Source organism: Cervus canadensis, unplaced genomic scaffold (assembly GCF_019320065.1).
Source record: "Cervus canadensis isolate Bull #8, Minnesota unplaced genomic scaffold, ASM1932006v1 Scaffold_019, whole genome shotgun sequence".
NCBI lineage: Eukaryota > Metazoa > Chordata > Mammalia > Artiodactyla > Cervidae > Cervus > Cervus canadensis.
In genome coordinates, this window is record NW_025091401.1 from 1 (window position 1) to 52996 (window position 52996).

The following is a 52996-nucleotide window of genomic DNA, read 5'->3' on the forward strand; positions in this document are numbered from 1 at the left end:
TCAATTTTAATAAAATATTTAAAAGAACTACAAAATCCCAGGAGTCAAAATTCCTGTGTAAGTTGTTTAAGCCAACTTTTTACCTTTCACAAGTCCTTTTACCTCAAACAATAGCTAATGATAGTTAAGATTATGTGTTTGCCAGTGTATTAAGCTGTTTGTCTTCATTAACTCATTTAATTGTCACAAAATCATATTGGGTAACTCTAATTGTTTTAAGCTCCATTTTACTGATGAGAAAACTAAAGTTTAGAAATCCTTTCTTCTCCAAGTGTATTCCTTGTACCAGTCACATTCTTGTTACTTTGGAAGTCTGAGAAATGCAGAATTTGGGGTTTCAGCCTAGACTTTTGATATCAGAATCTGTATTTTGAACAGGATCCCATATAAGATTAATTGCACATTAACTTTTTTGGAAACAAATGTTTAATGTAGTTATAAACAACTTAATATCAAAGTCACCCAGTATATAATTTGGAAAGCCAGACTTCAAGAATGCTTCAGAGCTCGTGCTTCTAAATACTATGCTATCTTGCTGTGAATGATTACCCAGCCTGGGTTTGAACAAGTCCAGAATTAGTATGATGTGTATATTGAGCTTTAAAAAAAAATCTGTTTTCTTGTAGACCTTTCAAGTTGTGCTGTATTGATATAATCCCTCTTCCACAAGATAGCACTTTAAATATCTCTCCCTGGATTTTTTTCCAGGCCCCCCAATCTGACTACTTCATGTAACATAGTTTTGAGTTCTCTCAAGAGCTTAATCTTGTTTGTCTGCCTCCATCTAAAAAAGTGATGCTGTTTGGTGACCCAACAATTATGATTTCTTTTAATTTGATGTGATATAAACAAGAAGTTACCTAATTTTGTTGGAGAAGGAAATGGCAATCCATTCCAGTATTCTTGCGTGGAGAATCCCTTGGAGCCTGGCAGGCTCCAGTCTACGGGGTCGGACACGACTGAGTTGGACAAGACTTGGACAAGAGTTGGAAATGACTGAGCAACTAAGCAAACAATTTTGTATATAACATTTGTATTTGTTAATGCCTGTTGTTCAGTTGCTAAGTTACGCTCAACTCTTTGTGACCCCGTGGACTGTAAATGCCAGCCTCATCTGTCCTCCAGTATCTCTTGAAGTTTGCTCAAATTCATGTCCATTGAGTCGGTGATGCTATCTAACCATCTCATCCTCTGCTGCATGCTTCTCTTTTGCCTTTAATCTTTCTCAGCATCAGGGTCTTGTCCAGTGAGCCACCTCTTTGCATTAGGTGGCCAGAGTTTTGGAGCTTCAGCTTCAGCATCAGTCCTTCCAATGAATATTCAGGGTTGATTTCCTTTAGGATTGACTGGTTTGATCTCCTTGGAATCCAAGGAACTCAGTAGGGTCTCTCCTCCAGCACCACACTTCAAAAGTATCAATTCTTTGGTGCTCAGCCTTCTTTATTGTCCTACTCTCAACATCCATACTTGACTACTGGAAAAACCATAGCTTTGATTATGTGGACCTTTGTCAGCATAGTGATGTCTCTACTTTTTGTATGCTGTCTAGATTTCTCATAACTTTGCTTCCAAGGAGCAAGCGTCTTTTAATTTCATGCCTGCAGTCACCATCTGCAGTGATTTTGGAGCCCAAGAAAGTAAAAACTGTCACCGTTTCCACTTCTTTTCCTTCTATTTGCCATGAAGTGTTGGGACCAAATGCCATGCTCTTAGTTTTTTGAATGTTGACTTTCTAGCCAGCTTTTTCATTCTCTTTCACCCTCATTAAGAAGTTTTTTAGTTCTTCTTCATTTGTGCCTTTAGAGTCATATCATATGCATGATGATACCACTATTGTTGTTGCCTACTATTTATTTAAAAGAAAGATAAGATAGATACCTGTTCTCAAGGAGTTTTAGCATTTATCTAGGGAGAGAGAATTAATACATCTGAAAAACTGTAGAGCAGTACTTATCTGTGTATGAAGTAGACTTTGAGGTACAAGTTCCCCAAACTTGAACAAATACACAAACTCCTGAAAATCACTACAGCATATAATGTATAGACTGTTTATGGGGAGTTTCTCTCTATATATATTTGTGAGCAGAATTTCTTATTAGATGGAGTTCTTTTGAACGAGTTTAATCAGTTTTAGTCCTTCTCTATGACATTATTCACATGCAGATCTAAGCAGATACCAAATCCAGCATTCAGTTCTTGAATGTAGATAGGTGCTTTTCCCCTCAAGGTAAGAGCCATAATTTTCTCAGATTTCTTTGTTTTCTTCTCCATCAAAAAAGAATTGGGGAATTTTTGGTGACTATTTTGCATCACCATCTCTCAGATTGTTTTCAAAAGAATTTTGTTCTCACTCTAGGATCTATTATTACATCTATCATTGAAAAGAAAACAAAGTCATCTGAAATATAAAGATGCTGGACACTCAGTTATATTCACTCACTATCTTAAGGAAGATACATAAATCAATCCCAGCAAAATTATAAGTTACATCATGAACATCAAGAATTACTCTGTATTAAATTAGGAAGTGTTGAAGGATATGGGATGTAGATCATAATTACATTACTAGGGCATTTCCAGGTGGTCGAGTGGCTAGGACTCCATGCTTTCACTGAGGAGGGAAGTGAGTTCAATCCCTGGCCTAGGAACTAAGATCCTGGAATGCATGTATCTTGGCCCAAAAAAATTGCATTACTAAGTGAAAACAAGGAGAAATGACCAAACCAATTACCAAAGCCCTAATTAAGTTAACGGACTTTGAAGGATGGGAAACATTAGGCCAAGAGGTTTTCCTTTCCTTTGAAAGAACATTCATGAAAAACTTATCTTTTTAAAAAATGTAGGACAGAAATATTGAACAAAAAATTTTAGATTATTGCTAATGTATATGAGAAAAACTTTTCCCATTGATTGGAAATTATGAAATACTTTATTTCAGCAACTGTCAGAAAAATTTGTGCTAAAGATTAAATGTAAATGATGAAAGCTGGGCATAGAGTTGAAAGTCCTCTGTTCTTGAGTGAGCAGTAACAGAAAACGTGCAGCATTTCAGAATGACCTTGACTGATAACACTTTCTACTACTCTTCATTTGGTCATTTACCCTTTATGAAGCACTTAGACCACTGTGCTGTTATTCATTGGGGACCTAGAAGAAAAGGACGAGGTCCCAGACCCAGCATGGGATCAGGGGACAAAAAGATCTTAGAGACGTGATGAGTTTTGAAGTACCTATGAGCCACCCCAGTGAAGATTCCCAGCAAGTCCTGCAGGATCTACCCCATGGGGACCTCAATCTTCAGTATTTCTGTTAGGTGAGGGAGAAGACTGAATAATTTAGGGAAAAGAGATTTTAAGATTGGACTTCCAATACATATAAAGCTTTATTTATAAGTACCCATAGGCAAACATTAAGCTGATGAGTTCATTGATTATGCCTGTGTATTCATTTGGCTTCCTTTAATTATTATTGTTTCTAACTAGATTCATAAAGTTTATTAAAAAGTATTAAAAATGGACATACAATTACCTTTAGGATCAAGAGAGTTCAGTTTACCATTAACCAGAGAATTCCCAATTATAGCTAATTGTTGAACTTAAACTTTACCATCCACAATTTGAATTTCCTATGTTACATGAAGGAGGAACAAGTGATACTGTTATGTGCTCTTTTCAAATACTATTTATACTGACTCTTAGTTACCTTGGAGAATGCCTATCTACCTTGGAAAGGACTTAGAGGCTAATCAAAAGTTCACCATATCATCTGGTAATCAAAAGAGATGAAGAGGAAACATGTCAGTCTTTGAAATAACATTAAGCTGATCGAAATTTGGCATTCATCCCCATTTCCCACACAGAAGTGGGAGTGGCATTTACAAAAATCAGATCATGTTACAAATCCTGTGCTGTGCTGTATGTTGTACTTAGTTGTTCAGTCGTGTCCGACTCTTTGCGACACCGTGGACTGCAGCCTTCCAGGCTCCTCTGACCATGGAGGATTCTCCAGCAAGAATACTAGAGTGGCTTGCCATGCCCTCCTCCAGGGGATCTTCCCAACCCAGGGATCGAACCCAGGTCTCCCACACTGCAGGTGGATTCTTTACCGACTGAGTTGCCAGGGAAGCCTCCACTGACTTCCTGTTGTACCTTACCTTGGTTTAGATGGCTTCTTCCCTGTTTGGCTTTATCTCAGACTGAAACGCCACACTGACCTTTCATCCGTTTCTTGAGCATGACAGGTTCTTTCTTACTCACTTTTGCCCTCGGGTCTTTGCACTATCTCTTATTTGTATTGGTTTTCTCCCTGGAACTTCTCACTGGTTCTTTCTTATATCAGGTCTCAGTTCAGACATTACCTCCTCAAAGAGTCCTTCACCAAACTGTCATATCAAAAGTACCCTCTTGTAAACACATACCTGATCATATTCCATAACCTGACAATCTTGCATCACGTGTGTAGCAGTTTTCAGTACCAGAAATTATCTTACTTAATTTGTCCTCTGTCTTCAACCCCCACCCTCAGGAAAATGCAAACTCTTATATAAGGACTGGGATTTCATCTATTTATTTGCTGTAATATACCTGAAACTTGGGTTTTTAGGCAGTGAAATAATTATTTTGAATAGATTCAAGATAGTACATAATTATAAAAACTGAGTGCTGTAGGACACATTATAAGTATAAAGCATTTCTATTTTTATAGGATTGAAGAAGTGAAATTCAAAATGATAGTGCTCTGATTGGAATTTTTCCTTCATGTTTTTCAGTGTAGACAGTTATGGTCAGACCATCAGAGTACAGAGCTGGAATCATCAGAAACACATCCATCTCCTAAAATTGTGAACCTGTAGGGGCATAGATTGTGTTTTTAAACCTTTCAGATTAAAGCCAGCTTTGCTGTTAATAATTGCTCCTAAATACTTGATTAAAACTACTTTCCACGCCCCCCCCCCAATTTAGTCCTTGTACAAAGTCAGGTGACATAGTGTGCTCACAATGATATTCACTGTTGAATTCTTCACTGTGTGGCCTTTTTCTTGGTACTGTTACTTGAAATAAATGTGTATATACATAGCATTCTCTGTAGCATGACTCTTTTACCCTTTTTTTTTTTGTCTGTGACCATAGGTAACAGTTAACCTCTTCCAGATGCAGCACCTGCAGGCTGCCTCCCTCTCAAGCAATTTACAGTCTCTCTGTGATAGTGCCAAACTCTATGACCCAGGCCAAGAGTACAGTGAGTTTGTCAGGGCGACAAATTCAGCTGAAGAGGAGAAAGTTGATGGGTGAGAATTAACATATAGAAGAAATTATTTCTAGATATAAAATCCTTATTGCTGAGTTTTCTATCTGGTGTCAGGTGGTGTCGTTTCTAACACTGACAGCATTGACTTTAAAACTTTATGAATTTTTAAAATATTTAAGATGTATTGACTTAGAGTAAAGCTTTCCATTTTGACACAGGGCTCAGTTATTTGAGATTTAGAAATCCACACAGGTTATACTTGAAAAGTTTAACCATGCTATGAATAATTGACTGTATTTTTGCTCCTCTTTTTCAAGTTTCAACTGTAATAAATAAAAATGATTAATAAGTTTTATTCACATATCTTTTAAGAAGTTCAACTGTATGATATGGTTCTTAATATTTAGTTTATTTAATTACTCTGTTCGTTAAATTAACAAATATTTCTGAAAATAAAGTGGACTAATTATTTGTCATTTTTCTGTATGAAGAGTTTTATTTGGGTTTTTTTTAGGAATGTAAATAAACAATTAAGCAGTCCTCCCATTTCTGGATACGGACCTTCTGACTCTTTAGAAGACGTTGTACGCCTTCCTGACAACTCTAATAAGATTGAAGAGGACAGATGCTCTAACAGTGCAGACATAACAGGTAGTTTTTCACATTAAAAAGAGAACTAATTCATGAAAGCTAAAATTGTTTAAATGTGATCATTAAATGGGTTGCAGGTCTAGAATTTAAAAATCAGGCCTTGAATTATAACCTTATGAAGCTTTATTCATAGTTGTGAGCCTGTCTTATAGTCAGTTGTGTCACACTGTTAAAGAAGTTTGACTTGTCTCATCTGAAATAATATCAGTATTTTGCCATATGAAATTCATCTGTAGCCAAGTTTGACTTTAAATATTCTTTTCTTAAAGGTCCATCTTTTCTAAGGTCATGGACATTTGGAATGTTTAGTGATTCTGAGAGCACTGGAGGAAGCAGTGAATCCAGATCTCTGGATTCTGAATCTATAAGTCCAGGTACATATGTATTAAGTCTAGAGTGAAAATTCAGTGAAAGGTGAAAATATTCCTTTTGGGGATATCTTAGCTACTTTATTTTCCTTTTTCTTTTTTTTAAATTGAAGTATAGTTAATTTGCAATATTGTGTTAGTTTTAAATGTCCAGCAAAGTGAATAGGTTATACATATATTTAGGTATATTATCTATGTACTTTTTGGATTCCTTTCCATTATAGTTTATTACAAGATACTGAATATAGTTCATTGTGCTATACAGTAAATCCTTGTTGTTTATAACTATCTTATTTTTACAGTGAACTGTCTCATAGAAGTATGTACATGTATATGTACAGTTTAAATAAAAATCATAGAACAAACCCATATATATTCAACACCTAGCCTAACAAAACATTATGAGTATATTAGAAGGCCCCTGTGTATACCTCCTTGATAACCTTGCCTTGTCACTCACTAGATGAACCATCATGCTGAATTTTGTTTAACTTTCCCTGGCTACTTTGAATATTTTAGTACTCATGTAGTGAGCTTTGCCCTCTTTGGAATATTAGGCAGATGGAATCACATTGTTCTTTCATGACCTCTTTTATGAATTTTGAGATTCCTATTGATGTGTGAGAAGCTATCTTTTATTTTATGCTATATGCTGTATAGTTTTCCATTCTGTGGACATACTTTATTATCTATCTTTTGGATTGTTTTGTAGTTAATCACTGTAATGAGCCATAAAATGAATACCGATTCTTGTGCCTGTGATAACTTACTCATTTTTTATATATGTGCTTTGAGGTACTTTGATAAAGATAATCTCATCCTCTTTAGAGAGGCAGAGTAGATGTTTTGAATTCTCCCTTAATGGCTTCAGAGAGAATGACTTGTAATACAGCTAGCAAGAGAAGAATGGGTCACTTGAACCCATGAGATCATTGCTTTCCATGTTCTTTCTCCTTCACTCTTCTACCAAAGACTGCTCCAATCCTCTTCTTCCTGGCTAAGTTTCTTTCTCCTAGGATCTTGGCATTCCAGGAGATATGTTATAGGATTTAACCTACCTCAAAATCAAAGACTAATGACTTTTTTTTTTTTTTGGTGTTCTACATAGTTCAGAAATTTTATTCATGTAAATATATCTTTGACTTTAAAGTTAGAAATGACTTCTCTGCAGCACTGAGGTTTACAGGCAGGTTGTCGCCAACTAGTTTGAGGCCTACTTTAAAATTATTGCTGTTCAGGAACACTTTGGAGATGTGAGACTCTATTTAACTGAATATTTATAATTAGCTTTCCAAAAACAGGTTCTAGCTATTCCCATAAATTTATACTCAATCTAGAGCAAGCCCTAAATTATTTGGAATCCTGTAAGACTTCATGTGATAAAGATGAAAACTTGGAACCTGGTCACATGATAAATGGGTAAAGACCCAAGGATGCGTATAGCCTTGTAACAGCCATCCTCAGACACTGGAAGTGGAAAGGGATGAGAGTCAGAGTGCTTTGTAAGGAGACATGTGACCGGGGCTGGGATTTTTAAGTGCAGGTTTCTGCTCAGTAATCAAAGGAAGTCATTTTACAATTGCTGCTGCTGCAGCTGCTTAGTTGCTAAGTCATATCTGAGTCTTTGCCACCCCATGAATTGTGTGTTTCCCACCAGGTTCCTCTGTCCATGGGATTTACCAGGCAAGAATACTGAAGTGGGTTGCCATTCCCTACTCCAGGGGATCTTCCCAACCCAGGCATTGAAACTATCTCCTGCTTGGCAGGGGGATTCTTTCCCACTGAGCCACCTTGGAAGCCCTTGTTTTATAGTTATAATAGTTTTAAATGAACATGTGGCTTCATGATCTCTTAGTCATTTGGGGACACATTCAAAACAAAAACTAGATGACCACCTTTTAAGCATAGTTTGAAGAGGGGAAGGAATCTTTTTTGAGAGAGAGGAAGTGGTTTAAATAATTAGTAAAGTACTTTCTAACTCTGAACTGAAGGCTCTTAAAGCCTTGAGTTAAGTGTAACCTTCCAGTTAGAGACAGCCCTGTTTGCAGGATCATCTCGAAGCAAATAACCTCATTACCTGATCGGGCTGTTTCCAAACATGCTTTGAGACAACTGGCAGAGTCCTTGGCTGACAACTTATGTCATGAACTCTTAGCTCCTGGCCAGGATCATTGTTCCCTGGTTCCCAGGCTCCTGTCTTACTAGCAACATAAATGTGATGGTACTGTTATATTGCTGTGTTTGTAGATTTTTGTATATTTTATTATAGAAAGCTTTAGGGTACACTATATTTCTTTATGACTTAATTCAACAAACAAGTAATGACAGCTTTACTGTTCTGCCAGCTATTCTGTCAGATATTAGATACAAGGCTTGAATAGAAAATATTCTTTATTCTTGTAGAGTTTATAATCTCTAACACTATCAGAAGTTGATAGTGAGTTCTCATTGAAATGTGTGATCCTCAGTTTATTTTACATTTATTTGGAAAAGTCAGATTTGGCTCATTCACTTTTGTTTTCAGGAGTAAGTATTCGGATCCTGTGTATCCACAGTCTGAATGGAAGCAAATGTTGATATTGTAGCTAATAAAATAGCATGACTTGTGTTATTCAAAAAATGCTGTCATTACCCGTTTCTTAAACTCTCAGTGAATTTTCTTTTAGGAGACTTTCATCGAAAACTTCCACGAACTCCATCCAGTGGAACCATGTCTTCTGCAGATGATCTGGATGAAAGAGAACCACCCTCCCCTTCAGAAGCTGGTATTATACTCACCTGAATCACATTTCCACTAAACCAGCTGAATCAGTAGCACTGCATGATATTAGGAAGAAATAGTATGGTTTAAAGAATTACTTTACTGTGTATTAAACAAAAGGCATTATGTTGACTTATATATATCCCAGCAAATTATTTATAAGTATGGGTTCATAGTGTATTAATCAAATGTTACAAATAAAAATATAAGAATAAGCAGGAAAACTACTAGAGCTAAAATGTATTGGTGTGATGCTCAAATAGGCTAGATATTTTTTTAAATATATATTTATTAATTTTTGGCTGCATTGGGTCTTAGTTGTGGTATGTGGGCTTGGTAGTTGCCCCACAGCATGTGGGATCCTAGTTCCCCCAACCAGGGATCAAACCTGCGTCCCCTGCATTGGAACGCAGATTCTTAATCATTGGACTACCAGAGAAGTCCAATAGGCTAGGTATTTTTATCTTTCAGAAACTTTATAGTGACTTAATTGTTCAGAGTGTACAGAAGAAATTCTGTTCCTGAGAATTTCTATATGAGAAAATCCCCTTCAAAAGAAATAGTGTAAGAAGCTAGGCAGGAAAAGTAAATAAAATACATGTACTTTTTGAGGGCAGGGAAATCTATGGATACTGAAGGACATAAAAGAGAAGTCAGTTACATTAATGGCTTCACTTGAGACCTCCAGATACTTGTTTTCACATCATTTTCTAAAACAATGTAGAATATCTGACCTCTGGTAGGATATTTATAGATATCTACTATTATCTGTAATTTTGTAATAAATCAAGAATAGCTTTATCTTTAATGCAAATAATCCTGACACACTAAACTCATAGAGCTAGTTTTCTTCCAAACTTTTATAAGGTCCTTCTCTAAGAATGTGTGTAATGAACACCTGTGTAATGAAGGTCATGTTAATAATTGTAAACTTTCTAATTCTATAAACCTTGTGCCATGGTATTTTAGAAGTATGTTATTGATTTGATGATGATTTTTACTCATAGCTTAAATGTTTGATGAATGTGTGCCTTATAAGGGATCTGTACATTGGATGCTTATTTTGATGTTACAGACTCAAGTCATAACTTTTTGTAATCTTATTTAAAAATCTTTTAAAGTGTAGTATCATGTGGTATAATTTTTTCTGTCCTGCTAACAATTCTTGTATACTACTCTGCTTCTATTGGAAGGACCCAATTCTCTTGGAACATTTAAGAAAACGTTGATGTCAAAGGCAGCTCTCACTCACAAATTTCGCAAACTGAGATCCCCCACCAAGTGCAGGGATTGTGAAGGCATCGTGGTATTCCAGGGTGTTGAATGCGAAGAGGTAAGATATTTCTGGAATTATTTTAGCCCTTTTATCCTTTTTGCTTTATACTTTTTTGTTATTAATTTTACCAATTAAGATCTTTTGCAAATGTATTTATAAAAAATTGAACCACAGTGTTCCTTCTATAATTTTATTTCAAATGCATTTCAAACCCAAGTAGTGCCTTTTAAATTCATTTTTGTTATTTTATCACTCTACCTGAAGTTTGTCCTTTTGTGAGCAGATTTAAGGTGAGCTAACCATTTTAAACTTGTCATTTTCTTATAGTGTCTCCTTGTTTGTCACCGAAAGTGTTTGGAAAATTTAGTCATCATTTGTGGTCATCAGAAACTTGTGGGGAAAATGCACTTATTTGGAGCAGAATTCACACAAGTTACAAAAAAGGAACCAGATGGCATCCCTTTTGTACTCAAAATCTGTGTCTCAGAGATCGAAAATAGAGCCTTGAGTCTACAGGTACATTATAACTTTTAAAGTTAATAATTTTAAAGCATAAATGTGATTTGTTCTAATCATAAGGATCTACTAAAGGAGAGCAATGCTCTCAGTTTTTACTAAGTAACTAATTTATTCAGATTTATTTGAAAAATAATACCTCATTTGGTCCTAGTTTTTTTCCTAAAATATTAGTAAGAATCAAAGTATATTTAGCTATATGCATTTAACCATTTGTACTGAAGCAGAATTTTTTGCAAATTTTTTTCTCTTTTCTCAAGGGAATTTATCGTGTATGTGGAAACAAAGTCAAAACTGAAAAACTGTGTCAAGCCTTGGAAAATGGAATGCACTTGGTAGACATTTCAGAATTTAGTTCACATGATATCTGTGATGTCTTAAAATTATACCTTCGACAGGTAAAGTTTTTACCATTGAAACTTACCATTAAATACAGCAAAAATATAATTTGCAATTTGTTGATAATGTTTGCTGCACACATTTTTCATTGATATAAACCATATCAATATCTTTCCAATTATTAAAGATCAAAAAGTATGTAAAATGTATGTACAATTTAAAGACCCATAATAATAAAAATACTCATTTATCATCACTTAGCTCCTTAAAGCAGAATATTTCTGTACTTTATAGAAGGCTGCTATATGACACTCCACAGTTGTAGCCCACAGCTCTACCCAGGGGTGTTTCGTAGCCATGTTAATACCTCCCTGTCTTGTCTTTTTTTTTTTTAATTAGTTGGAGGCTAATTACTTTACAATATTGTAGTGGTTTTTGTCATACATTGACATGAATCAGCCATGGATTTACATGTATTGCCCATCCCGATCCCCCCTTCCACCTCTCTCTCCACCTGATTCCTCTGGGTCTTCCCAGTGCACCAGGCCTGAGCACTTGTCTCATGCATCCAGCCTGGGCTGGTGATCTGTTTCACCCTAGATAATATACATGTTTCAATGCTGTTCTCTCGAAACATCCCACCCTCGCCTTCTCCCACAGAGTCCAAAATTCTGTTCTGTACATCTGTGTCTCTTTTTCTGTTTTGCATATTGGATTATCATTACCATCTTTCTGAATTCTATATATATGCGTTAGTATACTGTATTGGTGTTTATCTTTCTGGCTTACTTAACTGTGTATGATGGGCTCCAGTTTCATCCTACTCATTAGAACTGATTCAAATGAATTCTTTTTAATGGCTGAGCAATATTCCATGGTGTATATGTACCACAGCTTCTTTATCCATTCGTCTGCTGATGGGCATCTAGGTTGCTTCCATGTCCTGGCTATTATAAACAGTGCTGCGATGAACATTGGGGTGCACGTGTCTCTTTCAGATCTGGTTTTCTCGGTGTCTATGCCCAGAAGTGGGATTGCTGGGTCATGTGGCAGTTCTAATTCCAGTTTTTTAAGAAATCTCCACACTGTTCTCCATAACAGCTGTACTAGTTTGCATTCCAACCAACAGTGTAAGAGAGTTCCCTTTCCTCCACACCCTCTCTAGCACTTATTGCTTGTAGACTTTTGGATAGCAGCCATCCTGACTGGCGTGTAATGGTACCTCATTGAGCTTTTGGTTTGCATTTCTCTGATAATGAGTGATGTTGAGCATCTTTTCATGTGTTTGTTAGCCATCTGTATGTCTTCTTTGGAGAAACGTCTGTTTAGTTCTTTGGTCCATTTTTTGATTGGGTCATTTATTTTTCTGGAATTGAGCTTCAGGAGTTGCTTGTATATTTTTGAGATTAGTCCTTTGTCTGTTGCTTCATTTGCTATTATTTTCTCCCAATCTGAGGGCTGTCTTTTCACCTTGCTTATAGTTTCCTTTGTTGTGCAAAAGCTTTTAAGTTTCATTAGGTCCCATTTGTGCATTTTTGCTTTTATTTCCAATATTCTGGGAGGTGGGTCATAGAGGATCCTGCTGTGATTTATGTCAGAGAGTTTTTTGCCTATGTTCTCCTCTAGGAGTTTTATAGTTTCTGGTCTCACATTTAGATCTTTAATCCATTTTGCGTTTATTTTTGTGTATGGTGTTAGAAAGTGTTCTAGTTTCATTCTTTTACAAGTGGTTGACCAGTTTTCCCAGCACCACTTGTTAAAGAGGTTGTCTTTTTTCCATTGTATATTCTTGCCTCCTTTGTCGAAGATAAGGTGTCCATAGGTTCATGGATTTATCTCTGGGCTTTCTATTCTGTTCCATTGATCTATATTTCTGTGCCAGTACCATACTGTCTTGATGACTGTGGCTTTGTAGTATAGTCTGAAGTCAGCCAGGTTGATTCCTCCAGTTCCATTCTTCTTTCTTAAGATTACTTTGGCTATTCGAGGTTTTTTGTATTTCCATACAAATTGTGAAATTATTTGTTCTAGTTCTGTGAAAAATTCTGTTGGTAGCTTGATAGGGATTGCATTGAATCTATAGATTGCTTTGGGTTGTATAGCCATTTTCTCAATATTGATTCTTCCACTCCATGAACACGGTATATTTCTCCATCTGTTTGTGTCCTCTTTGATTTCTTTCATCAGTGTTTTATAGTTTTCTATGTATAGGTCTTTTGTTTCTTTAGGTAGATATACTCCTAAGTATTTTATTCTTTTTGTTGCAGTGGTGAATGGTATTGTTTCCTTAATTTCTCTTTCTGTTTTCTCATTGTTAGTGTATAGGAATGCAAGGGATTTCTGTGTGTTAATTTTATATGCTGCAACTTTACTATATTCGTTGATTAGCTCTAGTAATTTTCTGATCGAGTCTTTTGGGTTTTCTATGTAGAGGATCATGTCGTCTGCAAACAGCGAGAGTTTCACTTCTTCTTTTCCTATCTGGATTCCTTTTACTTCTTTTTCTGCTCTGATTGTTGTGGCCAAAACTTCCAACACTATGTTGAATAGTAGTGGTGAGAGTGGGCACCCTTGTCTTGTTCCTGATTTTAGGGGAAATGCTTTCAATTTTTCACCATTGAGGGTAATGCTTGCTGTGGGTTTGTCATATATAGCTTTTATTATGTTGAGGTATGTTCCTTCTATTCCTGCTTTCTGGAGAGTTTTTATCATAAATGAGTGTTGAATTTTGTCAAAGGCTTTCTCTGCATCTATTGAGATAATCATATGGTTTTTATCTTTCAATTTGTTAATGTGGTGTATTACATTGATTGATTTGCAGATATTAAAGAATCCTTGCATTCCTGGGATAAAGCCCACTTGGTCATGATGTATGATTTTTTTAATATGTTGTTGGATTCTGTTTGCTAGAATTTTGTTAAGGATTTTTGCATCTATGTTCATCAGTGATATTGGCCTGTAGTTTTTTTTTTTGTGGCATCTTTGTCTGGTTTTGGAATTAGGGTGATGGTGGCCTCATAGAATGAGTTTGGAAGTTTACCTTCTTCTGCAATTTTCTGGAAGAGTTTGAGTAAGATAGGTGTTAGCTCTTCTCTAAATTTTTGGTAGAATTCAGCTGTGAAGCCATCTGGTCCTGGGCTTTTGTTTGCTGGAAGATTTCTGATTACAGTTTTGATTTCCATGCTTGTGATGGGTCTGTTAAGATCTTCTATTTCTTTGTGGCTCAGTTTTGGAAAGTTATACTTGTCTAAGAATTTGTCCATTTCTTCCAAGTTGTCCATTTTATTGGCATAGAGCTGCTGGTAGTAGTCTCTTATGATCCTTTGTATTTCAGTGTTGTCTGTTGTGATCTCTCCATTTTCATTTCTAATTTTGTTAATTTGGTTCTTCTCCGTTTGTTTCTTAATGAGTCTTGCTAACGGTTTGTCAAATTTTATTTTTTCAAAAAACCAGCTTTTAGCTTTGTTGATTTTTGCTACGGTCTCTTTAGTTTCTTTTGCATTTATTTCTGCCCTAATTTTTAAGATTATTTTCCTTCTACTAACCCTGGGGTTCTTCATTTCTTCCTTCTCTAGTTGCTTTAGGTGTAGAGTTAGGTTATTTATTTGACTTTTTTCTTGAGGTAAGCCTGTTCTATGAACCCGTCCCCTTAGCACTGCTTTTACAGTGTCCCATAGGTTTTGAGTTGTTGTGTTTTCATTTTCATTCATTTCTAAAGATATTTTGATTTCTTTTTTGATTTCTTCTATGATTTGTTGGTTATTCAGAAGCGTGTTATTTAGCCTCCATATGTTTGAATTGTAATAATTTTTTTCCTCTAATTGAGATCTAATCTTACTGCACTGTGGTCAGAAAAGATGACTGGAATGATTTCAATTTTTTTGAATTTACCAAGGCTAGATTTATGGCCCAGGATGTGATCTATTCTGGAGATGGTTCCATGTGCACTTGAGAAAAAGGTAAAATTGATTGTTTGGGGGTGAAATGTCCTATAGATATCAATTAGGTCTAGCTGGTCCATTGTGTCATTTAAAGTTTGTGTTTCCTCGTTAATTTTCTGTTTAGTTGATCTATCCTTAGTTGTGAGTGGGGTATTAAAGTCTCCACTATTATTGTGTTATTGTTAATTTCCCCTTTCATACTCGTTAGCGTTTGCCTTACATATTGCGGTGCTCCTATGTTGGGTGCATATATATGTGTAATTGTTATCTCTTCTTCTTGGATTGATCCTTTGATCATTATGTAGTGTCCTTCTTTGTCTCTTTTCACAGCCTTTATTTTAAAGTCTATTTTATGTGATATGAATATTGCAACTCCTGCTTTCTTTTGGTCTCCGTTTGCGTGAAATATTTTTTTCCAGCCCTTCACTTTTAGTCTGTATGTGTCCCTTGTTTTTAGGTTGGTCTCTTGTAGACAGCTTATATAGGGGTCATGTTTTTGTATCCATTCAGCCAGTCTTTGTCTTTTGGTTGGGGCATTCAACCCATTTACATTTAAGGTAATTATTGATAGGTATGGTCCCGTTGCCATTTACTTTGTTGTTTTGGGTTCGAGTTTATACAACTCTTCTGTGTTTCCTGTCTGGAGAAGATCCTTTAGCATTTTTTGAAGAGCTGTTTTGGTGGTGCTGAATTCTCTCAGCTTTTGCTTGTCTGTAAAGCTTTTGAATTCTCCTTCATATCTGAATGAGATCCTCGCTGAGTACAGTAATCTGGGTTGTAGGTTATTCTCTTTCATTCCTTGAAGTATGTCCTGCCGTTCCCTTCTGGCTTGAAGGGTTTCTATTGATAGATCAGCTGTTATCCTTATGGGAATCCCTTTGTGTGTTATTCGTTGTTTCTCCCTTACTGCTTTTAGTATTTGTTCTTTGTGTTTGATCTTTGTTAATTTGATTAATATGTGTCTTGGGGTGTTTTGCCTTGGGTTTATCCTGTTTGGGACTCTCTGGGTTTCTTGGACCTGTGTAACTATTTCCTTCCCCATTTTAGGGAAGTTTTCAGCTATTATCTCCTCGAGTATTTTCTCATGGCCTTTCTTTTTGTCTTCTTCTTCTGGGACTCCTATGATTCAAATATTGGGGCGTTTCACATTGTCCCAGAGGTCCCTGAGGTTGTCCTCGTTTCTTTTGATTCTTGTTTCTTTTTTCCTCTCTGCTTCATTTATTTCCACCATTTTATCTTCTACCTCACTTATCCTATCTTCTGTCTTCATTATTCTACTGTTGGTTCCCTCCAGAGTGTTTTTGATCTCATTTATTGCATTATTCATTTTTAATTGACTCTTTTTTTATTTCTTCTAGGTCCTTATTAAACATTTCTTGCACCTTCTCAATCTTTGTCTTCAGGCTATTTATCTGTAACTCCATTTTGTTTTCAAGATTTTGGATCATTTTTATTATCATTATTCTAAATTCTTTTTCAGGTAGATTCCCTATCTCCTCCTCTTTTATTTGGCTTAGTGGGCATTTTTCATGTTCCTTTACCTGTTGGGTATTTCTCTGCCTTTTCATCTTGTTTAAATTGCTGTGTCTGGAGTGGGCTTTCTGTATTCAGGTGGTCTGTGGTTTCATTTTAATGTGGAGGTTTTACCCAGTGGGTGGGGTTGGACGATTGACTTGTCAAGGTTTCCTGTTTAGGGAAGCTTGCGTCGGTGTTCTGGTGTTTGGAACAGGATTTCTTCTCTCTGGAGTGCAATGGCGTGTCCAGTAATGAGTTTTGAGATGGGTCTATGCGTTAGGTGTGACTTTGGGCAGCCTGTATGTTGACGCTCAGTACTATGTTGCTGGGTTGCTGGAGAATTTGCGTGGTATGTCTTGCTCTGGAACTTATTGGCTCTTGGGTGGTGGTTGGTTTCAGTGTAGGTATGGAGGCTTTTGGATGGTCTCTTATTACTTAATGTTCCGTGTAGTCAGGAGTTTCCTGGTGTTCTCAGGTTTTAGGCTTAAGTCTCCTGCCTCTGTATTTCAGTTTTATTCTTCCAGTAGTCTCAAGACTTCTCCAACTATACAGCACTGATAAAGAACTTCTAGGTTAATGGTGAAAAGATTCTCCACCGTGAGGGACACCCAGAGAGGTTCACAGAGTTACATGAAGAAGAGGAGAGGGAAGAGGGAGATAGAGATGAGCAGGAGGAGAAAAAGGGGGACTCACGAGGAGAGAGACAGATCTACGCAGTTCTCTGTTCCCAAAGTGTTCTCCATAGCCCAGACACCACAGAGATTCACAGAATTGGATTGGGAAGAGAAGGGGAAGGGAGGAAATAGAGGTGTTCTGAGGTAGAAAACGGAGAGTCAAAAATGGTAGAGAGTAATCAACACACTCCTGAGTAAAAATGGGTACTGAATATTGGATTCTTAAATGTCCAAAATTGATATCAAATACTGAAAAACAGATTAAAAATCTAGAGTAGATGTTAGATTCTTAAAAATACAATATTAAAAACAAAAACACAAAAAATTTTAGAAATGTATATGAAGTTTGGTTTAAAAATATGGCTTCTCCTTTTTTTTCTTTTTTTTTGCAAGGTTATAGTGAAATGAAAATTAAGGAGTAATAGAGGACTTTAAAAGAAAATAAGAGAAAAAAAAATAAAACAAGAAAAAATTTGTTTCCTCATTAAAAAAATAGTAAAAATACATGAAAATGTAAGTTAAGGTGTAATGGGGGAGTAATAGGGAATTTTAAAAGAAAATGAAAGAGGAAAAATAAAACAGAAAAGAAAAACAAAAGTAAAAATATATCTAGGAATTTCTCTGGAGCTGTTGAGGTCAGTTGGGTTCAGTTCAGTTTCGGATAGCTCCTCGTTCCAGCTTACACTTCTCTATATCTATAGGCCCCTTCTGGTGTAGTCGGTGTCATCTACTGGGATTTTAGTCTGTTGCACCGGTCCCTTCTGAAGCGGTTCCCTTTGTTTATTTGGCTTCTGTTTGCCCGTCTCTTCAGTATCTAATTTCCGCCCTGACACAGGCTGGTGGAAGTGGTCTCTGGTTCAGTCGTGCTGTGGGGAGGGAGGGGCGCTGCAGACAGATAGCCCTGTATGTGGGGAGCACTCACAGTGTTCCAACCACACTGGGTTTACCCCGCTCATGGGTGTGTGCTTTCCCCATCTACACTGCCCAGGCTCCTGGCTGCTCTATATGGAGCGGGCCCTGTGTTGCGTGTGGTTCCAGTTTTCGGGTATTCCACAAAAGCACGGACTCGGTTGGGCCTGCGTTTTGTGCCTTCCCCGCCCGAGCAGCTCAGGCAGCCAGGAGCTTGACGGGCGCACTGTCCCCAGGTGCGGTGCCCCTTCTCCCCTCCGTGGTCCCAGCCTCAGTTTCTGCGCGTGCCAGTCCACTGCGTGCACCTTGTGTCTATTCTTGGGAGCTGGCCTCTAGCCGTGACCCTCCCGGCAGATGTCGACCATCTAGAATCTCAGGAAGTCTTTGGTTAGAAACTGGAGGCCTGTTTGCAGTTTGGTAGGGGCTGCCGTCTCTGGGGCCGAGTTTGCCCCTTTTCCCTTCCCCCGCCTCCTGCCTCTAGTGGTGATGGGCCCGTCCACAGCCGGCTAGCTCTTCTCTGGAAATGTTCAGTCCCTTTGTTCTGCGAATGGCCGGCAGTGTGTTCTGGCCGGTTAATTTTCTCTCTCTCTTGCTATCCCACAGTTTAAGTTGCTATCTCACCTTAGCTCCCTCCGATTGCCCTCAGGGCATTCGGCCCGGTCCTTACCCTAAGCAATGCCGCCCGCTCCTCACCGTTCCGCCCCCACTTGCTGGTGGCGGATGCGGGCATCTGGGGTACTTTTCTGCTGGGAGTTGCTTTTAGGCATGTAATCTGTGGGTTTTATTAATTTTTCCTCCCAGTTAGGTTGCCCTCTGAGATTCAAAAACTTCCCCCAGATCCGCCCGTGAGAGGGTTTCCTGGTGTTTGGAAACTTCCTTTATTATGACTCCCTTCCCGGGATGGGTCTCCGACCCTAGCTCTTTTGTCTCTCTTTTTATCTTTTATATTTTGTCCTACCTCGATTCGAAGACAATGGGCTGCTTTTCTGGGCAGCTGATGTCTTCTGCTAGCGGTCAGAAGTTGTTTTGTGCAGTTTGCTCAGCGTTCAAATGTTCTTTCAATGAATTTGTAGGGGAGAAAGTGGTCTCCCCGTCCTATTCCTCTGCCATCTTGGCTCCTACCCACCTCCTGTCTTTTCTTAACTGTTTTAGTACCTGTTGTGTATTCCTAAATATTGTTCATATATTTAGGAATAGTGCTTTAGCCACTAAGTTGTGTCCAACTCTTGTGACCCCATGGACTATAGCCCTCCAGGCTGCTCTGCCCGTGGGATTTCCCAAGCAGGAATACTGGAGTGGGTTGCCATTTCCTTCTCCAGGGGAATCTTCCCAATCCAGGGATCAAACCCAGGTCTCCTGCATTGTAGGCAGATTCTTTACCAACTGAGCCACCAGGGAAGCCTCACAATATATATACAACAGAATATATCAAGTTCTAGAAAACTGAGTAGAAAGCATAAATCTAGCTGTTTAAGGAAAGTTTACTATTCACACTGTTACATGAAGGGTTCAGTAGTGGTTTGGCTTTAGTTTCATTGGTATTTTAAAATAGCTATTGGGGGAAGTTAGTGATCAAGGTGTGAATGCATTCAGGGAACATGAAGTTCATTATGGTCAGGGCATCAGTCAGGGCTGTCCTATAAGCTGAGTACTGAAAGTTCAGCAGGAATGTGGTCAGCAGTGAAGTGCTCTATATCTTCTCTTTCCGTGCTCACTCTTCTGCGCACATGTTGCAAGAGTAGGTCTGAAGAAAATGCTGCTTTGGGTGGATTAAGTGGCCATAGTGTCTCAGGCAGCAGCTCATGGAAGGGTTGTGGGAACAATCAGCACTTTGCCGTGATAAGCCAAGTTCAAAAGATCTGGGCCAGGGCCAGCTGCATTCTGTCCTTGGGTAAAACTTTCTGTCCTTGAGTGAAAATGAAGACAATTGCAGAGAGCATGGCAATGTTGGTCCTCATTGTGTCCATCTCAGGAGCTCTGTCTTCTGGGTCCTTTTTACTGTGGGAAGAGCTGTCATCCTGGGATCTCTCTTCTCCACTCTCTTCTGTGGGGAGCACCTGTCTTCTGTGTCAGGTCTCCTTGTTTTTTATTTATTCTCCTGTTTTGGTCAGGGCCATCCTGGAGCAAAGTGGGCTAAGACTAAACATTTGAAACTGTTTTATCTGTAAATGTCTTTAGTTTGCTTTCTTGAATAAGAATGGAAGAGCGGGTAGTAAGGAAGGTTATAATATTCTAGGCTTGAAATTATTTTTCTTTGGAAATTTGAAGGCTTTTTTTTTTAATTGTTTACTTTGAAGCCTAAAATCCTTCTCATTCCTGATTATTTGTATGTAGCCTATTGTTTTCTCTCTGAAGACTTGTAGAATCTTTTGCTATCTACTATCCTCAATTTTCCAGAGAAGGCAATGGCAACCCACTCCAGTACTCTTGCCTGGAAAATCCCATGGATGGAGGAGATTGGTAGGCTGCGGTCCATGGGGTCGCTAAGAGTCGGGCATGACTGAGTGACTTCACTTTCACTTTTCACTTTCATGCATTGGAGAAGGAAATGGCAACCCACTCCAGTGTTCTTGCCTGGAGAATCCCAGGGATGAGGGAGCCTGGTGGGCTGCCGTCTATGGGGTTGCACGGAGTCGGATACGACTGAAGTGACTTAGCAGCAGTAGCAGCATCCTCAAATTTCACAGCCTGTGCCTTGATGTGGGTGTGTTTTCATCCACTCTTTCAGGCACTCCACAGATTCTGCCATTCTGCTTACTTGTCCTTTAGTTCTTGGAACTTTAATTTTCTTGCTCTATTTCTGCCCTCTATTTTCTCTGTGTTTTCTTTCTGGAATTTACATTTGGATACAACTTGTATTGGTTCTCTAGCTTCCTTCCCTTTTCCCTATTATTTCTTTCTTTTGTTTTTGTTTCTTTTAATAATGTCTAAAAATTCCCTCAGCTTTATCTTCCATTCCTACTGTAAACTATTTCATTTCTGAGATCATGTTTTAATTTCCAAGAATTCTAGTTTTCTGTCCCTTTTATAGCATCCTTTTTATTTTATTGAATGCAGTATTTCTTCTATCTGAAATATTCATAGTTTTTTTTTAAAGAATTTTTTCTCTTCTCAGCTTCTAGCCCTTTCCTATAGAAATATAATGTGAGCTTTATATATAATATTTAATTTTCTAGTAGCCACATAAAAAGAAACAGTGAAGTTAAATTTTAATACTTCATTTAACAAATGGAAAGTATCTGAGCATCTAATCAGTAATTTTAAATAATTAATGAAATATTTACCTTTTGTGGGGTTTACTGGGTCTTTGAAATCTGGTGTGTATTTTTCACTTATAACACATGTCAGTTTGGAACAACCACATGTCCACTGCTAAGTAGCCTTATATGCTAGCAGTCACAATATTGACAGCAGAGTTGTAGGCCTTCATGTTGGTTTTTTCCTATTTATTTTCATTTCTGTCTTCTGTAGTTATCTCCTTAAAATGAAAGCTTTGGGAATTGAAATCTCTCTGGAAGCTTTTTTAATTGTGAACTGTTTTTAAGATTTTATTGAAGTATCGTTGATCTACAATGTTGTATTAATTTCTGCAAAGTGATTCTGTTTTTACATATATATATATATATATTCTTTTTATATTCTTTTCCATTATGGTTTATCACAGAATATTGAATATGGTTCCCTGTGCTGCTGTCTGAAAGCTCTTGAATACATGAAGGCTTTGAATATTTTGAACTTTACTGTAGTGAGTGTAGTGTTATCTAAGAGGACTGTTTGGGAAACACCTGACATTCATATGTCTAGGTCTCTGCCTGTGGGCTAATCTAATAGCACAGAGAAGAGTCTTTCCCTGCCTACAGGTATGGTTCCAGAACTCTGGGAGCCTAGTTAGGTAAGAAGGCTTCAGCAGGCATACAGTCACTAAATCCTTATTTAAGATAGTTTTCCACCTGTTCCTTATGCTTGGCATTATCCTTCCAGAGACCCTCTGTTTTACACTGCCCAGAGAAGAAATTTCCAAACTTCTGAGGTTGTTCGGGAGCATGGACTAGAGATAAAGATCTAGGATTCTAATGCTTTTTGGATAGCTCACGCTTCCCCCAAATTAGAGGACCTAGTCTGACAATCCCTGAGTCTCCTTCAGTTCAGCTCAGTTGTGTCTGACTCTTTGTGACCCCATGGACTGCAGCATGCCAGGCTTCCCTGTCCGTCACCAACTCCCGGAGTTTACTCAAAATAATGTCCATAGGGTCCATGATGCCATCCAGCCATCTCATCCTCTGTCGTCCCCTTCTTCTCCTGCCTTCAATCTTTCCCAGCATCAGGGTCTTTTCAGATGAGTCAGCTCTTCACATCAGGTGGCCAGAGTATTGGAGTTTCAGCTTCAGCATCAGTCCTCCCAATGAATACTCAGGACTGATTTCTTTTAGGATGGACTGGTTGGATCTCCATGCAGTCCAAGGGACTCTCAAGAGTCTTCTCCATCACCACAGTTCAAAAGCATCAATTCTTTATCAATTCTCAGCTTTCTTTATAGTCCAACTCTCACATCCATACATGACTACTGGAAAAACCATAGCTTCAACTAGACGGACATTTGTTGGCAAAGTAACGTCCCTGCTTTTTAATACGCTGTCTAGGTTGGTCATAGCTTTTCTTCCAAGGAGCAAGTGTCTTCTAATTTCATGGCTGCAGTCACCATCTGCAGTGATTTTGGAACCCCAGAAAATAAAGTCTGACCCTGTTTCCACTGTTTTCCCAACTATTTGCCATGAAGTAATGAGATCAGATGCCATGATCTTAGTTTTCTGAATTTTAAGCCAACTTTTTCACTCTTCTCCTTCACTTTCATCAAGAGGCTCTTTAGTTCTTCTTTACTTTCTGCCATAAGGGTGGTGTCATCTGTATATCTGAGGTTATTGATATTTCTCCCAGCAATCTTGACTCCATCTTGTGCTTCATCCAGCCCAGTGTTTCTCATGATGTGCTCTGCATATAATTTAAATAAGCAGGGTGACAATATACAGCCTTGACATACTCCTTTCCTGATTTGGAACCAGTCTGTTGTTCCATGTCCAGTTCTAACTGTTACTTCCTGACCTGCATACAGATTTCTCAAGAGGCAGAGTCACCTTAGGATCTGGTAAATCATGTTGATTCTCTGTTTAGAATTTTAGCTTTCTTAGGAGTGCTAAGTCAGCACATGGTTTATGTCCTCTTCAGCTGGTGAAATGTTTTTTGTCTCCATCCCTGTTCTCCCAATCCTGTGGGCTTAACTGTATGTCAGTAAGATTGTAGAAAGGAAAGAAATTAGGTACAAATGTTGGATGTACCATGTTAGCCCAGGAAACTATTGATCTCTCTTTAACCACATTTTATATGATTCTCAACTGAGAAATGGTGACAATATTTTCAAATAACTTTTAATCTCACAATGAATCATCCTTTATTTCTTCTAGTCAGTCAGGGAGAGGAAATAAATGGGGTCAAATACTACCAGCTTTCGGTCTTCCCAGGTGGCTCAGTGGTAAAGAATCCACTTGCCAATGCAGAAGATGCCAAAGATATGGGTTCAGTCCCTGAGTCAAAAAGATCCCCTAGAGAAGGAAATGGCAACCCACCGCAATATTCTTGCCTGGGTAACCCCATGGACAGAAGAGCCTGGCTGGCTACAGTCCATGGGAATTATAAAGAGTTGGACATAACTTGGCAACTAAATAGCAACAACATACCATCTCTTGTTCTGTGCTAGGAATACTATGGGACCAAAGCTTTAGTGTGGAAAGTCATGCTCAGTTCTTGTGTTGAGAATAGCCTTTATTTTACTCAATACTATGTGGGAAATCTGAAGCTCCAAGAATGACCTTCTTCAGATCCCAAAATGGTAGAGGTAGGAATTGATCTTGATGCCCTCTTTGGGACCAGCAGGGGAAGCTGGAAAAGTAGGTGCCAGCCTCACCACAGATAGTGTAAGACATCATCTAGCAAGAGAGATGTTGTATATTTTATCACTGTGCAGTGCAATCATTGAAATCAGTTATGCCAGTAGACAGTTTGAGAGAGGAATTTTATCTTTTGACCTACTTATAGCAATTAAAGTGGTATTTAAAAATTAGATAACAAAATGTTGGCAGTGTCTTCTTGTTAAGTCATATTGTCTTTTCCTAATCTTCAGTCAGGTCCAGGTAAAACACAAGGACATTATAGCATTTTGTTCTCTCTGTCTCCCATACAAACAGAAAATAAGTTTTTTTCTATTTAATTTGATTTATATTGTACATTATCCTGGATTTTTTTCAATAAGATAACTGAAGATCATGCTGACTTTGGGGCAGTCTTGAATGTAATTGGTATACAGTATCAGTTTTAAAATCCCATCATGCAGCTTTAGGTTTAGAGTTAACTCATTTTTAATATGGATATACTTATGGTAATATCAGATTCACTTTATAGATCACACCTATCAAACATACATACATTTCTTTTTTTCTTGTTCTGGAGTTTAATTTTTTTTCTTCTGGTTGTATTGAGATATAACTGACATATACAGCACTGTATAAGTTTAAGGTGTACAGCATAACAGTTTGACTTAACATACATCATGAGACGATTATCACAATAAGTTTAGTGAAATCCATCATATATAGATACAAGGTTAAAGAAATAGAAAAAATACTTTTCCTTGTGATGAGACATTACTTACATTTCTAACTGTGGATTGACCTTAAGTCCTGTTACTCTAAAAAGGATGTGCTAAACCACTCAGTAGCTATTCAGTAAATTATTAACAGTGAAAACATGAAAAGAATGATATTTCTATTGTAATTTTATTTCTTTAGCTCCCAGAACCATTTATTTTATTTCGATTGTACAAGGAATTTATAGACCTTGCAATAGAAATCCAACATGTAAATGAAGAACAGGAGATGAAAAAGGATAACCCTGAGGACAAAAAATGGCCAAGTACATCTATAGAAATAAGCCGAATTCTCCTAAAAAGCCGGGACCTTCTAAGACAATTGCCAGCATCGAATTTTAACAGCCTTCATTACCTCATAGTTCATCTTAAGCGGTAAGAACTTTGAATAAGACAGGCATTGATTAATGGGTGGATAATGGGTCAGTTTTTTTGGTTTTGCTTTTATGGTTTTTTTTTTTTAATTGTGGTAAAATACACATAACAAAAATTTACCCTTTTAGCCATTTTTAAGTGTGCAGTTCAGTAGTATTAAGTACATTTCACAAATCTGTGGTATTGTTTTTAGATTGAATATTTCATTTCTAATAGGTATGAGGGAAAGGGAGACACTTAATATAGGTTCTTGGAGCCAGCATCTTTCTGTCAGATGCCTGTTCTGTGCCAGACTCTAGCTGGGGAAATAAGGATGCAAATGTCAGGTTTCTTTCATGTGTTCTGCTGTGAGCTTGAGGGGCCGACCTGCACAGAAGTGCAGTGCAATGTCATTCTTATTCTGAGGGTACTTTGCTCAGCATGCAGAGGAACATGGGGGAGGGGGTCATGAATCAGAGACGGTAACCCTGAGTCAGACTTGAAGAATGGTTTGCTGACAGAGGATGTGCAAAAGGGTATTCCAGGCAGAAACACAGGAGATCACTTTGCTTTGGGGGACATAAAAGAAGTTAGTTCAGCCACAGTCTAGCAAGCAGTAGCACAAAATGAGCTAGGTGGAGGACCTGGTAAAGTCATACATGCCTGGCAGATGAGTTGACTGTCTTCTTTCTGTACTCACTAAAGGATTTGGGGCCAGGAATTTAACATGCTCCAGTTTGCCTGTTAGGTCTTTCTAGCAGCTATATTGAGAATGGCTTGGAGGGGAGGTACTTAACTACTTCAGTTCTGGTCTCCTTGAATAATCAGAGAAGTAAAAGGCGATGAGAACTTGAGGTAAGGCAGTGGGAGTGGCGTGGAGCAGCAGAGGTCTTTAGGGTCAGCTGGGCTGGGAGACTGGCTGTGGGCAGTGAGACAGTTTCCACCATAGGTACCTTGGGAGATGTAGTGCATATTTACTAAGATAGGAACAGCGTTTAGGGGTATTTTTTTTTCCTGCTGGTAAAACTGTACTGATTCCTTTTACTTATTTATATTTAATCCTAATACTGTGAAACCCAGCTTGCTGTGTGGTCAGTATTTAAGCAAATAAATAGATCCTTTTCCTAGACTTCAGCCCATTTTTCCTCCACCTTTCCCAGCCCATAATAAACGGCCATCAAGGAAATCTAATACAGCTTTATGTGTTCTGCGTCACAGAGTTGTAGATCATGCGGAAGAAAACAAAATGAACTCCAGAAACTTGGGTGTGATATTTGGACCAAGTCTCCTTAGGCCAAGGCCCACAACAGCTCCTATCACTATCTCCTCTCTTGCTGACTATTCAAATCAAGCAAGGTTGGTAGAGTTCCTCATTACCTACTCACAGAAGATCTTCGATGGGTCCCTGCAGCCACAAGATGCAGCTGTATGTAGTGCAGGTGGCATCACACCTCAGATTGACCAAGGCTATCTTCCAAAGTCTCTGTTATCACCAGAAGAAAGAGATCCAGAACATTCTATGAAGTCATTGTTTTTCTCTTCAAAAGAAGTGAGTTTTGTTCATATGGAATCCTGTTGGAACTTTGTAAAGTAATGTTATAAGTTGAAAATCTTTGAACTGTTTATTTTGAAGTGTGTTTTGCTTCTTCAAGTTTAAAAACTTTCTTTTATCAACAGGATATCCAAACTACAGATAGTGAAAACAAAAGTTTTGAATCCACTCCATCATTTGAGGAATCAGAGCGAAAGCAAAATGCATTAGAAAAATGTGATGCATATCTCCTTGGTGAGTGGCCATGTAAAATGCATGCTTACTGACTTAAAACTGTCCCAGTAAACCATGATTAAAAGCCAAAGTGAGTGAAGTTGAAATAAGTCAGAGTAAGAAGGTTCTTTAGTAAGTGCATCTTTCCCAGACATTAAGAATGCCTTTTAGTGTACCTTGCATTTATATGAATGTCGTTCTTCTCAGTAATCCTAATAAAAACACATCTTGGAGTTCATAGGTGTGTTTTGTGCTCTTTCTGAACATTTTTTTTTTATTTTTGCCATTAATGTATGTCAAGAATGCAGAAATATACTGAGTAGTCTGATGATTCATTAGCATCATCTGTAACCATAGATCATTGTATTGATCTTACTACTCGTAAGGAGTCACCTAGACTCCTAAAATTCAAAAATTTTAGACTCAAAAAACTCAGAAAAATTCTTTTCAAATGCCTTTTCATATCACCTGTCATTAACACATTGAGCACACATGTGTAATTTTTTTAATTTTAGTCCTTCACTGTATGTAATTTTAGTTGCAGTGATTGGTGGGCTATCCATTTGTGGAAAGTCTTTCATTTGTTACTGTAATTCTGTACATCACTAAAGTGAACTTGCAGGTTTTTTAAATGTAGTCATATATGTTAAATTTGATCTGTAATTAAATATTAATGATCACAGCCTGACAAGATCTGAAAAGCAAGGGAGCCTGCTCTGTGCTAGGCACTGTTCTTATTGTTTGATTCTGTTTATCCAATTTGATCTCAGAAACAGTTCTGTGCTGTAATATAGATAGTATTAAACCCTTTCGACCCATAACCTAATAATCTGAGAGAGGTTAAATAGTGCCAGAGGTCATGCCCCTAATTGATTGTTCAGTGTTTGAACCTATGTTCATGATAATTTCACTATTCTATTATCTAGGGCTCCCAGTTAGCAATAATAATAAAAACAAATGTCATTGTTTTTAGTACCTGTACCACTTCATTTAGATACCAGATAAATGAACACTTTTCATGATTAGATCATTTAGGCCACACATCATCAAAGATACAAGTATGATTCCTTCTGACAGGTGAAGACCCTGAGGGACTGCAAGATTGCCTTGCCCAGTGCACAAGGGGTAGCGCTAAGCTAAATCCAGACGCTGGGCTTCGGAGTCTGCACTCTTATCCATTACACTGTAGTTTTCTCCCTTAGAACTCAAGAATGCATTTTGGTGCCTGCAGTGGTTTGCAAAACATCCTTTAGGATGTTCTATATACCTGGGGGAAGGACCTGGGAAATCAAAATAAGAGCGCATTGCCCTGGAAGCCTAGGGAAGAGAGATTCACGGTAAGGAGGTATGGAGGAAGGTCAGATGAGGTGCTAACTGTTAAGTCATTCTGATGGGCTCCTGTCTGCAAACCACTCCCCAGAAGAGGAGCATGAGCAGAGGGCTGGAATTTACCAGAAACCGGGATATTTTAGGGGAGATGCTGCAAAAAAAAGGACAGGGTTGGAAAAGTTCAGGATTCTAGCTTAAGAAAACATGGACCATGGGTCCAGACTTGATAGAAAAGAGAGGGAAATACATCTGGAAGTGAACAGTAAATAGGGAGAATGGCATTTTCCGTTTAAAACTATTCAACTTTAATCAGGATGAATATTATAGTCCATTTATTAATTGATCATATAAGGGCCTCTAAGGCATTTAATGTAATATGTTCTCACTGTGGGTTGTATATAACTGTGAAAAGCAGATGGAGTTGGCAAAAGCCTTGGGATTCAGAGTATACTTATATTTGGTCGGCATGTAAATTGGTCTTACTTTTCTGAGGGTAACACACCAATATCGGCCTGTTGAAATCGTGACAACCCTTTTAGGCAGCACTTACTTGTTCATGGACTTCCCTTGTGGCTCAGCTGGTAAAGAATCCACCTGCAATGCAGAAGACCTGGGTTCAGTCTCTAGATTGGAAAGAGCCCGTGGAGAAGGGAAAGGCTCCCCACTCCAGTAGTCTGGCCTAGAGAATTCCATGGACTTTATAGTCCATGGAGTCACAAAGAGTCGGACACAACTGAGTGACTTTCACTTCACTTCACTTCACTTCACTTACTTGTTCATACATAGCACATAAGCTATTGTACATCAGCAAGGGTGTTTTTTCCCACAACCTGCAATGAATTTTGTAGCTATTTATTATATTTATTTAAATAAATACAGACTTCTAACATTTTAAATCAAAGTGTACCTTTAATATTTTATGAGTATTTTACTCCTCTGCCTAGAAAACTAAAAAATAACCTGGAGAAAGTACATGAAAACTCTTGTTTTGAGAGGGTGTTCATCTCTAACTCATTTTGATACTCTTGTTAACTGTGAACCATAAAGTTTGATTTTTAAATGAATCTCTTCCTTTACAGACAACAAAGTGCGTTTGCTTGTAGACCAAGAACTTGAGTCAGCATCAAGAAAGACAGAAGATGCTTGTAAAACCTCCAAGCTGCCTACTCTGAAGTCCGATAGGGACCTAAATGGTGTTGAGAGGCATCTTCCAAGGACCAGGATTAGACCTGTAAGTTTGCCTATAGACAGACTACTACTTCTTGCTGGCTCTCCTACTGAGAGAAATGGCAGAAATATGGGAAATGTAAATTTAGACAAGCTTTGCAAGAATCCTATCTTTGAAGGAGTTAATAGAAAAGACACCCCACCTGTTGTTTGTTCTAAATTTGATGGCTTTGATCAGCAGACTCTACAAAAAACTAGGGAGAAACAGTATGAACAAAATGACCTGACTGCAAAGACTGGAATGATTGTGCCCAGTGCATTCCAGGAAAGAGGTGTGACACCGAACATCAGGAGCAGTGGGGACCACCCAATCAGCATCACCCAGCCCAGTAAGCCAAACACAGAACCTGTCAGGTCAGCAAGACAGGTGTCAGAGAGACGGTCCTCCGACTCCTGCCCTCCTGCTTCTGTCAGAGCACCCAGGACACTGCAGCCCCAGCACTGGACAACGTTTTATAAACCACCTGCTCCTGCTGCTAGTGGGAGAGGGGATGAGGAGAAACCAGTGACTCCCTCCGTAGCCGTGCCCTCTGGCACAACGCATGCTCCCCAGGAGCACGTGCTGAAATCAATTCCAGGGTCTGAAACTGCATCGGCTGGGCCTGTGAACCCAGTTAGTAAGCCTGAAGAGAAGGCTGAAGAGCGAGACCAGTCTGGTGTGCCCACGGCGTGTCAGAGACCAAGGCTAAAACGAATGCAGCAGTTTGAAGACCTTGAAGATGAAATCCCACAGTTTGTGTAGGGTTGTCAGAATTTAGTTTTTTCTCTTTTTGTTGTTTTGTTTTGTGGTATTGTGTTTGTCTTCTGAAAGAAATTTTTGACAGGGCCTCTCTTGTATAGGATTGCCAAATTGTGGAGTTAGCTTTTTGTCGTTGTATTGTGTTATCCTGTGTCGATTTTGTTGAATGGCAGAATGTTTCGATAGGGCCCACCTGCGCCTCACTGGAATTATATGTATTTTTGAAGTTGTGAATAAATAGACTCTAAAATTTTTTTGAAGTTCAGTTGATTCCCCATAAAATGGTCCATTTAAGTGCATCCCTAATATATGATAGAGCTCTCAACTAATAGGTGCAATTGAGGGAAATCAGCTTTATTTTTTTGATGTTGAAACTACATGCTTATTTATAAAAGGAATGTTTCTGAGTGCAAGTGCTTGAAAGATCTTGGTTTGGTATGATTGTTTTTTTCACACAATTTTATAGTGTGTCTTTGACCATTTATGCTTTTATGGTAAGTGTGTAACCTTTTATTTTCCAATTGGTGATTCACTTAACTTTTTCATATTTACATCATGGCCAAAAGGCTTGCAAATCTGTATTTAATTCCATTTTAATTAACTGCCAAATTTTGCATGTGGTAGCCAGTTTAACTGTACAAAGAAAATGCATTTAAACAGGTTTCTAAATTATATAGTTCAGACATGTCTTATTTGGTTTTAGATAGTACACATTTAATAATTTTTCACTTTTTGGCTTTGTTCTGCATAAACGTTTGTTCAACAGTTCTGAACCTTTTGGTATTTTATATAATAGTCCAAAACAATGTTTTAAAATTCAGTGTATTTCCTTTTAATATTATCTGGATTTTTTAAAAAACATTTCTTTTGTTTGAAGTGTTTTCACTTATGAATAATTTTATGTGCTTTTTCTACCTGGATTTATAACTGTTGACCATGTATGATTCAGGTGAATCATACAGATATTTAAAGTTGATTCTAAGAGTATAATTCAATAAGTCCTCATTGTTTGGAATTTGAGAGGGAGTGTAGATGATTGGATATATTTCATTTATATTTCTCAGTTTTTTAGAACTAGCTCAGTTCTGTTAGTTTCTTGGTTTTGTCATTTTGCATAAAATAGGATATAAAAGGGACAAAAAATAAAATAGCCTCTTTTTGTATGTGTGAATTATATTTGTAACAAATGCTTTTTTATGACCATGTTATACTTGATAAAAATATATATATTAACCTGTTAAATTATTTCAAGTTCTCGTGGTTTCTGTGAAATTGTTGCCACTTGGGGTGTGAGACTTTGAGGTTTATTAGCCATTGGCTTAGTGGTAAACACTTGGAACGCATATGTCCTTTGACTGCAGCATGGAGTGCATTTTCTGGGAAGTTGTTTTATAGTTTTATATGACATTAAGGACTAGGGATAAAGAATTACCCACCCTTTTGTACTGGAGCCTTGTTTGTAGTCCTGATTTTTAAAAAAATGTAGAATTGTGTTGGTATGAAAACCTGCAAAGGACATAAGAGCCAAAATTTATTGAGTTCTTTCTGCGTGCCATGAACTCTGCTGAGTTCCATGTAAATTATTTCAAGTTTACAGCAGCTTATAATGGGTAGGTAAGTACTTTATTATTCCCATGTTACAGATATGAAACTGATGCTTAAATAATGTACTCTGGGTTCCACAGACGTAAAAGTTGGAGTCAGGTCTCAAACACAGGGCAGTCAGATCCTGATGTAACATTGGCACTCTTAACTGCATAATTACTAAGTAATATCAGGTAGTGTTTAACAATAGAAAATGCACCTTTGAAAATTTTTAATTGTGGTAGAATATGCATAACGTAGAATTTACATTTTACCAAGTGTTAAGTGTACAGTTCAGTGGCATTAAGTACACACACGTTGTTCTGCAACCATGACCACTATCCATGTCTAGAATTTTCTCATCATTGCATCTTGAGACTTAGAAAATGTGCCTGGGTTGGGAGGATGCCCTGGAGAAGGAAGTGGCAACCCACTGTAGTATTCTTGCCTGGGAAATCCCACTGGCAAAGGAGCCTGGTGGGATACAGTCCATGGGGTCACAAAAGAGTCAGACATGACTTAGTGCCTCGGCAACAGCACCACCACGGGATAAAGTCCTCAGGTGGGATCTCCCTTAAGCTAATCCTACTAGAAACTACTAGGAAAATCACATCCAGGTTTTCAAATCTTTTTATCTTTTTTCCTAAGGAGCACAAAACAGATACAGCACACCAACTCTGGGAATGTAATGTCATGAGTGAGCTGTGCCTTCCACCACATTTGTTAAAGGAATACCAGCTGGTGACCTTTCACTCAGTAGAAAATGTACTTTTAAACTCTTGCTCAGTTGTGTCTGACTCTTGGAATTTTCCAGGCTTTCCAACCAGTGGGTTGCCATTTCCTCCTCCAGGGAAACTTCCTGGCTCAGGGATCAAACTCGGGCCTTGTGTCTCCGGCATTGTCAGGCTTATTCTTTATTACTGCATAAACTCTTAATTTTCTTTTAATCTACTGAGACAAGCCAAAGAGTATCTCATCAACAAGTGGCCTCTCTTTTTCCCCTCACTTTTTAAACCTCACAAGTTAGAGTTCCACTTCTGGCTCCTATCTGCCTAGAGGGCTCTCTGGCATCTTGTCCAGCTAAAGCTATCAGTCTGTAGATGTTTTGTGGTTTCCTAGGACATTAAGCAAGTATCTCTTGGGATGTTGCTGTTTCCAGAGCACCTACAGCATCCACTATGCTCTGCTACCCAGTAATGTGGTGGCAGTCATTCATTAGAAGTTGTTTTATGTCACATGGAAACAATGTGAGCCTAGGGAAAGGGCAAGAGTTGAGAGTCCTTTAAAAGCTGCCAGACCACCAGAAAGTTTGTGGAAAGCATACTGTTTAAGATTCCAAGAAGTCATTTGTGAAGGGTTGATCATAACTTCCCTAGATAGACTTGTTTTATGATGGTGTGATCACTCACCTAGAGCCAGACATCCTGGAATGCGAAGTCAAGTGGCCCTGAGGAAGCATCACTAAAAATAAAGCTAGTGGAGGTGATGGAATTCCAGTTGATCTATTTCAGATCCTAAATGATTCTGTGAAATTGGTGCACTCAATATGCCAGCAAATCTGGTAAACTCAGCAGTGGCCACAGGACTGGAAAAGGTCAGTTTTCATTCCAATCCCAAAGAAAGGCAATGTCAAAGAATGTTCAAATGACCACACAATTGCACTCATCTCACACACTAGCAAAGTAATGCTCAAAATTCTCCAAGCCAGGCTTCAACAGTACATGAACCATGAACTTCCAGATGTTCAAGCTGGATTTAGAAAAGGCAGAGGAACCAGAGATCAGATTGCCAACATCTGTTGGATCATCGAAAAAGCAAGAGAGTTCCAGAAAAAACATCTGCTTTATTGGCTACGCCAAACCCTTTGACTATGTGGATCACCACAAACTGGAAAATTATTCAAGAGATGGGAATACCAGACCACCTCACCTGCCTCCTGAGAAATCTGTATGCAGGTCAAGAAGCAACAGTTAGAACTGGACATGGAACAACAGACTGGTTCCAAATCGGGAAAGGAGTCCAACAAGGCTGTGTATTGTCACCCTGCTTATTTAACTTATGCAGAGTACATCATGAGAAATGCTGGGCTGGATGAAGCACAAGCTGGAATCAAGATTGCCAGGAGAAATATCAATAACCTCAGATATGCAGATGACACCAACCTTATGGCAGAAAGTGAAGAGGAACTAAAAAGCCTATTGATGAAAGTGAAAGAGGAGAGTGAAAAAGTTGGCTTAAAGCTCAACATTCAAGAGAATTAAGATCATGGCATCTGGTCCCATCACTTCATGGGAAATAGATGGGGAAACAATGAAAACAGTGATAGACTTTATTTTTGGGGGCTCCAAAATCACTGCAGATGGTGACTGCAGCCATGAAATTAGAAGACACTTGCTCCTTGGAAGAAAAGCTATGATCAACCTAGATGCCTATTAAGAAACAGGGACATTACTTTGCCAACAAAAGTCCATCTAGTTAAGGCTATGGTTTTTCCAGTAGTCATGTATGGATGTGAGAGTTGGACTATAACGAAAGCTGAGTGCCAAAGAATTGATGCTTTTGAACTGTGGCGTTGGAGAAGACTCTTGAGAGTCCCTTGGACCGCAAGGAGATCAAACCAGTCATTCCTAAAGGAAATTAATCCTGAATATTCATTGGAAGGACTGATGCTGAAGCTGAAACTCCTATACTTTGGCCACCTGATGTGAAGAACTGACTCATTTGAAAAGACCCTGATGCTGAGAAAGATTGAAGGCAGGAAGAGACGGGGCCAACAGAGGATGAGATGGTTGGATGGCATCACCGACTCTATGGACATGATTTTGAGTAAATTCTGGGAGTTGGTGATGGACAGGGAGGCCTGGCGTGCTGCTGTCCGTGGGTTCACAAAGAGTCAGAGACGACTGAGCAACTGAACTGAACTTAATTAGAATTTATGTGTATTTAAAATTACTTTGAGTGCACATTTAAAATTAGTTTTGGCAAAAAGATGAAGATATCCTTGAAAGGGACCTGTTGCCTAGAGGTCTCAAAAGCAAATAGAATCGTACATTCTTGATTTAAAAAATTTGAAGAGTTAACAAAATATACAGAAGATCTTTGTGGAAAAAAATTTAGACTATCTCAAGAGGATATAGGAGATCTTAAGTGTTATAACATTTTATAACTATGTTATATATGAATTGGAAGTCACAATATTGTAAAGATGTTCATTTACCTTATTTATAGATTCATTGTCATCTCATCCAATATAATTTTTGAACCATCTGAAAGTTGTGTAGTGATGCCCCATTAACACTACTTGAGTGATATTTTCTTAAAACAAATACTCCTGCATAACCATAGGATGACCATCAAAATCAGATTAACATTGACATATGGAAATGGCAAACAGCACCACTATTCTTGCCTGGAAAATCCCATGGGCAGAGGAACCTGGCAAGCTACAGTCCCTGGGGTTGCAATAATGGATATGACTTAGTGACTAAATCACCATGACTTCTAACCCACAAACCACATTGAAATTTTGCTGATTGCCCCAGTAATGTTCCTTTCTGCTCTAGCATCCTACCTAGTCCAGGATCTCATGGTACATTTTAGTTGTCCTTTTTTCCTCTTCAATAGGAAACAGTTTTTCAGTCTTTTCTTTCATGACCTTGACACTTTGGAAAAATATAAGCCAAGTACTTTGTATAAATGTCTCTCAGTTTGAGTTTATCTAATATTTCCTCATGATTAAACTCGGGATATATACATTTCCCCCCCCCCCCCCAGAAATACCACAGAAATGATATTGTAGTCTTTTCATTATATCAAAGCAGGTAGTGTACCATGTCAGGTTGTCCCATTCCTGATGATACTAACTTTGATCACTTGGTTAGGATAGTGTCTATCAGGTTTCTCCATTGTGAAAGTTAAAAGAACTTTGTGAGGAGGTTCTTTGAGACACTGTGAGTGTCCTTTTTCTCATCAGATTGTCACCAATTAGTTTGAGTCCAATAACACTTCTTGCCTGAATCAGTTATCACTATTCTGGTTGCCAAATGGTGTGTTCATTCTTTCTGATGTTTTAACTGATGTTTGCTCATTTGTTTATCCATCTCCATTAGCGGACTCATAGATTCCTGCTTTATTCAGTAAGTTACAATACATTACAGTGACATTACTGTCATTTATTTTGATACTGAGCTTTCCCTAGACTTGGTCTATTAAAAATTCAACCTCACATCTCTGTCGTTTTGACTTTTTGAGCTTTTATTTTTGGCGCATCAAGGTGTCCCAAGCTTAACAGTACTTTTTTTCCCCCTGCCTTAGTCATACTTTCAAGGACCCCTGGTTCCTTTAAATGGAGAGTAGTATATGGAAACCAAGAGCTGAGAAGTACTTATTGCTACTCACAAGTCATTGGTTTTAAGCATGATTGGTGGACAGATTAAAAAGATACATGCATGTATACACTATGTATTTCTATCATATAAATTGAAACCCTTGACTTCACATTGATACCTTCATTTCTAATTCAGTATGTCAGGGTTTAATCTAGTCTTTTCCTTTCTATACTTGTAACTTTTTCTCTCATAGTGAAAAACCTGACTCCCATAGTCCTAAATACATTGTTTGCTTACTCTGCCAGCGCCAGCTGCTGCCTTGATTCACTAACCCCAGATATGTCAACTAAGTCCTTAGCCACTGCTGTGCTGGTCCTGACCACACTGCTCCCTAACATGCCACTCAGAGCCCTAGCTTCAACTACAAGGAAGACCAGACCAGCTGAATCCTTGACTCCAGTGATGTCAACCCTAACTGTGACATTTTAATTCCAGATCTTGGTCATCTGGCTGAATTGACCCCAACCTGAAAGGAGGGAAGGGACAAATTCATGATCTTTTGATAAAGAGCAGCTATTAAAGGCTGTATACTGTCACTCTGCTTATTTAACTTATATGCAGAGTACATCATGCAAAATGCTGGGCTGCATAAATAGTAAGCTGGAATCAAGATTGCCAGAAGAAACATCAACAACCTCAGATATGCAAATGATATCACTCTAATGGCAGAAAGTGAAGAGGAACTAAAGAACCTCTTGATAAGGTTGAAAGAAGACAGTGAAAAGCTGGCTTGAAATTCAACATTCAAAAAACTAAGATGATGGCATCCAGTCCCATCACTTCATGGCAGATAGATGGGGAAAAAGTAGAAACAATACCAGATATTATTTTCCTGGGCTCCAAAATCGCTGCGTATGATGACTGCAGACATGAAATTAAAAGACACTTGCTTCTTGGAAGGAAAGCTATGACAAACCTAGACAGCATATTAAAAAGCAGAGGCATCACTTTGCCGACAAAGATCTGTATAGTCAAAGATAGCCATTAGTCATGTATGGATGTGAAAGCTGGACCATAAAAAAGGCTGAGCGCTGAAGAATTGGTGCTTTTGAATTGTGCTGGAGAAGACTCTTGAGAGTCCCTTGGACTACAAGGAGATCAAATCAGTCATTCCTAAAGGAAATCAATCCTGAATAGTCAGGATTGGAAGGACTGACGCTGAAGGTGAAGTTCCAATACTTTGGCCACCTGATGCAAAGAGCCGACTCACTGGAAAGGACCCCAATGCTAGGAAAGATTGACGGCAAAAGGAGAAGAGAGTGGCAGACGATGAGGTGGTTAGATAGTATCACCAACTCAGTGGACAGGAATTTGAGCAAACTGGGAGATAGTGGAGAATAGAGAAGCCTGGCATGCTATAGTCTACGGGATCTCAAAGTCAGACACGACTTAGCAGCTGAACAACAGCTATTAAATATTTGTTTATTGAATTTACTAGGAAAAGTTTAAAAATGAGTTGTTACACATGCTTGCCAGAAATGTCTAAACATGGATTTGTTTATGAACTACATATGAAGTTTTAAATTATGATTTTGCTTTTTGTCTCAAAATACTTGGAAATAATTTTAAAGTATTAGTATTTCCTGTATAACTAAACCATACCACATATTATGCTGTTTCTTAAAATCAACCAGTTTAATTACTCTGCATACATTAAATTAGCATACTTTTCAGAAGATAGAGTAAAAGCAACTAATTGTCCATGTTTCTGAGTTTTATGTTTTATTTGGGTTCTTTGTCACCTTTTAAGTAAACAGCAAATAAATAATATTCACACATCACATGGAAACCTGGCTTAATGGTCCTGCCCACTCACTATGCAATATCATGTCTTCCTTATAGTGTTGAAAGAATTGAAGGGATGGTATAGCACTATGAATAGGTCAGTGAGCTTTTCATTATCTAAGGAGTGCTGATTAATAAGTGAATATGGCTCTAAAATTTAAAAATTTCAGAGACTAAGTGTGGTAAGCTCTTATTTATAATAGTAGGCACAGAGCCTGGAGTATAATAGTTGCTGTCTTCTGAACCAATTTTCTATATCTCATTTCATTTCACATCAGAAATTTGCTTTTAGAGATCCAAGGAAATAAAAAATTTTTTATATCCAACTATTTTCTTCCAAGTTGTGACGAGTCAATTGCCAGTTAAATCAGAGCTTGTAATGATTAAACACAGGAGAACGCAGTGAATTCTCCACCTACAAGTTTAGATACATATTTAATAATTCAGAATCAGAGTTTTAAATGATTTTTTGTTTTAATTGACTCATAAATGCATAAGTATGTATATGGGTATATGTTGCATATAAAGAATTATTGTAGAATGAACTCCCATTAACCCTCAATCCCCTTTATAAAATGTTAAGGAGCCACCAGAGCCCCCCCCCCCCCCTCCGATCATGTGACAGCCACTCCCTCTCCCCTCCCAGGGGTAACCGCCATCTTGAATTGTTAATCATTCTCTGACTTTTTAAAAAAATTACTAATCTGTGTATTATTTAATTTTGCCTGTTTTTGAAGCTTTTACAAGTAGAATTATGATTGATTCTTTTGTGACTGGCTTGCTTACATTCAACATGTTTTGGGGATTAATTCATGTAGATGTTTGTAGCTGCGAACATATTTTTCCTGTTTTTGTTTTTTTTAAAACTGAAGTGTTCCTATGGAAAATACATAAAATTTAATATTCATCTAACCACCAATAGATACTTCATTTGCTTCTGATTTTTCATCACTATGAACAATGCTGCATTGAAAACTTACTCTTTACTTTTTTTTATTTCACTTAAAAAAAAAATCTGTTTTGTCATTATATCATTTAATCATTACCATGGCAGGTATTCTTAACTGCCTTTTTTCAGATGAACAAATAGACTTCAAAGAGATTTAAAAACTTATTACTGGTTATATACCTAATAAGAAAGGGTAATAGGACTTGAGCCCAGGTGTCTTTATTTCAGGCTTCCCGGGTAGCTCAGCTGGTAAAGAATCTGCCTGCAATGCAGGAGACCTCAGTTCAATTCCTGGGTTGGTAGGTTCCCCTGGAGAAGGGATAGGATCCCCACTCTAGTATTCTTGGACTTACCTGGTGGCTCAGATTATAAATTCTGTCACTTCTAAATTATTTCATCTTCATTTTTTCAGCCAGAAGCTGTGACATATTGTGTGCTTTCAGGCTTTTATTTTTTCTTTATAATTGCTAGGATATTGAAGTTTAGGGTTATCATATCCCAATGTGAAGGTCATTTGTGTGTGTGTGTGTGTGTTTTATTTATTTGGTTAAAACGGGTCTAAAATTGCTGAAATTTTCCTGGGTTATAGTAAGTTTTGTAGGTAAATTTTGCTGATAATGAGAGAACAAAAGAGCAGATAACAATAAATTAACAGTTCTACCCCTCCACACTCTATCTCAAAAGAGTAGTTTGGAAAACAATTCTGTAATGGAGAGCTGCTGAGAATTCTTTGCATAGAGAGAATAGGGTTTGCCTGAGATCTCTTACCATCTGCTTGTAATGGGGGAAGGAGTCAGCAGTACAGGTGAGAAATGGGCCCTAAATTAAGCCACTGGCTATAGGGATGATGACCTAAATTCCAATTTATTTTTAGGAACATAACTGACAGGGATTAGGGACCCATCATGAATGTGGAGTTGGTAAAGGTTGAGGATGGACTTGGGCTGGGTGGAAAAAGACGTACTTAACCTGGAAGCCAGAACATAATACCTCTCTTCATTATCCTAAGTGAAAACAGTGTAAGTTAAATATCTTACTTGCTCCTTTAGAAGGATAAGACTCCATCACTGGGAGTTAAACAGAGGCAAATTTCATTTCAGTACACTCCCAAGGAAGTCATTTATCATTAGAACTTTTTGAATAGAATGCATTAACTTGTGATTGGCTGAGCTTGCCCAAACTGGAAAAGTGTTCAAGGCAAAAACAAAATAGCCTCCTACTAGGATTATTACTAGGGAGGAAATTGGGCTAGATGATCTGTAGTCTTTTCAAACTCTGATCATGATTCTGTGACCTTGAATTTAAACTGAAGGAGATGTTTATTGGTGCTGCAAATCCTACAATCACTGCATTAAGTGATTTCAATATTTTCAGTATGCCACTGTTTTGGTATCAGTAAGCAAGCATTTAAACCTCATGTTTAAATGTTAAAAATGTTAACTAAAAGTTCTATATAGAGTTTAAAATATCTTTCAGATACAAAGATGAAATATAGATGTTTTTGGTGAACAAAAAGGAGAGTTGGTCACCAGCATGCCTGTGTTAATCAAAATTCTATAGAGAGGTCTTTAATCAGAAGGAAGCTGATCCCATATGGAAACACAGAAATGCAGGAAAGAATGAGGACCTCTAGAAAGGTTGAATATAAATGAATATTGACTGTTAATAAAAATGATAGTAATGTGAAGTATAAAATTTATATAGAATTAAAATATATGGCAACAATAATGGAAAATAGAAAAGTAAAAAAATGGAAGTATAAATTTCCAGCATTATCAGGGGCAAATGTACTAATTTGTAATAAATGCAATACAGATGTGTGTTGTCATATTAAAAAGAATGGTAAAGGGAGAGGAAAGTGAAGTATTAGTATTTGAGTAATCCAAAAGAAGACAGAAGAAAGTAAATGAAAGAGTGCATCAAATAGAAAACAAAGTGATGGTAGATATGAAAGCACTTAAATCAGTGGTTATGTCAAATGAAAATAGACTAAATATTCCAAGTAATAACCTAATGTTACCAGACTACGGAAGAAAATAAAACCAATGTATTAATATATCCTGTTTACAAGAGACATAACCTTAAGATACACAGAAAGTACAAGGATAGAAAACGATAAACCATGCAACTACTAATGAAAAAACAGATATAGCTATACTAATGTGAGATAAGAGATTTAAATCAAGAAGCATTACTAGAGATAAAGAGGGTATTCTGTAGTAATAAAGAAGTCAATCTACCAAGAACATTTAAAATTTTTAAGAAAATATATATAAGGCAAAATAGACAAGTGAAAGGAAAAGTGGAGAAATTCACAACCATAGGGTTACTTTAACACACTTCTGAGCAGACAAAAAGAGTAGTAAAAAGATAGATCTGAAGAACACAGTTGACTACCTTGACCTAATTGACATGCAGGGAACACTGCCAACAATGAAAGAATTCATATTTCAGTTAAGCCCATATTTAAAATTTACCCAAACTGATAATAAGCAGTCCATATAAGAAAGCTCCAAAATATTTCAGAGCATTGAAATAATTCAAACTATGCTCTCTGACCTCAGGGAAATTATGCCAGAAATCAGTAATAAAAGCTATAAGATCCTCAAGTGCCTGGAAATGAAATAGAACACATTTCTAAATAACCCATGGATCAAAGAAGAAGCAGACATTAAGAAATATTTTAAGCCAAATGATAAGGAAGATGTACTGTATCAAAAATTGTAGGCTACAACTGAAGCAAAGCCTAGAAATTCATGGCCTTAACTACATTTACTATGAAAGTTGAGAGGTTAAAATCAATTAAACTTCATCTCAAGAGGCAAGAAGAATAAATCAAATCTAAAGAATGTAGAAAAAGGAAAGAACGATTAGAAATAAGTGAAATAAAAAACAAAGTAAAGAAAAATAATAAAGCTAAAAAGTTGGTTCTTTGAATAGTTTGATATATTCCCAGTAAGACATCAGTAAAAGAGAAAGTAAAGTAACATTAGGAATGAAAGCAAGAATATCATTAAAGACACTGCAGACACTAAAAGTTGTAGTGACATAATGAACAACAAAATTTGAATAAGGACAAATTCCTCAAAAACATCAAACTGACAGAAAAATCTGGAGAGTTTCTTCTTTTAATGGGAATCAAATCAGGCTTTATTAAAGCCTTACTAGTGATTTCTTTCAAATATTTAAGGAAGAAATTATTCCAATTTTATATACATTCTTCCAGCAAATAGAAAAAGGGAACATTTCCGAACTTTCTAAGTCCATCTAACCATGATATCATAATCTGTCAAGGACATCACAATACACAGAAAAGGAACTTGCTGTAAATAAAGAGGATAACCAAGTGAGGTTAACTCTTCCTGTATGCAAATGTAATTTACATTTGAAACATCAGTGTAGTTTTCCACCTTGATTTCTTAAAGGGAGAAAAACACAGTTACCTCAGATGCAAATTGAAAAAAAGGATTTGATGAATTTCAACATTTATGATAAAAATTAATAGCAAACTATGAATTGTTGAGTCACTAAGTCGTGTCTGACTCTTGTGACTCCATGGAGTGTTAGCCATTTCCTTCACCAGGGATCTTTCCAACCCAGGGATCAAACCCATGTCTCCTACATTGCAGGCGGATTCTTTTCACTGAGCCACCTGGGAAGCCCTAAGCTATGAATAAAACTTCCCTAAACTGATAGAAATACAGATCTATTTAGTGGTAAAACACTGAAAGTTTTACCCCTGAGATAGAATGCCTGCAATTACTACTTCTGTTCAACATTGTTCTATAGATTCTAGCCATGCAATAAAGGGGGAAAAGAGAAATGAAGGGCATAAAGATAGAAAAGGAAGAAATAAAATAGCCATTTGTTTGCAGATGATATCTAATTATGTACACAGAAAATCCAAATGAATACCAACTATTAGAATAAGAAAGTAAGTTTAACAACCTGCTTATCAGGTCAGTACTCAAGTCATTAATATTCATATATAAACACCAAATAGAAAACGGAATTTAAAATCAAAACATCAGTGAGCTAAGAAATCTACCATGGAATATGTAGAGATGCTTATACAGTGAAATAATTGATACATATACATTTGTATGCATAGGTATATACATATACATAAACATTGATACATATACATACACAAATATATTTAATACAATTTAAAGAAGAACTAAACAGATGGAGGGATATGCCATTTTCGTGAATTGGAAAATTCAATATTATGAAGATTGGAGTTCTTCATTTGGAGTTCTCACCAAACTACTCTGTACATCCAACCCAGTCTTCTTTATTTGTGTTAATCTTTGACAAATATGCCTTAAGATTCTTCAATAAAGATAGTGTCATGATCCTCAGAGAAGCAGAGCAGGTGTTTTGAACTTGCCCTTAGTGTCTTCAGAGAGGATAACTTGCCATGGAATATACAGCTAGCAGAGAAAAGGTGGTACATGAACTCGTGGGATTCTCACTGGGACATTTTTTTCTCCCCTACTCTTCCACCAAAGACTGCTCCAGTCCTATTTTTCCTGGTTAGGCTCCTTCCTCCTAGAATCCTGACACTGCCAGAGACATGTTATAGGATTTAACCTACCTCAAAATCCCAGGCTTTTTTTTTTAGTGTTCTATGTATTGAAAAAAATGTGGAAAGCTGGAAAGAATGTGTGCTTAGTCACGTCTGACTCTTTGTGACCCCATTGACTGTAGCCAGGCTACAGTATGCCAGGCTCCTCTATCTATGGGGTTTTCCAGGCAAGAATACTGGAGTGAGTTGCCATTTCCTTCTCCAGGGGATCTTCCTGACCCAGGAATTGAATCCATGTCTCTTACATCTCCTGCATTGGCAGGAGGATTCTTTACCATTGAACCACCTGAGTTCTACATATTATAGAAATTTTATTCTTGTAAATAAAGTCTTTGAATTTAAAGTCAGAAATGACTTCCATGCAGCACTGGGGTTTACAGGCAGATTGTCAACAAATACTTTGAGTCCTACTTTAAAATTATTGCTGTTCAGGGACATTCTGGAGATGTGAGCCTAAATATTTAACTGAATGTTTGTAATTATCTTTGTAAAAACAAAGTTCTAGCTACCCCCAGAAATTAAGACCCAATCTAGAGCAAGCCTTAAATTATTTGGGATCCTGTAAAGATTTTTCATAATAAAGACAAAAATTTTCCCAGCATGTGAGAGTTGAGTGAGTTGTGTTAATCACATCTTCTTTTGGTTATTCATTGAATAAGCCTTTTGTTTCCCCTACCATGTCTCTCTCCTTAAGCTCATTTTAATTTTAAAAGGAAGCTTTTAAAATTTATTTATTTTGGGGGCTATGTTGGGTCTTTGTTGCTGTGTCCAGCTTTCTCTGACTGTAGCAAGGAGAGCTACCCTCTAGCTGTGGTGTGCAGGCTTCTCACTGCAGTGGCTTCTCTTGTTGCAGAGTACGGGCTCTAGATGCGCCGGCTCAGCAGTTGTAGCATGCAGTGGAGGCCCATGGCTTCAGTTGCCCTGCAGCATGTGAAATCTTCCCCAAATAGGAAGCAAATCCATGTCCCCTGCATTGGCAGATGGATTCTTAACTGCTGGACCACCAGGGAAGTCCATCAAAGAGAATTGTTTAAAGCCGGTAATCTTATTTTGGCTAAGCTATTATCTGAGAGACGGCTCCCCATAAAAGAATGTGGCCAGGGCTTCGCAGGGTTTCCTCATTGTTATCTGACTTCCTTGGAATCACTCTGAAGTCCTCGCCACTCAGATAATATTTGAAGTATAATGTGCCATAATTCAATGTATAAATTCATAAAACCACCGACATATACCTGTTGGCAGTGGAGAAGGAGCACTGAAGACTTGTTCAAGGAACTGAGGAACTGTCATTGATTTTAGTGACCTATTACGGATGTGGAGTTGGGAAAGGTGAGACCGGAGTTGGATAAGGTAGAGAATAGTCAGAATCTAGAAAATAGTCACATGATAAATGGTTGAAGACCAAGGGATGAATAGCCTGGAAAAGAGGAACGCTGGGAACAAGACAGTCACGCTCAGACACTGGAAGGGGAAAGAGATGATAATCAGAATGCTTGTTTGCTCCTGTAGGGAGACATGTGACCAGGGCTGGGATTTATAGGTGACAGGTTTCTGCTCAGTAATACAAGTAATACAAGGAAGTATTACAAAGAAGTAATACAGCTGGAATAGATCTAAAATGAAGATGTGGGGGACACATCCAAAACAAAAACTAGATGACCACCTTTTAAGCATAGTTTGAAGGAGGGGGTAATAATCTCTTGGGAGAGAGGATGTGGTTTAAATACATAGTAAAGCAGTTTCTAACTCTGAACTAAAGATTGTTAAGGCCTTGAGTTAAGTGTAACCTTCCACTTAGACACAGCCCTGTTTGCAGGATCAGCAGGGAACAAATAAACCTCGTTACCTGGTTGGGCTGCTTCCGAACATGCTTTGAGACAACTGGCAGAGACCTTGGTTGACAGCTCATGTCCCATGCACTCGGCTCCCGGCCAGGATCGTTGCTGCTGGTTCCCAGATTCCTGTTCTACTGGCAACATAAATGTGATGGCACTGTTGTATTTCTATGTTTGTAGATTTTTGTACATTTTATTATAGAAAGCTTTAGAGTACACTGTATTTCTTTATCACTTAATTCAACAAGCATTTAATGACAACTTACCATGTATCGGGCTTTCCTGGTGGCTCAGAGGTTAAAGCGTCTGCCTGCAATGTGGGAGACCTGGGTTCGATCCCTGGGTCGGGAAGATCCCCTGGAGAAGGAAATGGCAACCCACTCCAGTATTCCTGCCTGGGAAATCCCATGGACGGAGGAACCTGGTGGCCTACAGTCCACGGGGTCACAAAGAGTCAGACACGACTGAGCAACTTCACTTTCACTTACCATGTATCATTTATCCACTAAACCAGATCATAGAAACAAAACAGAAACTAAAAAATACTTCATGTCCTTATATATCTTACCACCTAATGTTATCAGAAGTAGGCTCTCGGTTCTTTTCTTCACATTTGGAAAAGCCAGAATTGTTAAATATGGCTTTTTTCAGAAATGAATAGGGAATTTCTCTGTATACAGTCTGAGAATAGAAACAACATTTTATACTGAAACTAAAATAGTATGACTTGTTCCGAAAATACTGTTATTACCCATTTCTAAAATTCTGCAGTGAATAATTAGGAGGTCATGTCCACAATTTTAGGAAACTTTTTGAAAACAATCATGAGCTCTAACTGAAAATATGTCTTTTGCTGCCCATCTAGGTCTGAGTTGTCAATACAGTAACCAGAAGCCACATATGGCTACTTAAACTGAAATTCATTAAAATTATATAAAATTAAAATTTTAGTTCCTCAGTTATAATAGCCACATTTCAAGTGCTTAGTAGCCACATATGTCTGGTCGTTACCATATTTGACCATGAAGATTTCGTACATTTCTATTATGGCAGAAAGCTCTATTGGTGCTGACCTAAAGAAACATTATATTTAGAAGCTAGATTTGAAGATGTTTAAAAACACAAAAGCATTTGATAAATTTAATACTTATTTATGATAAAGACTTTTAGCATACTATCAATAGAGAATGTCATTAAAGTAGTTTAGTTCCCACTAAATGACTTGAATCAGCAGCAATACATGATATTAGGAAAACAGATAATTTGGAAAACAACCACTTTATTCTGTATATATAAAATATATCTTGATGGTTTGTACAAATATGCATTGATAATGTATTAATCAAATATTACAGATTCAACTACAAGGATATCAGTAAAACTCATTTATCTAATATGTTTTATAACAGATGGGAAATTCTGCCATTAATCAATACCAAGTAAGGGATGTGTTGTGTAAAGTGAGAATTATCCAGGACCTATCCAGTTTCATAGTTAAGTATATTGGTCTAACTGCTCCAAAAAAAGGATCAAACTAGACTTCTGAAATCGCTAGATGTTATTTTTTAATATGCATTTGCCTGTGGTCTGATTATGCTCATTATGCACACATATGTATATGTATATTTTTATTTCATTAAATATACCATTTTATTCACCATTTTTCTTTATAATTTATTTAGTTTCAGAGTTCATACATGCTGATAGAAAAGTCTCCACTGTTAACTGCAGTTTTATACACTAGTAGAACTAAATTCCATTTTATATTGATCTGCAATCTAGCATCGATAATAAAAGCTAGCATCAATGATAAAATAGTATCAATAATCACAGTATCCAAAAAGGATGGTGACAAAAAACAGCAATTTCCTACTTGCTCTATTCTGCATATTGTGCTAGGTGCTTAATTCCATTGATTTTATCTCATATAACAACTCTGAAATATTTTTTAAAGAGGTAAAATTAACCGCAGTAAACTCATAGTCCAGCAGGCCAAGATCAGTTTCATAAGATTCCCTATTTCATGCCCCTACTAAATTGTTCAGTCAGGATGTGAAAACCCAATCTGATTCTTATATATGTGTTTATTCCAAAATCAAAATGTTGGCAGATTTGATGCCTGGTGAGAACCTTCTTCCTGCTTTCCATAATGCTGTTTTCTTGATATACCCTCACATGAAGGAAAGAGATTCTTTATATACTCTCACATGAAGGAAAGAGAAATGTCACTTTCTGGGTACTCACAATATACTAATAATTCTAAGCACTTTTCATGATTAGATCATTTCGGCCACACATTGCCATAGATACAGTTATGATTCCTTCTGACAGATGAAGACCCTGAGGGACAGCTAGATCCCCTTGCCCTGTGCAAAGGGGCAGAACCGAGCTAAACCCAAACACTGGGCTTCAGGGTCTGCACTCTCATCCATTGTGCTGTGCTGTGCTTAGTTGCTTAGTCATGCCCGACTCCTTGCAACCCCATGGACTATATAGCCCACCAGGCTTCTCTGTTCATGGGGATTCTCCAGGCAGGAATATTGGAGTGGGTTGCCTTGCCCCACTCCAGGGGATCTTCCCAAGCCAGGGATAAAATCCACGTCTCCCACATTGTGGGCAGATTCTTTCCTAGCTGAGCCACCATGGAAGCCCAAGAATACTGGAGTGAGTAGCCTTTCCCTTCTCCAGGGCATCTTCCCGACCCAGGAATCAAACTGGGGTCTCCTGCACTGCAGGCGGATTCTTTACCAGCTGAGCTACCAGGGAAGCCCTCTTATCTATTACACTGTAGTTTTTTTCCCTTAGAACTAAAGAAAGCACTTTGGTGCCTAAGGGCATCATTGACACAAGGGACATGAGTTTGAGCAAATTCTGGGAGATAGTGAAGAACAAGGAAGACTGCTGTGCTGCAGTACATGGGATCACAAAGAGTTGGCACGACTTAGCGACTGAACAACAAGTCAACTGAAATGCATCAGGTCCCTTAAGGTATTCTATACACATAGGAAAGGACCTGGGAAATCAAACTAAAAGAGCATTGTACTGGAAGCCCAGGGAAGCTCCATAGTCTCAGGTTAAGAAGGAAGATCAGATGAGGTGATGACTGTTAAGTCTTTCTGATGGGCTCCTGTCTGCAGATGGCTGCCCCCAAAATGTGGAAGAAGGACCTGGCAACAGTGACAAGGATTGCATGCTGTGCTCAGGGCCAGCTGAAGTTCAAAGCCAGAGTTGTTTGACGTTTTTCAGCAATAAAAAGGAGTATGAGCAAAGAGCTGGAATTTTCCAGCTGGGAATTTTTCAGGGAAGACTTAGCAAAAAGAGTCAGGGTTTGAAGGAGCTCAGGGAACTAGTTTGAAAAAACACGGACTGTGGGTTAAGTCTGGGAGTAAACTGTAAATGGAGAGAATGGCAATTTTTACCTAAAATAAAACTATTCACTGATTTATATTGAGGTTTGACAGAACACAACAATTCTGTAAAGCAATTATCCTTCAATTAAAAAATAAGTTAAAAAAAAAAAGCTATTCAGTCTTAAACAGACAGGATGAATGTTTACAGTCCATGTATTAGTGATCAGATTAAGAAGGGGATCTAAAGCATTTAATATGAAAGCTCTCACTGTGCTATGGATTTGATGTATCTGAAAAGTGGATTAAGTGAGTTGACAAAAGCCTTGGGATTCAGGGCACATGCCATTGGTTGGTGTGTGAATTGGTATAACTCTTCTGAGGTTAATTATCAATATCTGCCTATTGAAATCATGACAACTCTTTGAAACAACAATTGTATTTCTGTGAATTTGTCTTGTGGAAATTCTTACTGAAATTTTTATAAATAGAACTTCTCAGAAGGAAAGTTCTTTTTTCTTTTTTTAAAAGCATGTTTTGTAGTTGTTTGTTACATTAATTTACACATGCACATACATAATTTTACAGTTTCGTTCAAAGTGTACTTTTAATCCTTTAATATATCTTTAGGGATAGGTATTCCTATTGAGTAGGAAACAGTTTCTGTCTACCAAGTAGAAAGATATATTCACTAATTCCTATGTACTTTTTAAACTGAGAACAACTTGTTTTAATAAATTATTTCTCCATTGTTCTGAGAATGAGTCCATCTGTCAACCCACACTTTTTTATTAAGCATCACATGTTTGATTCTGATACATAAAGTGGTGATCCTTTCTTTTTTTTTCTTGTCGGATGAACTTATTTGCAAAGCAGAAATAGAGACATGGAGGTAGAGAACAAACTTACAGATACTAAGAGAAGGAAGCGGGTGAGATAAACTGGGAGATTGAGGCTGACATATATACACTACTAGGTATAGACTGGGCTTCCCTGGTGGCTCAGCTGGTAAAGAATCCACCTGCATTGTGGGAGACCTCAGTTCGATCCCTGGGTTGGGAAGATCCCCTGGAAAAGGGAAAGGCTACCCACTGCAGTATTTTGGCCTGGAGTTCCAGGACTGTGTATTGGAGTTCCTGGACTGTGTATTGGAGTTCCTGGAATTCCGTGAAATATGTGGTCCATGGGGTCACAAAGAGTCCAATACAAGTGAGTGACTTCCATTTTCATGTAGGGAATAGATAACTAATGAGAACCTATTGTATAGCAGAAGGAACTCCACTCAGTGTTCTGTGGCGAACTAAACGAGAAGGAAGTCCAAAAAATAGGGGATATATGTATAGGTATAGCTGATCGCACAATTGTACTCATCTCACACACTAGCAAAGTAATGCTCAAAGTTCTCCAAGCCAGGTTTCAGCAATACCTTCAAGCAATACCTTCTTCAAGCTGGATTTAGAAAAGGCACAGTCAAAGCTATGGTTTTCCAGTCGTCATGTATGGATGTGAGAGTTGGACTATAAAGAAAACTGATCACTGAAGAATTGATGCTTTTAAACTGTGGTGCTGGAGTAGACTCTTGAGCATCCCTTAGACAGCTAGGAAATCCAACCAGTCCATCCTAAAGGAAATCAGTTCTGAATATTCATTGAAAGGACTGATGCTACAGTTGAAACTCCAATATTTTGGCCACCTGATGCGAAGAACTGACTCATTTGAAAAGACCCTGGTCTGGGAAAGATTGAAGGCAAGAGGAGAAGGGGACGACAGAGAATGAGATGGTTGAGATGGTTGGATGGCATCACCAATTCAATGGACTTGAGTTTGAGGAAACTCTGGGAGTTGGTGATGGACAGAGAGGCCTGGCATGCTGCATTCCATGAGGTCGCAAAGAGTCGGACACAACTGAGTGACTGAACTGAACTGATAGCTGATTCACTTTGCTGCACAACAGAAACTAACACAATATTATAAAACAACTATACTCCAATAAAATTTTTTTCAAAAGATGAAATCATATACCTACTTGAAGTGCTCAAAGCATCATTCCTCCCTAAAATGAAAAATCCCTAATCAACTTCCTTTAAAATCTGACTATACTTGTAACTCTGCCTGTACACAGACTTCTTGCAAGTTCTCCTAATGAGAGAAAATCAGAAATAGGAAATGTAAAGACAAGTTTTGCAAGTGTTCTGTAGAATCTGGAATATCACCATCTTGTCCATCATGGTGAAACTATCCAAGAAAAGTTAAGTAATTTAGTTTTGCTGGATATGAACCTAGACTGGTGGGCTTCCAAGCCTGTGGTCATTCTGTTACCTCATGATATATAGTTCATTCCAGGAAATGTTGATGATGATAAAATAGCTAACTGTATTGAGAATTTGTTAAGTCAGGTACTGTTCTAAGCACTTTGCATCTATCTCTCAACAAACTCTAGTGAGTTCTCTATTGATTTATAAGGTTACACATCTATGAACTCAGTCAAACTTAGCTACTAATTAAATGTCCTTCAAATTTGCTTTGTAAAAGATTAATTGACATTCTGTTTTTTTTTTTTAATCAGGTTTTTGGCCTTGAAACAAGATACTCTTTTTTAAAAAATCAGTAAGTATCTAGATCTTGCTCAGCTTTAAATTCTTGAGCTACTTTCAGGGCACTGAGAACATGGCAGCCCAAATATGCTAATGACGTGCTATTAGTCTCTTGAGTGACTTCTGAGCAGTACAAGCATCAACATATTTTGTGTTGGAACATAAATAGAACACACTGATGTTTAAATTGTAACGTTTCTTTGATTTTTTTTTTTTTTGCTCCTGTAAAATGGACTCTTTTAATCTACCTTCAATAAGGTACAGTTGTCAAGCTAATAGATACACTCAGTAAGAAGCAGTTTCACTTTCTTAAGTGCAACTAAGTGCTTATTTATAGAACTGAATTTCTGACTACAATGGTTAAAAAAATAAAAAACCTCCACTGGTATAAATTATAAAGTTATGAAAAGAGATGACAAGACTTTTTAACAGTTGTCCTATTAATAAACATAAACTTTTGTATTCCAAATGAAGACAGCTTCTTTCCAATATTTTCTGTAATAGGCAAAGGCTAGCAAATATATTTATATATTTTTATTTCAGGATTGAAGTTTTTACCAGTGACAGTCATCTGGATTGTACAAAGAAGATGCATAGAGACCTGTTTCTGAATCACGTGGTTTAGTTATATCTCGTTACTTAGGTTTTAAAATGTTAATAGTTTACCATTCAGCACTTGGGCTTTGATATATGTAAATTTTAAATTTTCAATTAGATTCAAGGTGGCAATAAATATTTTGTATAATGGTGAAAAAGTCCAGGACTGAGTTACATATTTAAAAAACAGAATGTACATAAAGGAAAGAAGAAATATTGGGAGAGGGATGAGTGTTTTAAAGCCATCAAACCACATTACAGATATTACTATTTCCTGAACTTCACAATTCAAAGACGAGATTACTTGCATTTTTTCATTGTAGAAGTACATGATATAGAACTGTCAATGACTAACATAGACACACTACTATGTATAAAATAAACAAGGACCTACTGTATAGCCCAGGGAACTATATTCAATATCCTGTATTAATAATAACTTAGAATGGAAAAGAAACTGAAAAAGAAAGTATATATATATAACTGAATCACCTTGCTGTACACCTGAAGCTCACACATTATAAATTAACTATATTTCAATTAAAAAAAATAAAACGGTCAACAACTGAAATATGGGCATAAAAATAAATAAAATACAGTTTTAAGCTTTTTCACAATTTTATAAGACATTTAAAACTTTGTTATGCTCATATTTATGCATATAGATATATATAATACATAATTTTATTTTTTCATATGTGAACAGTGCACAGATTATTAACTAGTATAGAGATCAGGTTAATTTAAGCTTGTTCTGATTAGTTGAGTAAGTCAAGTTATTTAGAATATGATATATGGCTTAGTTCAGACCACATCTGACTTGCCACATATTTTTGTTAATAAAATCTTATTGGGACCCAGTCATGTCCATTCATTTACACAGTGTCTGTGGCTGCTTTCCTTCAGAGTTGAATAGTTGGAGCAGAGACCCTACCGCCTGCAAAACCAAAAATATTTACTGTCTGTCCCTTTATAGAAAAAAACTTGCTGACCTCTGTATTTGGTGAATGAGTCAGAT

The 52996-nt window shown here is 37.6% G+C and overlaps 1 protein-coding gene across 1 annotated transcript; it reads left to right on the plus strand.

The window, feature by feature from the left end:
* Positions 1-5109: 5109 nt before the first annotated feature.
* On the plus strand, positions 5110-31553 carry ARHGAP29 (Rho GTPase activating protein 29). Its single transcript, XM_043460281.1, has 11 exons — positions 5110-5287; positions 5762-5898; positions 6168-6272; positions 8933-9031; positions 10221-10360; positions 10631-10819; positions 11080-11217; positions 25037-25269; positions 26467-26797; positions 26926-27034; positions 29422-31553. The coding sequence occupies exons 1-11, from the start codon at positions 5151-5153 to the stop codon at positions 30309-30311; spliced, it is 2508 nt and encodes an 835-aa protein (XP_043316216.1). The 5' UTR covers positions 5110-5150; the 3' UTR covers positions 30312-31553.
* The last annotated feature ends 21443 nt before the right edge of the window (positions 31554-52996 follow it).

Excerpts from the sequence above, each read along its gene's own strand:
- ARHGAP29 (XM_043460281.1), top strand. The coding sequence starts at position 5,151 with ATGCAGCACCTGCAGGCTGCCTCCCTCTCAAGCAATTTACAGTCTCTC. Across the intron at positions 9,032-10,220 it reads ACCCTCCCCTTCAGAAGCTG|GACCCAATTCTCTTGGAACA; the intron begins GTATTATACTCA and ends TTCTATTGGAAG. Across the intron at positions 25,270-26,466 it reads CTCATAGTTCATCTTAAGCG|AGTTGTAGATCATGCGGAAG; the intron begins GTAAGAACTTTG and ends TCTGCGTCACAG.